Raw genomic sequence first — 72,089 nt, 5'->3', positions numbered from 1 at the left:
ATATTTCCATGTTTATACAGATCGCAGTGTAGATATTTCCATGGTTATACAGATAGTGGTGTAGATATTTCCATGTTTATACAGATAGTGGTGTAGATATTTCCGTGTTTATAGAGATAGCGGTGTAGGTATTTCCATGTTTATAGACATAGCGGTGTAGATATTTCCATGTTTATATAGATGGCTTGGTAGATATTTCCATGTATATATCGATAGCGTTGTTGGTATTTCCACATTTATACAGATAGCGATGTAGATGTTTCCATGTTTATACAGCTCGTGGTGCAGACATTTATATCTTTATACAGATGGCATTGTAGATATTTCCTTATTCACACTGATGGCGTTGTAGATATTTCCATGTTTATACAGATGGCGGAGTAGTTAGTTCCATGTTTATGGAGATGGCAGTGTAGATATTTTCATGTTTATAGAGATGGCGGTGTAGATATTTCCATGTTTATAGAGATAGCAGTGTAGATATTTACATGTTTATACAGATGGCGGTGTAGATATTTCCATGTGTATACAGATGGCATTGTAGGTATTTCCATGTTTATACAGATGACTGTATAGGTATTTCCATGATTTTACAGATGGCAGTGCAGATATTTCCATGTTTATAGAGATAGCGGTGTAGATAGTTCCATGTTTGTATAGATGGAGGTGTTGATATTTCCATCTATACACAGATGGCTGTGTAGATATTTCCATATTTATACAGAGAGCGGTGTAGATATTTCCATATTTTCACAGATGGTGGTGTAGATATTTCCGTGTTTATACACATGGCGGAGTAGATAATTCCATCTTTATGGAGATGGCAGTGTAGATATTTTCATGTTTATAGAGATGGCGGTGTAGATATTTCCATATTTATAGAGATAGCGGTGTAGATATTAACATCTTTCTGCAGATGGCAGTGTAGTTATTTCCATGTTTTTACAGATGGCGGTGTAGATATTTCCATATTTATACAGATGTCTGTGTAGATATTTCCATGTGTATACAGATGGTATTGTAGGTATTTCCATGTTTATACAGATCGTGGTGTAGATATTTCCATGTTTATTCCAATGACTGTGTAGATATTTCCATATTTTTACAGATGGCAGTGTAGATATTTCAATGTTTATAGAGATGGCGCTGTAGATATTTCCATGTTTATACAGATAACGGTGGAGATATCTCCATGTTTATACAGACAGCAGTGGAGATATTTCCATGTTTATACACACAGCGCTGTAGATATTTCCATGTTTATACAGACAGCGGTGTAGGTATTTCCATTTTTATACAGATAGCGGTGCACATATTTCCATGTTTATACAGATGCCTATGCAGATATCTCCATATTTATACAGAGGGCTGTGTAGATATTTCTATGTTTATACAGATGGCCGTGTAGATATTTCCATGTTCCTACACATGACTGTGTAGGTATTTCCATGTTTGTACAGTTGGCTTTGTAGATATTTCCATATCTATAGAGGTAGCAGTGCAGATATTTCCAAGTTTACTCAGATAGCGGTGAATATATTTCCATGTTTATACAGATCGTGGTGTAGATATTTCCATGTTTATACAGATACCGGTGTAGATATTTCCATGTTTATACAGACCGCAGTGTAGATATTTCCATGTTTATAGAGATAGCAGTGTAGATATTTCCAAGTTTGTACAGATGGCGGTGCTGATGTTTCCATCTATACACAGATTGCCGTGTTGGTATTTCCATGTGTATACAGATGGCATTGTAGATATTTCCATGTTTATACAGATGGTGGTGTAGATATTTCCATGTTTACACAGATGACTGTATAGGTATTTCCATGTTTATACAGATGGCGGTGTAGATATTTCCATGTTTATTGAGATATCGGTGTAGATATTTCCATATTTATACAGATAACGGTGTAGAAATTTCCATGTTTATACAGCTAGCGGTGTAAATATTTCCATGTTTATACAGATCACGGTGTAGATATTTCCTTGTTTATACAAATAGCGGTGTAGTTATTTCCATGTTTATACAGATAGCGGTGTAGATATTTTCATGTACATACAGATGGCTGTGTAGATACTTCCATGTTTATACAGATGGTTTTGTAGATATTTCCATGTTAATACAGATGAGTTTCTAGGTATTTCCATGTTTATACATATGGCGGTGTAGATATTTGCATATTGATAGAGATAACTGTGTAGATATTTCCATGTCTATACAGATAGCGGTGTAGATATTTCCATATTTATACAGACCGCGGTGTAGATATTTCCATGTTTATACAGATCGCGGTGTAGATATTTCCATGTTTATACAGATAGTGGTGTAGATATTTCCATGTTTTTACAGATATCGGTGTAGATATTTCCATGTTTACACAGATTGAGGTGTAGATATTTCCATCTTTCTACAGTTGGCATTGTAGATATTTCCATGTTTATACAGATGGCGGTTTAGATATTTCCATGTTTATATAGACGGTGGTGTAGATATTACCATGTTTATTCAGATAGCGGTGTAGATATTTCCATGTTGATACACATCGTGGTGAAGATATTTCCATGTTTATACTGATCGCGGTGTAGATATTTCCATGTTTATACAGATCGCGGTGTAGATATTTCCATGTTTATACAGATAGCGGTGTAGATATTTCCATGTTTATACAGATAGCGGTGTAGATATTTCCAAGTTTGTACAGATGGCGGTGTTGATATTTCCATCTATACAAAGATTGCCGTGTAGGTATTTCCATGTGTATACAGATGGCATTGTAGATATTTCCATGTTTATACAGATGGTGGTGTAGATATTTCCATGTTTACACAGATGACTGTATAGGTATTTCCATGTTTCTACAGATGGCGGTGCAGATATTTCCATGTTTATACAGATCGTGGTGTAGATATTTCCATGTTTATACAGATTGCCGTGTAGATATTTCCGTGTTTACAGATAGCGGTGTAGATATTTCCATGTTTACACAGATATCGGTGTAGATATTTCCATGTTTACACAGATTGCGGAGTAGATATTTCCATCTTTCTACAGATGGCATTGTAGATATTTCCATGTTTATACAGATGGCGGTGTAGATATTTCCATGTTTATATAGATGGTGGTGTAGATATTACCATGTTTATACAGATAGCGGTGTAGATATTTCCATGTTTATACAGATCGTGGTGAAGGTATTTCCATGTTTATACAGATCGCGGTGTAGGTATTTCCATGTTTATTCAGATAGCAGTGTAGATATTTCCACGTTTATACAGATGGCGGTGTAGATATTTCCACCTTTCTACAAATGGCAGTGTAGATATTTGCATGTTTATAGAGATGGCGCTGTAGATATTTCCATGTTTATATAGATGGCAGGGTAGATACTTTCTTGTTCATGTAGATGGCTTGTAGATAGCTCCATGTTTAAAGAGATGGCGGTGTGTATATTTCCATGTTGATGGAGATAGCGGTGTAGATATTTCCATGTTTATAGAGAGAGCGGTGTAGTTATTTCCATGTTTATAGAGATAGCGGTGTAGATATTTCCATGTTTCTACAGATGACGCTGTAGATATTTCCATGTTCCTACACATGACTGTGTTGGTATTTCCATGTTTATACAGATGGCTTTGTAAATATTTCCATGTTTATTGAGATAGCGGTGTAGATATTTCCATGTTTATACAGATACTGGTGTAGTTATTTCTATGTTTTTACAGATAGCGGTGTATATATTTCCATCTGTATTCAGAGAGTGCTGTACATAGTTCCATGTTTATACAGATCACTGTGTAGATATTTCCATGTTTATACAGATATCAGTGTAAATATTTCCATGTTTATACAGATAGCGGTGCAGTTATTTCCATGTTTATACAGATGGCGGTGTTGATATTTCCATCTATACACAGATGACCGTGTAGATATTTCCATGTTTTTACAGATGGCGGCGCAGATATTTCCATGGATACGTAGAAGGTTGTGTAGTTATTTCCATGTTTATACAGATAGCGGTGTAGTTATTTCCATGTTTATATAGATAGCGGTGTAGATATTTCAATGTATATACACATGGCTGTGTAGATATTTCCATGTTTATACCGATAACTTTGTAAGTAATTCCATGTTTATACAGATGGCGGTGTAGATATTTTGATGTTTATAGACATAGCAGTGGAGATATTTCCATGTTTATAGAGATAGCGGTGTAGATATTTCCACGTTTATACTGATCGCGGTGTAGATATTTCCATGTTTATAGAGATAGCGGTGTGGATATTTCCATGTTCATACAGATATGGTTGTAGATATTTCCATGTTTATAGAGATGGCGGTGTAGATATTTCCATGTTTATACAGATCACGCTGTAGATATTTCCTTCTTTATATAAATAGCGGTGTAGATATTTCCATGTTTATACAGATAGCGGTGTAGGTGTTTCCTTGTTTATACAAATAGCAGTGTAGATATTTCCATGTTTATACAGATCACGGTGTAGATATTTCCTTGTTTATACAAATAGCAGTGTACTTATTTCCATGTTTATACAGATAGCGGTGTAGACATTTCCATGTTTATACAGATAGGGGTATAGATATTTCCATGTTTATAGAGATGGTGCTGTAGATATTTCCATGTTTATACAGATCACGGTGTAGATATTTCCATGTTTATACAGATCGCGGTGTAGATATTTCCATGTTTATACAGATCATTGTGTAGATATTTCCATGTTTATACAGATCGCGGTACTGATATTACCATGTTTATAGGGATAGCGGTGCAAATATTTCCACATTTATACAGATAGCAGTGTAGTTATTAGCATGTTTATACAGATAGTGGTTTAGATATTTCCATGTATAAACAGATGTCTGTGTATATATTTCCATGTTTAAACAGATTGCGGTGTAGATATTTCCTTGTTTATACAAATAGCGGTGTTGTTATTTCCATGTTTATACAGATCACGGTGTAGATATTTCCTTGTTTATACACATAGCGGTGTAGTTATTTCAATGTTTATACAGATAGCGGTGTAGATATTTCCTTGTTTATACAAATAGCGGTGTTGATATTTCCATGTTTATACAGATCACGGTGTAGATATTTCCTTGTTTATACAAATAGCGGTGTAGTTATTTCCATGTTTATGCAGATATCGGTGTAGATATTTCCATGTATATACAGATGGCTGTGTAGATATTTCCTTGTTTATACAAATTGCGGTGTAGTTATTTCCATGTTTAAACAGATAGCGGTGTAGATATTTCCATGTATATACAGATAGCATTGTAGATATTTCCATGTTTATACAGATGGCTGTGTAGATATTTCCATGTTTATACAGATGACTTTGTAGTTATTTCCATGTTTATACAGATGGCGGTGTAGATATTTCCATGTTTATAGAGAGAGCTGTGTAGATATTTCCATGTTTATACAGATAGCAGTTTAGATATTTCCATGTTTATACAGATAGTGGTGTAGGTATTTCCATGTTTATACAGATCGTGGTGAAGATATTTCCATGTTTATACAGATCGCAGTGTAGATATTTCCATGTTTATACAGATAGCGGTGTAGATATTTCAATGTTTATACAGATAACGGTGTAGATATTTCCATGTTTATACAGATGGTGGTGTAGATATTTCCATGTTTATAGAGACGGCGGTTTAGATATTTCCATGTTCATAGATATAGCGGTGTAGATATATCCATGTTCATAGAGATAGCAGTGAGGATATTTCCTTGTTTATACAGATAGCAGTGTAGATATTTCCATTTTTATAGAAATAGCAGTTTTGGTATTACATATTTATACAGATAGCGGTGTGGATATTTCTGTGTTTATACAGATTGCGGTGTAGATATTTCCATGTTTATACAGATAGCGGTGTAGATATTTACACGTTTATACAGATGGCGGTGTAGATATTTCCATCTTTCTACAAATGGCAGTGTAGATATTTCCATGTTTATAGAGATGGCGGTGTACATATTTCCATGTTTATATAGATGGCAATGTAAACATTTTCTTGTTTATATAGATGGCGTTGTAGATATCTCCATGTTTAAAGAGATGGCGGTGTATATATTTCCATGTTGATGGAGATAGCGGTGTAGATATTTCCATATTTATAGAGATAGCGGTGTAGTTATTTCCATGTTTATAGAGATATCAGTGTAGATATTTCCATATTTCTACAGATGACTGTGTAGATATTTCCATGTTTGTACAGATGGCAGTGTAGATATTTCCATGTTTATAGAGATAGCAGTGTAGATATTTTCATATTTACACAGATTGCGGTGGAGATATGTCCATGTTTATACAGATAGTAATGGAGATATTTCCACGCTAATACACATAGCGGTGTAGATATTTCCATGTTTATACAGATAGCGGTGTAGATATTTCCATGTTTATACAGATGGCTGTCCCGATATTTCCATGTTTATACAGAGTTCTCTGTAGATATTTCCATGTTTATATAGATGAAAGTGTAGATATTTCCAGGTTTATACAGATGACTCTGTAGATATTTCCATGTTAATACAGATGGCAGTGTAGATATTTCCATGTTTATAGACATAGCGGTGTAGATATTTCCATGTTTATTGAGATAGCGGTGTAAATATTTCCATATATATACAGATAGTGGTGTAGATATTTCCATGTTTTTACAGATAGCGGTGTAGATATTTCCATCTTTATTCAGAGAGTGCTGTTCATATTTCCATGTTTATACAGATCACTGTGTAGATATTTCCATGTTTATACAGATAACGTTGTAGATATTTCCATGTTTATACAAACGGTGGTGTTGATATTTCCATGTTCCTACACATGACTGTGTAGTTATTTCCATGTTTATACAGATGGCGGTGTAGATATTTACATATTTATAGAGATAGCAGTGTAGGTATTTCCAGGTTTATACAGATAGCGGTGTAAATATTTCCATGTTTATACAGATCGTGGTGTAGATATTTCCACGTTTATACAGATACCGGTGTAGATATTTCCATGTTGATACAGACTGCAGTGTAGGTATTTCTATGTTTATACAGATAGCGGTGTAGATATTTCCATGTTTGTACAGATGGCGGTGTTGATATTTCCATCTGTACACAGATTGCCGTGTAGATATTTCCATCTTTATACAGATGGCGTTGTAGATATTTCCATGGATATGCAGATGGCGGTGTGGATATTTCCATGTTTATAGAGATAGCGGTGTAGGTATTTCCATGTTTGTAGACATAGCGGTGTAGATATTTCCATGTTTAAATAGATGGCGTTGTAGATATTTCCATGTTTATAACGATAGCGGTGTTGGTATTTCCACGTTTATACAGATAGCGATGTAGATATTTCCATGTTTATACAGCTCGCGGTGCAGATATTTATATCTTTATACAGATGGCATTGTAGATATTTCTTTATTCACACAGATGGCGGTGTAGTTGGTTCCATGTTTATACAGATGGCGGAGTAGTGAGTTCCATGTTTATGGAGATGGCAGTGTAGATATTTTCATGTTTATAGAGATGGCGGTGTAGATATTTCCATGTTTATAGACGTAGCAGTGTAGATATTTACATGTTTATTCAGATGGCTTTGTAGATATTTCCATGTGTATACAGATGGCATTGTAGATATTTCCATGTTTATACAGATGACTGTATAGGTATTTCCATGTTTTTACAGATGGCAGTGCAGATAATTCCATGTTTATAGAGATAGCGGTATAGATATTTCCACATTTGAACAGATGGCGGTGTTGATATTTCCATCTATACTCAGATGGCCGTGTAGATATTTCCATGTTTATACAGATGGCGGCGTAGATATTTCCATGGACATGCAGATGGCAGTGTTGTTATTTCCACGTTTATACAGATAGCTGTGTAGATATTTCCATGTTTACACTGATGGTGGTGTAGATATTTCCGTGTTTATACACATGATAGTGTAGATACTTCCATCTTTATGGAGATGGTAGTGTAGACATTTTCATGTTTATAGAGATGGCGGTGTAGATAGTTCCATATTTATAGAGATAGCGGTGTAGATATTTCCATCTTTCTACAGATGGCAGTGTAGATATTTCCATGTTTATACAGATGGCGGTGAAGATATTTCCATATTTATATAGATGTCTGTGTAGATATTTCCATGTGTATACAGATGGTATTGAAGCTATTTCCATGTTTATACAGATGGTGGTGTAGATATTTCCATGTTTATTCATATGACTGTGTAGATATTTCCATGTTTTTACAGATGGCAGTGTAGATATTTCAATGTTTATAGAGATGGCGCTGTAGACATTTCCATGTTTATACAGATAATGGTGGAGATATTTCCATGTTTATACAGACAGCATTGGAGGTATTTCCATGTTTATACACATTGCGGTGTACATATTTCCATGTTTATAGAGACAGCGGTGTAGGTATTTCCATATTTATACAGATAGCGGTGCTGATATATCCATGTTTATACTGATTCCTATGCAGATATTTCCATATTTATACAGAGGGCTGTGTAGATATTTCTATGTTTATTCAGATGGCTTTGTAGATATGTCCATGTTCCTACACATGACTGTGTAGGCATTTCCATGTTATACAGATGGCTTTGTAGATATTTCCATGTTTATAGAGATAGCGGTGCAGATATTTCCATCTTTATACAGATAGCGGTGTATATATTTCCATGTTTATACAGATTGTGGTGTAGATATTTCCATGTTTATAGAGATATCGGTGTAGATATTTCCATGTTTATACAGACCGCAGTGTAGATATTTCCATGTTTATTGAGATAGCAGTGTAGATATTTCCATATTTATACAGATAACTGTGTAGAAATTTCCATGTTTATTCAGATATCGGTGTAAATATTTCCATGTTTATACAGATGGCGGTGTAGATATTTCCATGTTTATACCGATACCTTTGCAAGTATTTCCACGTTTATACTGATCGCGGAGTAGATATTTCCATTTTTATAGAGATGGCGGTGTAGATATTTTCATGTTCATAGAGATATTGGTGTTGATTATTCCATGTTTATAGAGATAGCGTTGTGGATATTTCCATGTTTATACAGATAGGGATATAGATATTTCCATGTTTATAGAGATTGCGGTGTAGATATTTCCATGTTTATACAGATCACGATGTAGATATTTCCATGTTTATTGAGATCGCGGTGTAGATATTTACATGTTTATACAGATGGCTGTGTAGATATTTCCAAGTATACACAGATGGCTGTGTATATATTTCTATGATTAAATAGATGGTGGTGTAGATATTTCGTTGTTTATACAAATAGCGGTGTAGTTATTTCCATGTTTATACAGATCACGGTGTAGATATTTCCTTGTTTATACAAATAGCGGTGTAGTTATTTCCATGTTTATACAGATCACGGTGTAGATATTTCCTTGTTTATACAAACAGCGGTGTAGTTATTTCCATATTTATACAGATAGCGGTTTAGATATTTCCATCTATATACAGATGGCTGTGTAGATATTTCCTTGTTTATACAAATAGCGGTGTAGTTATTTCCATGTTTATACAGATAGCGGTGTAGATATTTCCATGTATATACAGATGGCTGTGTAGATATTTCCATGTTTATACAGATGGCTGTGTAGATATTTCCATGTTTATACAGATGACTTTGTAGGTATTTCCATGTTTATACAGATGGCGGTGTAGATATTTCCATGTTTATAGAGATAGCTGTGTAGATATTTCCATGTTTATACAGATAGCGGTGTAGGTATTTGCATGTTTATAGAGATCGCGGTGTAGATATTTCCATGTTTATGCAGATCGCGGTGTAGATATTTCCATGTTTATACAGATAGCGGTGTAGATATTTCCATGTTTTTACAGATATTGGTGTAGATATTTCCATGTTTACACAGATTGTGGTGTAGATATTTCCATTTTTCTACAGATGGCATTGTAGATATTTCCATGTTTATACAGATGGCGGTGTAGATATTTCCATGTTTATATAGATGGTGGTGTAGATATTACCATATTTATACAGATAGCGGTGTAGATATTTCCATGTTTATACAGATCGTGGTGAAGATATTTCCATGTTTATACAGATCGCGGTGTAGATATTTCCATGTTTATACAGATCGCAGTGTAGATAGTTCCATGTTTATACAGATGGCGGTGTAGATATTTCCATGTTTATAGAGATTGCGGTTTAGATATTTCCATGTTCATAGAGAGCGGTGTAGATATATCCATGTTCATAGAGATAGCAGTGAGGATATTTCCATGTTTGTAGAGATAGAAGTGTAGATATTTCCATGTTTTTACAGATGGCGGTGTTGATGTTTCCATCTATACACAGATTGCCGTGTAGGTATTTCCATGAGTATACAGATGGCATTGTAGATATTTCCATGTTTATACAGATGGTGGTGTAGATATTTCCATGTTTACACAGATGACTGTATAGGTATTTCCATGTTTATACAGATGGCGTTGTAGATATTTCCATGTTTATAGAGATAGCTGTGTAGGTATTTCCATATTTATACAGATAACGATGTAGAAATTTCCATGTTTATACAGATATCGTTGTAAATATTTCCATGTTTATACAGATCACGGTGTAGATATTTCCATGTTTATAGAGATAGCGGTGTAGATATTTCCATGTTTATACAGATAGCTTTGTAGATATTTCCATGTTTATACAGACCTCGGTGTAGATATTTCCATGTTTATACAGATAGTGGTGCAGATATTTCCATCTTTGTACAGATGGCGGTGTTGATATTTCCATCTATACACAGATGACCATGTAGATATTTCCATGTTTATACAGATGGCGGCGCAGATATTTCTTTGGATATGTAGATGGCTGTGTAGATATTTCCATGTATATAAAGATAGCGGTGTAGTTATTTTCATGTATATATAGAGAGCGGTATAGATATTTCCATGTATGTACACATGGCTGTGTAGATATTTCCATGTTTATACAGATGGCGGTGTAGATATTTCCATGTTTATATAGATGGCAATGTAGATATTTTCTTGTTTATGTAGATGGCGTTGTAGATATCTCCATGTTTAAAGAGATGGCGGTGTATATATTTCCGTGTTCATGGAGATAGCGGTGTAGATATTTCCATGTTTATAGAGATAGCGGTGTAGTTGTTTCCATGTTTAAAGAGATAGTGGTGTAGGTATTTCCATATTTCTACAGATGACTGTGTAGATATTTCCATGTTTGTACAGATGGCAGTGTAGATATTTCCATGTTTATAGAGATAGCGGTGTAGATATTTTAATGTTTATACAGATTGCGGTGGAGTTATGTCCATATTTATACAGATAGCAATGGAGATATTTCCACGTTAATACACATAGCGGTGTAGATATTTCCATGTTTATACAGATAGCGGTTTAGATATTTCCATGTTTATACAAACTGCAGTGTAGGTGTTTCTATGTTTATACAGATAGCGGTGTAGATATTTCCATGTTTGTACAGATGGCGGTGTTGATATTTCCATCTGTACACAGATTGCCGTGTAGATATTTCCCTCTTTATACAGATGGCTTTGTGGATATTTCCATGGATATGCAGATGGCGGTGTGGATATTTCCATGTTTATAGAGATAGCGGTGTAGGTATTTCCACGTTTATAGACATAGCGGTGTAGATATTTCCATGTTTATATAGATGGCATTGTAGATATTTCCATGTTTATACCGATAGCGGTGTTGGTATTTCCACGTTTATACAGATAGCAGTGTAGATATTTCCATGTTTATACAGCTCGCGGTGCAGATATTTATATCTTTATACAGATGGCATTGTAGATATTTCCTTATTCACACAGATGGCGGTGTAGATGTTTCCATGTTTACACAGATGGCGGAGTGGTTAGTTCCATGTTTATGGAGATGGCAGTGTAGATATTTTCATGTTTATAGAGATGGCGGTGTAGATATTTCCATGTTTATAGAGATAGCAGTGTAGGTATTTACATGTTTATACAGATGGCTGTGCAGATATTTCCATGTGTATACAGATGGCATTGAAGATATTTCCATGTTCATACAGATGACTTTATAGGTATTTCCATGTTTTTACAGATGGCAGTGCAGATATTTCCATGTTTATAGAGACAGCGGTGTAGATACTTCCATGTTTATACAGGTGGCGGCGTAGATATTTCCATGGACATGCAGATGGCGGTGTAGTTATTTCCATGTTTATACAGATAACGGTGTAGATATTTCCATGTTTACACAGATGGTGGTGTAGATATTTCCGTGTTTATACACATGGCGGAGTAGATACTTCCATCTTTAAGGAGATGGCAGTGTAGATATTTTCATGTTTATAGAGATGGCGGTGTAGATATTTACATATTTATAGAGATAGCGGTGTAGATATTTCCATCTTTCTACAGATGGCAGTGTAGATATTTTCATGTTTATACAGATGGCGGTGTAGATAATTCCATATTTATACAGATGTCTCTGTAGATATTTACATGTGTATACAGATGGTATTGTAGCTATTTCCATGTTTATACAGATGGTGGTGTAGATATTTCCATGTTTATTCAGATGACTGTGTAGATATTTCCATGTTTTTACGGATGGCAGTGTAGATATTTCCATGTTTATAGAGATGGCGCTGTAGATATTTCCATATTTATACAGATAACGGTGTAGAAATTTCCATGTTTATACAGATAGCGGTGTAAATATTTCCATGTTTATACAGATCACGGTGTAGATATTTCCATGTTTATAGAGATAGCGGTGTATATATTTCCATGTTTATACAGATAGCGGTGTAGATATTTCCATGTTTATACAGACCGCGGTGTAGATATTTCCATGTTTATACAGATAATTTTGTAAGTAATTCCATGTTTATACAGATGGCGGTGTAGATATTTCGATGTTTATAGAGATAGCAGTGAAGATATTTCCATGTTTCTACAAATAGCGGTGTAGTTATTTCCATGTTTATAGAGATAGCGGTGTAGATATTTCCATGTATATACACATGGCTGTGTAGATATTTCCACGTTTATACAGATGACGGTGTAGATATTTCCATGTTTATACAGATAACTTTGTAAGTATTTCCATGTTTATACAGATGGTGGTGTAGATATTTCGATGCTTATAGAGATAGCCGTGGAGATATTTCCATGTTTATACAGATAGCGGTGTAGATATTTCCATGTTTATACTGATCATGGTGTAGATATTTCCGTGTTTATAGAGATGGCGGTGTAGATATTTCCATGTTTATACAGATTGCGGTGGAAATATTTCCATGTTTATACAGATAGCAATGGAGATATTTCCACGTTAATACACATAGCGGTGTAGATATTTCCATATTTATAGAGATAGCAGTGTAGATATTTCCAGATTTATACAGATAGCGGTGTAAATATTTCCATGTTTATACAGATCGTGGTGTAGATATTTCCATGTTTATACGGATACCGGTGTAGATATTTCCATGTTTATACAGACTGCAGTGTAGTTATTTCTATGTTTATACAGATAGCGGTGTTGATATTTCCATGTTTGTACAGATGGCGGTTTTGATATTTCCATCTGTACACAGATTGCCGTGTAGATATTTCCATCTTTATACAGATGGCATTGTAGATATTTCCATGGATATGCAGATGGCGGTGTGGATATTTCCATGTTTATAGAGATAGCGGTGTAGGTATTTCCATGTTTATAGACATAGCGGTGTAGATATTTCCATGTTTATATAGATGGCGTTGTAGATATTTCCATGTTTATACCGATAGCGGTGTTGGTATTCCCACGTTTATTCAGATAGCGATGTAGATATTTCCATGTTTATACAGCTCGCGGTGCAGACATTTATATCTTTATACAGATGGCATTGTAGATATTTCCTTATTCACACAGATGGCGGTGTAGATGTTTCCATGTTTATACAGATGGCGGAGTAGTTAGTTCCATGTTTATGGAGATAGCAGTGTAGATATTTTCATGTTTATAGAGATGGCGGTGTAGATATTTCCATGTTTATAGAGAAAGCAGTGTAGATATTTACATGTTTATTCAGATGGCTGTGTAGATATTTCCATGTGTATACAGATGGCATTGTAGATATTTCCATGTTTATACAGATGACGGTATAGGTATTTCCATGTTTTTACAGATGGCAGTGCAGATATTTCCATGTTTATAGAGATAGCGGTGTAGATATTTCCATATTTGTACAGATGGCGGTGTTGATATTTCCATCTATACACAGATGGCCGTGTAGATATTTCCATGTTTATACAGATGGCGGTGTAGATATTTCCATGTTTACACAGATGGTGGTGTAGATATTTCCATGTTTACACAGATGGTGGTGTAGATATTTCCGTGTTTATACACATGGCGGAGTAGTTACTTCCATCTTTATGGAGATGGCAGTGTTGCTATTTTCATGTTTATAGAGATGGCGGTGTAGATATTTCCATATTTATAGAGATAGCGGTGTAGTTATTTCCATCTTTCTACAGATGGCAGTGTAGATATTTCCATGTTTATACAGATGGCGGTGTAGATATTTCCATATTTATACAGATGTCTGTGTAGATATTTCCATGTGTATACAGATGGTATTGTAGCTATTTCCATGTTTATACAGATGGTGGTGTAGATATTTCCATGTTTATTCAGATGACTGTGTAGATATTTCCATGATTTTACAGATGGCAGTGTATTTATTTGAATGTTTATAGAGATGGTGCTGTAGATATTTCCATGTTTATACAGATAACGGTGGAGATAATTCCATGTTTATACAGACAGCAGTGGAGATATTTCCATGTTTATACACATAGCGGTGTACATATTTCCATGTTCATAGAGACAGCGGTGTAGGTATTTCCATGTTTATACAGATAGCGGTGCAGATATTTCCATGTTTATACAGATTCCTATGCAGATATTTTCATATTTATAAAGAGGGCTGTGTAGATATTTTTATGTTTATACAGATTGCAGTGTAGATATTTCCATGTTCCTACACATGACTGTGTAGGCATTTCCATGTTTATACAGATGGCTTTGTAGATATTTCCATGTTTATAGACATAGCGGTGCAGATATTTCCACGTTTATACAGATAGCGGTGTATATATTTCCATGTTTATACTGATCGTGGTGTAGATATTTCCATGTTTATACAGATACCAGTGTAGATATTTCCATGTTTATACAGACCGCAGTGTAGATATTTCCATGTTTATAGAGATAGCAGTGTGGATATTTCCATGTTTGTACAGATGGCGGTGTTGATGTTTCCATCTATACACAGATTGCCGTATAGTTATTTCCATGTGTATACAGATGGCATTGTAGATATTTCCATGTTTACACAGATGACTGTATAGGTATTACCATGTTTATACCGATGGCAGTGTAGATATTTCCATGTTTATGGAGATAACGGTGTTGATAATTCCGTATTTATACAGATAACGGTGTAGAAATTTCCATGTTTATACAGATATCGGTGTAAATATTTCCATGTTTATACAGATCACGGCGTAGATATTTCCATGTTTATAGAGATAGCGGTGTATATATTTCCATGTTTATACAGAAAGCGGTGTAGATATTTCCATGTTTATACAGACTGCGGTGTAGATATTTCCATCTTTATACAGATAGCGGTGCAGATATTTCCATGTTTGTTCAGATGGCGGTGTTGACATTTCCATCTATACACAGACGACCGTGTAGATATTTCCGTGTTTACAGATGGCAGCGCAGATATTTCTATGGATATGTAGATGGCGGTGTAGATATTTCCATGTATATACAGATAGCGGTGTAGTTATTTCCATGTTTATATAGAGAGCGGAGTAGATATTTCCATGTATGTACACATGGCTGTGTAGGTATTTCCATGTTTATTCAGATGGCGGTGTAGATATTTGCATGTTTATACAGATAACTTTGTAAGTATTTCCATGTTTATACAGATGGCGGTGTAGATATTTCGATGTTTATAGAGATAGCAGTGGAGATATTTCCATGTTTATACAAATAGCGGTGTAGTTATTTCCATGTTTATATAGATAGCGGTGTAGATATTTCCATGTATATACACATGGCTGTGTAGATATTTCCATGTTTATACAGATGGCGGTGTAGATATTTCCTTGTTTATACATATAACTTTGTAAGTTTTTCCATGTTTATACAGATGGCGGTGTAGATATTTCGAGGTTTATAGAGATAGCAGTGGAAATATTTCCATGTTTATACAGATAGCGGTGTAGATATTTCCATGTTTATACTGATCGCGGTGTAGATATTTCCATGTTTATACAGATGGCGGTGAAGATATTTCCATGTTTCTACAGACTGCAGTGTAGGTATTTCTATGTTTATACAGATAGCGGTGTAGATATTTCCATGTTTGTACAGATGGGGTGTTGATATTTCCATGGATATGCAGATGGTGGTGTGGATATTTCCATCTTTATAGAGAGAGCGGTGTAGATATTTCCATGTTTATATAGATGGCGTTGTAGATATTTCCATGTTTATAAAGATGGCGGTGTAGATATATCCATGTTTATACAGATAACTTTGTAAGTATTTCCATGTTTATACAGATGGCGGTGTAGATTTTTCGATGTGTATAGAGATAGCAGTGGAGATATTTTCATGTTTATACAAATAGCGCTGTAGTTATTTCCATGTTTATAGAGACAGCGGTGTAGATATTTCCATGTATATACACATGGCTGTGTAGATATTTCCAGGTTTGTACAGATGGCGGTGTAGATATTTCCATGTTTATACACATAACTTTATAAGAATTTCCATGTTTATACAGATGGCGGTGTAGATATTTCCATGTTTATACTGATCACGGTGTGGATATTTCCATGTTTATAGAGATGGCAGTGTAGATATTTCCATGTTCATAGAGATAGCGGTGTTGATTTTTCCACGTTTATAGAGATAGCTGTGTGGATATTTCCATGTTTATACAGATATGTGTGTAGATATTTCCATGTTTATACAGATGGCGGTGTAGATATTTCCATGTTTATACAGATCACGGTGTTGATATTTCCATGTTTATACAGATCGCGGTGTAGATATTTCCATGTTTATACAGATCATGGTGTAGATATTTCCATGTTTATACAGAACACGGTGTTGATATTACCTTGTTTATAGGGATAGCGGTGCAAATATTTCCACATTTATACAGATAGCGGTGTAGTTATTAGCAAGTTTATACAGATAGCGGTGTAGATATTTCCATGTATAAACAGATGTCTGTGTATATATTTCCATGTTTAAACAGATGGCGGTGTAGATATTTCCTTGTTTATACAAATAGCGGTGTAGTTATTTCCATGTTTATACAGATAGCGGTGTAGATATTTCCATGTATATACAGATGGCTGTGTAGATATTTCCATGTTTATACAGATGGCTGTGTAGATATTTCCATGTTTATACAGATGACTTTGTAGGGATTTCCATGTTTATACAGATGGCGGTGTAGCTATTTCCATGTTTATAGAGATAGGTGTGTAGATATTTCCATGTTTATACAGATAGTGGTGTAGATATTTCCATGTTTATACAGATCGCCGTGTAGATATTTCCATGATTATACAGACAGCAGTGGAGATATTTCCATGTTTATACACATAGCGGTGTACATATTTCCATGTTTATACAGACAGCGGTGTAGCTATTTCCATGTTTATACAGATAGCGGTGCAGATATTTACATGTTTATACAAATGCCTATGCAGATATTTCCATATTTATACAGAGGGCTGTGTAGATATTTCCATGTTTATACAGATGGCAGTGTAGATATTTCCATGTTCCTACACATGACTGTGTAGGTATTTCCATGTTTATACAGATGGCTTTGTAGATATTTCCATGTTTATAGAGATAGCGGTGCAGATATTTACATGTTTATACAGATAGCGGTGTAAATATTTCCATGTTTATACAGATCGTGGTATAGATATTTCCATGTTTATACAGATACCGGTGTAGATATTTCCATGTTTATACAGACCGCAGTGTAGATATTTCCATGTTTTTAGAGATAGCGGTGTAGATATTTCCATGAATGTACAGATGGCGGTGTTGATGTTTCCATCTATACACAGATTGCCGTGTAGGTATTTCCATGTGTATACAGATGGCATTGTAGATATTTCCATGTTTATACAGATGGACGTGTAGATATTTCCTTGTTTATACAGATGACTGTATAGGTTTTTCCATGTTTTTACAGATGGCATTGTAGATATTTCCATGTTTATAGAGACAGCAGTGTAGATATTTCCATGTTTATAGAGATGGTGGTGTAGATATTTCCATGTTTACATAGATGACTGTATAGGTATTTCCATGTTTATACAGATGGCGGTATAGATATTTCCAAGTTTATAGAGATAGCGGTGTAGATATTTCCATATTTACACATATAACGGTGTAGAAGTTTCCATGTTTATACAGATAGCGGTGTATATATTTCCATGTTTATACAGATCACGGTGTAGATATTTCCATGTTTATAGAGATAGCGGTGTAGATATATCCATGTTTATAAAGATAGCAGTGCAGATATTTCCATGTTTATACAGACCACGGTGTAGGTATTTCCATGTTTATACAGATAGCGGTGCAGATATTTCCATGTTTGTACAGATGGCGGTGTTGTTATTTCCATCTATACACAGATGACCGTGTAGATATTTCCATGTTTATACAGATGGCGGCGCAGATATTTCCATGGATATGTAGATGGCGGTGTAGATATTTCCTTGTTTATACAGATAGTGGTGTAGTTATTTCCATGTTTATATAGAAAGCGGTGTATATATTTCCATGTATATACACATGGCTGTGTAGATATTTCCATGTTTATACAGATGGCGGTGTAGATATTTCCATGTTTATACAGATAACTTTGTAAGTATTTCCATGTTTTTACAGATGGCGGTGTAGGTATTTCGATGTTTATAGAGATAGCAGTGGAGATATTTCCATGTTTATACAGATAGCGGTGTAGATATTTCCATGATTGTACTGATCGTGGTGGAGATATTTCCATGTTATAGAGATGGCGGTGTAGATATTTCCATGTTCATAGAGATAGCGGTGTTGATTTTTCCATGTTTACAGAGATAGCGGAGTGGATATTTCCATGTTTATACAGAGAGGGGTTTAGATATTTCCAAGTTTATAGAGTCGGCGGTGTAGATATTTCCATGTTTATACAGATCACGATGTAGATATTTCCTTGTTTATACAAATAGCGGTGTAGTTATTTCCATGTTTATAGAGATAGTGGTGTATTTATTTCCATGTTCATAGAGATATTGGTGTAGATATTTCCATGTGTATACAGATGGCTGTGTAGATATTTCCATGTTTATACAGATGGCTGTGTAGATATTTCCATGATTATACAGATGACTTTGTAGGTATTTCCATGTTTATACAGAGGGCGGTGTAGATATTTCCATGTTTATAGAGATAGCTGTGTAGATAATTCCATGTTTATACAGATAGCGGTGTAGATATTTCCATGCTTATACAGTTCACGGTGTAGATATTTCCATGTTTACACAGATAGCGGTGTAGATATTTCCATGTTTACACAGATTGCGGTGTAGATATTTCCATTTTTCTGCAGATGGCATTGTAGATATTTCCATGCTTATACAGATGGTGGTGTAGATATTTACATGTTTATATAGATGGTGGTGTAGATATTACCATGTTTATACAGATAGCGGTGTAGATGTTTCCATATTTATACAGATCGTAGTGAAGATATTTCCATGTTTTTACAGATCGCGGTGTAGATATTTCCATCTTTCTATAGATGGCAGTGTAGATATTTCTGTGTTTATACAGATGGCGGTGAAGGTATTTCCATGTTTATACAGATGGCGGTGTAGTTATTTCCTTGTTTATGTAGATGGCGGTGTAGATATTTCCATGATTATACAGATAGCGGTGTAGATATTTTCCTGTTTATACAGATGGCGATGTAGATATTTCCGTATTCATACAGATTGCGGTGTGGCTATTTCCATGTTTATACAGATGGCGGTGTAGCTATCTCCATGTTTACAGAGATGGCTGTGTATATATTTCCATGTTTATACAGATGGCAGTGTAGATATTTCCATGGTTATACTGGTGGTGGGGTAGATATTTCCATGTTAATACAGATGACTGTGTACTTATTTCCATGTTTAAACAGATGGCATTGTAGATATTTCCATGTTTATAGAGATAGCCGTGTAGATATTTCCATATTTATAAAGATATTGCTGTAGACATTTCCATGTTTATACAGATTGCGGTGCAGATATTTCCATGTTCATACAGATAGTGGTGTAGATATTTCCATGTTTATACAGATAGCGGTGTAGATATTTCCATGTTTATTTAGCTCACGGAGTAGATATTTACATCTTTACACAGATGGCATTGTAGATATTTCCATGTTTATTCAGATGGCGCTCTAGATATTTCCATATTTATACAGATGGCGGTGTAGATATTTCCATGATTATGGAGATGGCAGTGTAGATATTTTCATTTTTACAGAGATGGCGGTGTAGATATTTACATGTTTATACAGAAAGCGGTGTAGATATTTCCATGTTTATAGAGATAGTGGTGTATTTATTTCCATGTTCATAGAGATATTGGTGTAGATATTTCCTTGTTTATACAGATGGCAATGTAGATATTTCCATGTTTATACAGATAGCAGTGTAGATAGTAGCCTGATTCTGGAGATGGCAGTTTAGATATTTTCATGATTATAGAGATGGCATTGTAGATATTTCCATGTTTATAGAGATAGCGGTGTAGGTATTTCCATGTTTACAGAGATAGCGGTATAGAAATTTCCATGATTATACAGATAGCGGTGTAGATATTTCCATGTTTACACAGATGTTGTTGTAGATATTTCCATGTTTACACAGATATTGTTGTAGATATTCCCATGTTTTTACAGATAGCGGTGTAGATATTTCCATGTTTATAAAGAAAGCGGTGTAGATTTTTCCATGTTTCTACAGATAGCGGTGTAGATATTTCCATGTTTACACAGATATTGTTGTAGCTATTTCCATGTTTATACAGATAGCATTGTAGGTATTTCAATATTTATAGAGATGGCAGTGTAGATATTTCCATGTTAATGCAGATAGTGGTGTAGATATTTCCATGTTTATACAGATAGCGGTGCAGACAATTCCATGTTTATACAGATCGTGGTGTAGATATTTCCATGTTTATACAGATAGCAGTGTAGGTATTTCCATGTTTATACAGATAATGGGGTAGATATTTCCATGTTTACAGAGAGAGCGCTGTAGATATTTTGATATTTGCAGAGATTGGGGTGTACATATTTTCATCTTTACACAGATAGCGTTGTACATATTTCCATGTCTACACAAATAGCTGTGTAGATATTTCCATGTTTACACAGATATTGTTGTAGATATTTCCACGTTTATACAGATAGCGGTGTAGATATTTCCACGTTTTACAGATAGCGGTGTAGATATTTACATGTTTATGCAGATAGCAGTGTAGATATTTCCATCTTTGCACAGATTGCGGTGTGGATATTTCCATCTTTACACAGATAGCTGTGTAGATATTTCCAAATTTACACAGATAGCTATGTAGGTTTTTCCATGTTTACACAGATAGCATTGTAGATATTTCCATGTTTATACAGATAGCGGTGTTGGTATTTCCATGTTTTTACAGAGAGCGGTGTAGATATTTCCAAGTTTATACAGCTGGCGGTGTAGGTATTTCCATCTTTATACAGATTGCGGTGTAGATATTTCCATCTTTATGCAGATAGTGGTGCAGATATTTCCATGTTTACAGAGATAGCGGTGTAGATATTTGCATCCTTCCACAGATTGTGGTATAGATATTTCCATCTTTACACAGATAGCTATGTAGATATTTCCAAGTTTACACAGATAGCTGTGTAGATATTTCCATGTTTACACAGATAGCGTTGTAGATATTTCCATGTTTATACAGATAGCGGTGTAGATATTTCCATGGTTATAGAGATGGCGGTGTAGATATTTCCATGTTTAAAGAGATTGCGGTGTAGATATTTCCATGTTTATAGGGATGGCAGTGTAGGTATTTCCATGTTTATAGAGATAGCGGTGTAGATACTTCCACGTTTCTACAGATTGCTTTGTAGTTATTTCCACGTGTACAGATGGCAATTTAGATATTTCCATGTTTACAGATATGGTGGTGTAGATATTTCCATGTTTATACAGATGACTGTGTAGATGTTTGTATGTTTATACAGATGGCGGTGTAGATATTTCCATGTTTATAGAAATAACAGTGTAGATATTTCCATGTTTATACAGATAGCGTTGTAGATATTTCCATGTTCATACAGATAGCAGTGTAGATATGTCCATGTTTATACAGATAGCGGTGGAGATATTTCCACGTTTATACCGATATCGATGTAGATATTTCCATGTTTATACAGATAGCATTGTAGATATTTCCACGTTTATACAGATAGCGGTGTAGATACTTTCACGTTTATACATATTGCGGTGTAGATATTTCCAAGTTTATACAGCTCGCGGTGTAGATATTTCCATCTTTAAACAGATAGCTATGTAGATATTTGCAAGTTAACACAGATAGCTGTGTAGATATTTCCATGTTTATACAGATAGCGTTGTAGATATTTCCATGTTTATACAGATAACGGTGTAGATACTTCCATGTTCATGCAGATGGCGGTGTAGATATTTCCATGTTTATGGAGATGGCCGTGTATATATTTCTATGTTTATAGAGATAGCGGTGTAGATATTTCCATGTTTATAGAGATGACGGTGTAGGTATTTCCATGTTTATAGAGATAGTGGTGAAGATATTTCCATATTTATACAGATGTCTGTGTAGATATTTCCATATGTATACAGATGGTGTTGTAGGTATTTCCATGTTTATACAGATGGTGGTGTAGATATTTCCATGTTTATGGAGATAGCTGTGTAGATATTTACATGTTTATACAGATCGGGTGTAGATATTTCCATGTTTATACAGATCGCGGAGTGGATATTTCCATGTTTATACAGATAGCGGTGTAGATATTTCCATGTTTTTACAGATAGCGGTGTAGATATTTCCATGTTTTTACAGATATCGGTGTAGATATTTCCATGTTTACACAGATTGCGGTGTAGATACTTCCATCTTTCTACAGATGGCTTTGTAGATATTTAAATGTTTATAGAGATGGCGGTGTAGATATTTCCATGTTTATATAGATGGTGTTGTAGATATTACCATGTTTATACAGATAGCGGTGTAGATATTTCCATGTTTATACATATCGTTTTGAAGTTATTTCAAAGTTTATACAGATCGCGGTGTAGATATTTCCATGTTTATACAGATAGCGGTGTAGATATTTCCATGTTTATACGGATAGTGTTGTAGATATTTCCATGTTTATAGAGATAGCGTTGTAGGTATTTCCATGGTCATAGACATAGCGGTGTAGATATTTCCATGTTTATATAGATGGCGTTGTAGATATTTCAATGATTATACCGATAGCGGTGTTGGTATTTCCATGTTTATACAGTTAGCGATGTAGATATTTCCATGTTTATACAGCTCGCCGTGCAGATAGTTATATCTTTATACAGATGGCATTGTAGATATTTCCTTATTCACACAGATGGCGGTGTAGATGTTACCATGTTTATACACATGGTGAAGTAGTTAGTTCCATGTTTGTGGAGATGGCAGTGTAGATATTTTCATGTTTATAGAGATGGCGGTGTATATATTTCCATGTTTATAGAGATAGCAGTGTAGATATTTACATGTTTATACAGATGGCTGTGTAGATATTTCCGTGTGTATACAGATGGCATTGTAGATATTTCCATGTTTATACCGATGACTGTATAGGTATTTCCATGTTTTTACAGATGGCAGTGCAGATATTTCCATGTTTATAGAGATAGCGATGTAGATATTTCCATGTTTGTACAGATGGCGGTGTTGATATTTCCATCTATACACAGATAGCCGTGTAGATATTTCCATGTTTATTCAGATGGCGGCATAGATATTTCCATGGACATGCAGATGGCGGTGTAGATATTTCCATGTTTATATAGATAGCGGTGTAGATATTTCCATGTTTACACAGATGGTGGTGTAGATATTTCCGTGTTTATACACATGGCGGAGTAGATACTTCCATCTTTATGGAGATGGCAGTGTAGATATTTTCATGTTTATAGAGATGGCGGTGTAGATATTTCCATATATATAGAGATAGCGGTGTACATATTTCCATCTTTCTACAGAAGGCAGTGCAGATATTTCCATGTGCATACAGATGGCCGTGTAGATATTTCCATATTTACACAGATGTCTGTATAGATATTTCCATGTGTATACAGATGGTATTGTAGGTATTTCCATGTTTATACAGATGGTGGTGTAGATATTTCCATTTTTATTCAGATGACTGTGTAGATATTTCCATGTTTTTACAGATGGCAGTGTAGATATTTCAATGTTTATAGAGATGGCGCTGTAGATATTTCCATGTTTTAACAGATAACGGGGGAGGTATTTCCATGTTTATACAGACAGCAGTGGAGATATTTCCATGTTTATACACACAGCGGTGTACATGTTTCCATGTTTATAGAGACAGCGGTGTAGGTATTTCCATGTTTATACAGATAGCGGTGCAGATATTTCCATGTTTACACAGATGCCTTTGCAGATATTTCCATATTTATATAGAGGGCTGTGTAGATATTTCTATGTTTATACAGATGGCAGTGTAGATATTTCCATGTTCCTACACATGACTGTGTAGATATTTCCATGTTTATACAGATGGCTTTGTAGTTATTTCCATGTTTATAGAAATAGCGGTGCAGATATTTCCATGTTTATACAGATAGCGCTGTATATATTTCCATGTTTATAGAGATCGTAGTGTAGATATTTCAATGTTTATACAGATACCGGTGTAGATATTTCCATGTTTATACGGACCGCAGTGTAGATAATTCCATGTTTATAGAGATAGCAGTATAGATATTTTCATGTTTGTACAGATGGCGGTGTTGATGTTTCCATCTATTCACAGATTGCCGTGTAGGTATTTCCTTGTGTATACAGATGGCATTGTAGATATTTACATGTTATACAGATGGTGGTGTAGATATTTCCATGTTTACACAGATGACTGTATAGGTATTTCAATGTTTATACAGATGGTGGTGTAGATATTTCCACATTTATAGAGATAGCAGTGTAGATATTTTCATGATTGTACAGATGGCGGTGTTGATGTTTCCATCTATACACATATTTCCGTGTAGGTATTTCCATCTGTATACAGATGGCATTGTAGATATTTCCATGTTTATACAGATGGTGGTGTGGATATTTCCATGTTTACACAGATGACTGTATAGGTATTTCCATGTTTATACAGATGGCGGTGTAGATATTTCCATGTTTATAAAGATAACTTTGTAAGTATTTCCATGTTTAGACAGATGGCGGTGTAGATATTTCGATGTTTATAGAGATAGCATTGGAGATATTTCATTTTTATACAGATAGCGGTGTAGATATTTCCATGTTTAAACTGATCGTGGTGTAGATATTTCCATGTTCATAGAGATTGCGGTGTAGATATTTCCATGTTCATAGAGATAGCGGTGTTGATTTTTCCATGTTTATAGAGATAGCGGTGTGGATATTTCCATGTTTATACAGATAGGGTTGTAGATATTTCCATGTTTATAGAGATGGCGGTGTAGATATTTCCATGTTTATACAGATCACGGTGTAGATATTTGCTTGTTTGTACAAATATCGGTGTAGTTATTTCCATGTTTATACAGATAGCGGTGTAGATATTTCCATGTATATACAGATGGCTGTGTAGATATTTCCATGTTTATACAGATGGCGGTGTAGATATTTCCATGTTTATATAGATGGTGGTGTAGATATTACCATGTTCATACAGATGTCGGTGTAGATATTTCCATGTATATACAGATCGTGGTGAAGATATTTCCATGTTTATACAGATCGCGGTGTAGATATTTCCATGTTTATACAGATGGCGGTGTAGATATTTCCATGTTTATACAGATAGCGGTGTAGATATTTCCATGTTTATACAGATAGCGGTGTAGATATTTCCACGTTTATAGAGATAGCGGTGTAGGTATTTCCATGTTTAGAGACATAGCGGTGTAGATATTTCCACGTTTATATAGATGGCGTTGTAGATATTTCCATGTTTATACCGATAGCGGTGTTGGTATTTCCACGTTTATACAGATCGCGATGCAGATATTTCCATGTTTATACAGCTCGCGGTGCAGATATTTATATCTTTATACAGATGGCATTGTAGATATTTCCTTGTTCACACACATGGCGGTGTAGATGTTTCCATGTTTATACAGATGTCGGAGTATTTAGTTCCATTTTTATGTAGATGGCAGTGTAGATATTTTCATGTTTATAGAGATGGCGGTGTAGATATTTCCATTTTTATAGAGATAGCAGTGTAGATATTTACATGTTTATACAGATGTCTGTGTAGATATTTCCATGTGTATACAGATGGCATTGTAGATATTTCCATGTTTATACAGATGACTGTATAGGTATTTCCATGTTTTTACAGATGGCAGTGCAGATATTTCCATGTTTATAGAGATAGCGGTGTAGATATTTCCATGTTTGTTCAGATGGCGTTGTTGATATTTCCATCTATACACAGATGGCCGTGTAGATATTTCCATGTTTATACAGACGGCGGCGTAGATATTTCCATGGACATGCAGATGGCGGTGTAGATATTTCCATGTTTATACAGATAGCGGTGTAGATATTTCCATGTTTACACAGACGTTGGTGTAGATATTTCCGTGTTTATACACATGGTGGAGTAGATACTTCCATCTTTATGGAGATGGCAGTGTAGATATTTTCATGTTTATAGAGATGGCGGTGTAGATATTTCCATATTTATAGAGATAGCGGTGTAGATATTCCCATCTTTCTACAGATGGCAGTGTAGATATTTCCATGTTTATACAGTTTGCGGTGTAGATATTTCCATGTTTTTACAGATGGCAGTGTAGATATTTCAATGTTTATAGAGATGGCGCTGTAGATATTTCCATGTTTATACAGATAACGGTGGAGATGTTTCCATGTTTATACAGAGAGCAGTGGAGTTATTTCCATGTTTATACACATAGCGGTGTACATATTTCCATGTTTATAGAGACAGCGGTGTAGGTATTTCCATGTTTATACAGATGGCGGTGTAGATATTTCCATGTTTATACAGATCACGGTGTACATATTTCCTTGTTTATACAAATAGCAGTGTAGTTATTTCCATGTTTATACACATAGCGGAGTAGATATTTCCATGTATATACAGATGGCTGTGTAGATATTTCCATGTTTATACAGATGGCTGTGTAGATATTTCCATGTTTATACAGATGACTTTGTAGGTATTTCCATGTTTCTACAGATGGCGGTGTAGATATTTCCATGTTCATAGAGATAGCTGTGTAGATATTTCCATGTTTATACAGATAGCGGTGTAGATATTTCCATGTTTATACAGATCACGGTGTAGATATTTCCATGTTTATACAGATAGCGGTGTAGATATTTCCATGTTTATACAGATAGCGGTGTAGATATTTCCATGTTTACGCCGATTGCGGTGTAGATATTTCCAACTTTCTACAGATGGCATTGTAGATATTTCCATGTTTATACAGATGTCGGTGTAGATATTTCCATGTTTATATAGATGGTGGTGTAGATATTACCATGCTTACAGATAGCGGTGTAGATATTTCCATGTTTATACAGATACCGGTGTAGATATTTCCATGTTTATACAGACCGCAGTGTAGATATTTCCATGCTTGTAGAGATAGCAGTGTAGATATTTCCATGTTTTTACAGATGGCGGTGTTGATGTTTCCATCTAAACACAGATTGCCATGTAGGTATTTCCATGTGTATACAGATGGCATTGAAGATATTTCCAGGTATTTCCATGTTTATACAGATGGCGGTGTAGATATTTCCATGTTTATAGAGATAGCGGTGTAGGTATTTCCATATTTATACAGATAACGGTGTAGAAATTTCCATGTTTATACAGAAAGCGGTGTAAATATTTCCATGTTTATACAGATCACGGTGTAGATATTTCCATGTTTATAGAGATAGTGGTGTAGATATTTCCATGTTTATACAGATAGCGGTGTAGATATTTCCATGTTTATACAGACAACGGTGCAGATATTTCCATGTTTATACAGATAGCGGTGCAGATATTTCCAAGTTTGCACAGATGGCGGTGTTGATATTTCCATCTATACACAGATGACCGTGTAGATATGTCCATGTTTATACAGATGGCGGCGCAGATTTTTCCATGGATATGTAGATGGCGGTGTAGATATTTCCATGTTTACCCAGATAGCGGTGTGGTTATTTCCATGTTTATATAGACAACGGTGTAGATATTTCCATGTATATACACATGGCTGTGTAGATATTTACATTTTTATACAGATCACGGTGTAGATATTTCCATGTTTATAGAGATAGCGGTGTAGATATTTCCATGTTTATACAGATAGTGGTGTAGATATTTCCATGTTTACACAGATTGCGGTGTAGATATTTCCATCTTTCTACAGATGGCATTGTAGATATTTCCATGTTTATACAGTTGGCGGTGTAGATATTTCCATGTTTATATAGATGGTGGTGTAGATATTACCATGCTTACAGATAGCGGTGTAGATATTTCCATGTTTATACAGATCGTGGTGTAGATATTTCCATGTTTATACAGATCACGGTGTAGATATTTCCATGTTTATACAGATCGCGGTGTAGATATTTCCATGTTTATAGAGATAGCAGTGTAGGTATTTCCATGTTTATACAGATAGCGGTGTAGATATTTCCATGTTTATAGAGATAGCAGTGTAGGTATTTCCATGTTCATAGACATAGCGGTGTAGATATTTCCATGTTTATATAGATGGCGTTGTAGATATTTCCATGTTTATACCGAAAGCGGTGTTGGTATTTCCACGTTTATACAGATATCGATGTAGATATTTCCATGTTTATACAGCTCACGGTGCAGATATTTATATCTTTATTCAGATGGCATTGCAGATATTTCCTTATTCACACAGATGGCGGTGTAGATGTTTCCATGTTTATACAGATGGCGGAGTAGTTAGTTCAATGTTTATGGAGATGGCAGTGTTGATATTTTCATGTTTATAGAGATGGAAGTGCTGATATTTCCATGTTTATAGAGATAGCAGGGTAGATATTTACATGTTTATACATATGGGTGTGTAGATATTTCCATGTGTATATAGATGGTATTGTAGATATTTCCACGTTTATACAGATGACTGTATAGGTATTTCCATGTTTTTACAGATGGCAGTGCAGATATTTCCATGTTTATAGAGATAGCGGTGTAGATATTTCCATATTTGTACAGATGGCGGTGTTGATATTTCCATCTATACACAGATGGCCGTGTAGATATTTCCGTGTTTATACAGATGGCAGTGTAGATATTTCCATGTTTCTACAGATGGCAGTGTAGATATTTCCATGTTTATACAGATAGAGGTGTAGATATTTCCATGTATATACCCATGGCTGTGTAGATATTTCCATGTTTATACAGATGGCGGTGTAGATATTTCCATGTTAATACAGATAACTTTGTAATTATTTCCATGCTTATACAGATGGCGGTGTAGATATTTCGATGTTTATAGAGATAGCAGTGTACATATTTCCATGTTTATACAGATAGCGATGTAGATATTTCCATGTTTATACTGATCGCGGTGTAGATATTTCCATGTTTATAGAGATGGCGGTGTAAATATTTCTATGTCCATAGAGATAGCGGGGTTTATTTTTCCATGTTAATAGAGATAGCTCTGTGGATATTTCCATGTTTATACAGATAGGGGTGTAGATATTTCCGTGTTTATAGAGATGGCGGTGTAGATATTTCCATGTTTATATAGATCACGGTGTAGATATTTCCATCTTTATACAGATCGCGGTGTAGATATTTCCATGTTTATACAGATCATGGTGTAGATATTTCCATGTTTATACAGATCGCGGTGTTGATATTACCATGTTTATAGGGATAGCCGTGGAAATATTTCCACATTTATACAGATAGCGGTGTAGTTATTAGCATGTTTATACAGATAGCGGTGTAGATATTTCCATGTTTAAACAGATGGCGGTGTAGATATTTCCTTGTTTATACAAATAGCCGTGTAGTTATTACCATGTTTATAGAGATACCGGTGTAGATATTTCCATGTATATACAGATGGCTTTGTAGATATTTCCATGTTTATACAGAAGGCTGCGTAGATATTTCCATGTTTACACAGATGACTTTGTAGGTATTTCCATGTTTATACAGATGGCGGTGTCGGTATTTCCATGTTCATAGAGATAGATGTGTAGATATTTCCACGTTTATACAGATAGCGGTGTAGATACTTCCATGTTTATACAGATCGCGGTGTAGATATTTCCATGTTTATACAGACAGCAGTGGAGATATTTCCATGTTTATACACAAAGCGGTGTACATATTTCCATGTTTATAGAGACAGCGGTGTAGGTATTTCCATGTTTATACAGATAGCGGTGCAGATATTTCCATGTTAATACAGATGCCTATGCAGATATTTCCATATTTATACAGAGGGCTGTGTAGATATTTCCATGTTTATACAGATGGCAGTGTAGATATTTCCATGTTCCTACACATGACTGTGTAGGTATTTCCATGTTTATACAGATGGCTTTGTAGGTATTTCCATGTTTATAGAGATAGCGGTGCAGATATTTCCATGTTCATACAGATAGCGGTGTAAATATTTCCATGTTTATACAGATCGTGGTGTGGATATTTCCATGTATATACAGATTCCGGTGTAGATATTTCCATGTTTACACAGACCGCAGTGTAGATATTTCCATGTTTATAGAGATAGCGGTGTAGATATTTCCATGTTTGTACAGATGGCGGTGTTGATGTTTCCATCTATACACAGATTGCCGAGTAGTTTTTCCATGTGTATACAGATGGCATTGCAGATATTTCCATTTTATACAGATAGTGGTGTAGATATTTCCATGTTTATACAGATGACTGTATAGGTATTTCCATGTTTTTACAGACGGCATTGTAGATATTTCCATGTTTATAGAGATAGCAATGTAGGTATTTCCATGTTTATACAGATGGCGGTGTAGATATTTCCATGTTTATAGAGATAGCGTTGTAGATATTTCCATATTTATACATATAACTGTGTAGAAATTTCCATGTTTATACAGATAGTGGTTTAAATATTTCCATGTTTATACAGATCATGGTGTAGATATTTCCATGTTTATAGAGATAGCGGTGTAGATATTTCCATGTTTATACAGATAGCGGTTCAGATATTTCCATGTTTACACAGACCGCGGTGTAGATATTTCCATGTTTATACAGAGAGCGGTGCAGATATTTCCATGTTTGTACAGATGGCGCTGTTGATATTTCCATTTTTACACAGATGACCGTGTAGATATTTCCATGTTTATACAGACGGCGGCACAGATATTTCTATGGATAAGTAGATGGCGGTGTAGATATTTCCATGTACATACACATGGCTGTGTAGATATTTCCATGTTTATACAGATGGCGGTGTAGATATTTCCATGTTTATACAGATAACTTTGTAAGTATTTCCATGTTTATACAGATGGCATTGTAGATATTTCGATGTTTATAGAGATAGCAGTGGAGATATTTCCATGTTTATACAGACAGCGGTGTAGATATTTTCATGTTTATAGAGATGGCGGTGTAGATATTTCCATGTTTATACAGATCACGGTGTAGATATTTCCATGTTTATAGAGATCGCGGTGTAGATATTTCCATGTTTATACAGATCATGGTTTAGATAATTCCATGTTTATACAGATCGCGATGTTGATATTATCATGTTTATAGGGATGTCGGTGCAAATATTTCCACATTTATACAGATAGCGGTGTAGTTATTAGCATGTTTATACAGATAGCGGTGTAGATATTTCCATGTATAAACAGATGTCTGTGTATATATTTCCGTGTTTAAACAGATGGCGGTGTAGATATTTCCTTGTTTATACAAATAGCGGTGTAGATATTTCCATGTTTATACAGATAGCGGTGTAGATATTTCCATGTATATACAGATGGTTGTGTAGATATTTCCATGTTTATACAGATGACTTTGTTGGTATTTCCATGTTTATACAGATGGCGGTGTAGATATTTGCATGTTTATAGAGATAGCTGTGTAGATATTTCCATGTTTATACAGATATCGATCTAGATATTTCCATGTTTATACAGATCGCGGTGTAGGTATTTCCATGTTTATACAGATCACGGTGTAGATATTTCCATGTTTATACAGATAGCGGTGCAGATATTTCCATGTTTATACAGATGGCGGGGTAGATATTTCCATGTTTATAGAGATCGCGGTGTAGATATTTCCATGTTTATAGAGATATCGCTGTAGATATATCCATGTTCATAGAGATAGCAGTGAGGATATTTCCATGTTTATACAGATAGCAGTGTAGATATTTCCACTTTTATAGAGATAGCAGTTTAGATATTTCATATTTATACAGATATCGGTGTAGATATTTCCATGTTTATACAGATTGCGGTGTAGATATTTCCATGTTTATACAGATAGCGGTGTAGATATTTCCACGTTTATACAGATGGCGGTGTAGATATTTCCATCTTTCTACAAATGGCATTGTAGATATTTCAATGTTTATAGAGATGGCTGTGTAGATATTTCCATCTTTATATAGATGGCAGTGTAGATATTTTCTTGTTTATGTAGATGGCGTTGTAGATACCTCCATGTTTAAAGAGATGGCGGTGTGTATATTTCCATGTTGATGGAGATAGCGGTGTAGATATTTCCATGTTTATAGAGATAGCGGTGTAGTTATTTCCATGTTTATAGAGATAGCGGTGTAGATATTTCCATGTTTCTACAGATGACTGTGTAGATATTTCCATGTTTGTACAGATGGCAGTGTAGATATTTCCATGTTTATGGTGATAGCCGTTTAGATATTTTCATGTTTATACAGATTGCGGTGGAGGTATATCCATGTTTATAGAGATAGAAATGGAGATAATTCCACGTTAATACACATAGCGGTGTAGATATTTCCATGTTAATACAGATAGCGGTGTAGATATTTCCATGTTTATACAGATGGCTGTGCCGATATTTCCAAGTTTATACAGAGTTCTCTCTAGACATTTCCATGTTTATATAGATGACTGTGTAGATATTTCCATGTTAATACTGATGGCGGTGTAGATATTTCCATGTTTATAGAGATAGCGGTGTAGATATTTCCATGTTTATAAAGATAGCGGTTTAAATATTTCCATGTTTATACAAATAGTGGTGTAGATATTTCCATGTTTATACAGATGGCGGTGTAGATACAGCCATGTTTCTGAAGATGGCAGTGTAGATATTTTCATGTTTACATAGATGGCGGTGTAGATATTTCCATGTTTACAGAGATTGCTGTGTAGATATTTCCATGTTTATAGTGCAAGTGGTGTATTTATTTCCATGTTTATAGAGATAGCGGTGTAGACATTTTCATATTTATACAGGTAGCGGTGTAAGTATTTCCATGTTTATACAGATGGCGGTGTAGATATTTCCATGTTTCTAAAGATGGCGGTGCAGATATTTCCTTGTTTATACAGATAGCGGTGTAGATATTTCCATGTATATACAGATAGCGGTGTAGATATTTCCATGTTTACACAGATAGCGGTGGAGATATTTCCCTGTTTATACAGATAGCGATGTAGATATTTCCATGTTTATAGAGATAGCGGTGTAGATATTTCCATGTTTATAGAGATAGCGGTGTAGATATTTCCATGTTTATACAGATGGCTGTGTAGATATTTCCATGTGTATACAGATGGCATTGTAGATATTTCCATGTTTATACATATAGCGGTGTAGATATTTCCATGTTTACAGATATAGCGGTAAAGATATTTCCATCTTTGCACAGATTGCGGAGTAGACATTGCAAACTTTACACAGATAGTGGTGTAGATATTTCCAAGTTTACTCAGATAACTGTGCTGATATTTCCATGTTTACAGAGATATCATTGTAGATATTTCCATGTTTATACAGATAGCGGTGTAGTTATTTACATGTTGATACAGATAGCGGTGTAGATGTTTTCAGGGTTATACAGATAGTGGTGTAGATATTTCCACGTTTTACAGATAGCTTTGTAGATATTTCCCTGTTTACACAGATAGCGTTGTAAATATTTCCATGTTTACACAGATAGCGTTGGAGATATTTCCATGCTTACACAGATTGCGGTGTAGATATTTCCAAGTTTACACAGATAGCTGTGTAGATATTTCCATGTTTACGCAGATAGCTTTGTAGATATTTCATTGTTTACAGAGATAGCGGTGTAGGTATTTCCATGTTTTTAAAGATACCGGTGTAGGTATTTCCGTGTTTATAAAGATAGCGGTGGAGATATTTCCATGTTTATACAGATAGCGGTGTAAAAATTTCCATGTTTATACAGATAGCGGTGTAGTTATTTTCATGTTTATACAGATAGCGGTGTAGATATTTCTGTGTTTATAGAGACTGCGGTGTAGATATTTCCATCTTTGCACAGATTGCTGTGTAGATATTTCGATGTTTATACACATTGCGGTATAGTTATTTCCATGTTGATACAGATAGCGGTGTAGATATTTCCATTTTTATACAGGTAGCGGTGTAGAAATTCCCATGTTTATACAGATCGCTTTGTAGATATTTCGATCTTTCTATACATGTCAGTGTAGATATTTCCAAGTTTATACAGATGTCTGTGTAGATATTTCCATGTTTATGCAGATGGCGGTGTAGATATTTCCATGTTTATAGAGATAACGGTGTAAATATTTCCATGTTTTTAGAGATGGTGGTGTGAGTATTTTCATGTTTATAGAGATAGCGGTGTAGATATTTCCATGTTTATACAGATGGCAGTGAAGATATTTCCATCTTTATACAGATGGGAGTGGAGATATTTCCGTGTTTATACAGATAGCGGTGTAGATATTTCCATGTCTATAGAGATTGCGGTGTATGTATTTCCATATTTATACAGATTGCGGTGTAGATATTTCCATCTTTATACAGATGGCGGTGTATATATTTCCATGTTTATACAGATAGAAGTGAAGATATTTCCATGTTTATACAGATAGTGGTGTAGATATTTCCAAGTTTATACAGATGGCGTTGTAGATACATCCATGTTTCTGAAGATGGCGGTGTAGATATTTTCATGTTTATAGAGATGTCAGTGTAGATATTTCCATGTATATATAGATGTTGCAGTGTAGATATTTCCATGTTTATAGAGAAAGCGGTGTAGATATTTCCATATTTACGCAGATAGCTGTGTACATATTTCCAAGTTTACACAGATAGCTGTGTAGGTATTTCCATGTATACACAGATAGCGCTGTAGATAATTCCATGTTTATACAGATAGCGGTGTAGATATTTCCATGTTTATACAGATAGCGGTGTAGATATTAACATGTTTATGCAGATAGCGGTGGAGTTATATCCCTGTTTATACAGATAGCGATGTAGATATTTCCATGTTTCTACAGATAGCTGTGTAGATATTTCCATGTTTATAGAGTTAGCAGTGTAGATATTTCCATGTTTATACAGATGGCTGTGTAGAGATTTCCATGTGTGTACAGATGGCACTGTAGATATTTCCGTGTTTATACAGATGGCAGTGTAGATATTTCCATGTTTATACAGATATCGGTGTAGATATTTCCATGTTTACAGAGATAGCGGTGTAGGAATTTCCATCTTTGCACAGATTGCGGTGTAGGTATTGCCAAATTTACACAGGTAGCGGTGTAGATATTTCCAACTTTTCACAGATAGCTGTGTAGATATTTCCATGTTTACAGAGATTGCATTGTAGTTATTTCCGTGTTTATACAGATTGTGGTGTAGTTATTTCCATGTTGATACAGATAACGGTGTAGATAATTCCATGTTTATACAGGTAGCGGTGTAGAAATTCCCATGTTTATACAGATCGCTTTGTAGACATTTCCATTATTCTACAGATGTCAGTGTAGATATTTCCAAGTTTATACAGATGGCCGTGTAGATATTTCCATGTTTATACAGATGTCTGTGTAGACATTTCCATGTTTATGCAGATGGCCTTGTAGATATTTCCATGTTTATACAGATGGCGGTGTAGTTATTTCTATGTTTATAGAGATAGCGTTGTAAATATCTCCATGTTTATAGAGATGGTGGTGTTAGTATTTTCATGTTTATAGAGATAGCGGTGTAGATATTTCCATGTTTATACAGATAACGGTGTTGTTGTTTCCATGTTTATACAGATGGCGGTGTAGACATTTCCATGTTTATACAGCTCGCGGTGTAGATATTTCCATTTTTATACAGATGGCAGTGTAGATATTTCCATGTTTATACAGATAGCTGTGTAGATATTTCCATGTCTATAGAGATAGCGGTGTAGGTATTTCCATATTTATACAGATTGCGGTGTAGATATTTCCATCTTTATACATATGGCGGTGTGGATATTTCCATGTTTATACCGATGGCAGTGAAGATATTTCCATGTTTATACAGATAGTGGTGTAGATATTTCCATGTTTATACAGACGGCAGTGCATATACATCCATGTTTCTGAAGATGGCGGTGTAGATATTTTCATTTTTATAGAGATGGCGGTGTAGATATTTCCATGTTTATACAGATGTCTGTGTAGATATTTCCATGTTTATGCAGATAGTGGTGTAGATATTTCCATGTTTATAGAGATGGCGTTCTATTTATTTCTAAGTTTATAGAGATAGCGGTGTAAATATTTCCATGTTTATAGAGATGGTGGTGTAAGTATTTTCATGTTTATAGAGAGAGCGGTGTAGATATTTCCATGCTTAAACAGAAAGCGGTGTTGGTATTTCCATGTTTATACAGATGGCGGTATAGATATTTCCATGTTTATACAGCTCACGGTGTAGATATTTCCATCTTTATACACATGGCAGTGTAGATATTTCCATATTTATATGGATAGCGGTGTAGATATTTCCTTGTCTATAGAGATAGCGGTGTAGATATTTCCATATTTATACAGATTGCGGTGTAGATATTTCCATCTTTATACAGATGGCGGTGTAGATATTTCCATGTTTATACAGATGGCAGTGAAGATATTTCCATGTATATACAGATAGTGGTGTAGATATTTCCATGTTTATACAGATGGCGGTGTAGGTACACCCATGTTTCTGAAGATGGCGGGGTAGATATTTTCATGTTTATAGAGATGGAGGTGTAGATATTTCCATGTATATATAGATAGCAGTGTAGATATTTTCATGTTTATAGAGAAAGCGGTGTAGGTATTTCCATGTTTATACAGATGGAAGTGTCGATATTTCCATGTTTATACAGATATCGGTGTAGATATTTCCATGTTTACATAGATAGCGGTGTAGGTATTTCCATCTTTGCACAGATTGCGGTGTAGGTATTGCCAAATTTACACAGATAGCGGTGTAGATATTTCCAAGTTTACACAGATAGCTGTATAGATATTTCCATGTTTACAGAGATAGCATTGTACATGTTTCCATGTTTATACAGATTGCGGTCTAGTTATTTCCATGTTGATACAGATAGCGGTGTAGATATTTCCATGTTTATACAGGTAGCGTTGTAGAAATTCCCATGTTGATACAGATCGCTTTGTAGACATTTCCATCTTTCTACAGATGTCAGTGTAGATATTTCCAAGTTTATACAGATGGCAGTGTAGATATTTCCATGTTTATACAAATGTCTGTGTAGATATTTCCATGTTTATGCAGATGGCGGTGTAGATATTTCCATGTTTATAGAGATGGCTGTGTAGTTATTTCTATGTTTATAGAGATAGCGGTGCAAATATCTCCATGTTTATAGAGATGGTGGTGTAAGTATTTTCATGTTTATAGAGATAGCGTTGTAGATATTTCCATGTTTATACAGATAACGGCGTTGGTATTTCCATGTTGGTACAGATAGCGGTGTAGATATTTCCATGTTTATACAGCTCACGGTGTAGATATTTCCAACTTTATACAGACGGCGGTATAGATATTTCCATATTTATACAGATGGCAGTGAAGATATTTCCATGTTTATACAGGTAGTGGTGTAGATATTTCCATGTTTATACAGATGGCGGTGTAGGTACATCCATGTTTCTGAAGATGGCGGTGTAGATATTTTCATGTTTATAGAGATGGCGGTGTAGATAATTCCATGTTTATACAGATGTCTGTGTAGATATTTCCATGTTTATGCAGATAGCGGTGTAGATATTTCAATGTTCATAGAGATGGCAGTATAGTTATTTCTAAGTTTATAGAGAGAGCAGTGTAAATATTTCCATGTTTATAGAGATGGTGGTGTAAGTATTTTCATGTTTATAGAGATAGCGGTGTAGATATTTCCAAGTTTATACAGATAGCGATGTTGGTATTTCCATGTTTATACAGATAGCGGTGGAGATATTTCCAAGTTTATAGAGACTGCAGTATAGATATTTCCATGTTTATAGAGATAGCATTGTAGATATTTCCATGTTTACAGATATAGCAGTTTAGATATTTCAATCTTTGCACAGATTGCTGTGTAGATATTTCCATTTTTACACAGATAGCTGTGTAGATATTTCCAAGTTTACACAGTTAGCTGTGTAGATATTTCCATGTTTACACAGATAGCGTTGTAGATATTTCCATGTTTATACAGATAGCGGTGTAGATATTTCCATGTTTATACAGATAGCGGTGTAGATATTTCCATGTTTATACAGATAGCGGTGGAGATATATCCCTGTTTATACGGATAGTGATGTAGATATTTCCATGTTTCTACAGATAGCGGTGTAGATATTTCCATGTTTATAGAGATAGCAGTGTAGATATTTCCATGTTTATAGAGAAATCGGTGTAGGTATTTCCATGTTTATACAGATGTCAGTGTAGATATTTCCATGTTTATACAGATATCGGTGTAGATATTTCCATGTTTACAGAGATAGCGGTGTAGGTATTTCCATCTTTGCACAGATTGCGCTGTAGTTATAGCCAAATTTACACAGATAGCTTTGTAGATATTTCAAAGTTTACAAAGATAGCTGTGTAGATATTTCCATGTTTACAGAGATAGCATTGTACATATTTCCATGTTTATACAGATTGCGGTGTAGGTATTTCCATGTTTATACAGATGGCGGTGTAGATATTTCCTTGTTTATACAGATAGCGGTGTAGATATTTCCACGTTTTACAGAGAGTGGTGTAGATATTTCCATCTTTATACAGATAGCGGTGCAGATATTTCCATGTTTACACAAATAGCCGTGTAGATATTTCTATGTTTACACAGATAGAGTTGCAGATATTTCCATGTTTATAAAGATAGCGTTGCAGATATTTCCATCTTTATACAGAGAGCGGTGTGGGTATATCCATGTTTATACAGATAGCGGTGTGGGTATTTCCATGTTTATACTGATAGCGGTATAGATATTTCCATGTTTATAGAGATGACTGTCTAGATATTTCCATGTTTATACAGCTTTCCTTGTAGATATTTCCATGTTTATACAGATAGCGGTGTAGATATTTCCATGTTTGTACAGATAGCTGTGTAGATATTTCCATGTGTATACAGACAGCAATGCAGATATTTCTATGTTTATAGAGATAGCGGTGTAGATATTTTCATGTTCATACAAACAACAGTGTAGATATTTTCATGTTTATGGAGATAGTGGTGTAGATATTTCTATTTTTATAGACATAGCGGTGTAAATATTTCCAAGTTTTTACAGATAGCGGTGTACATATTTCCATGATTATACAGATAGCGGTGTAAATATTTTCATGTATATAGACATAGTGGTGTAGATATTTCCATGTTTTTAGAGATAGCGGTGTAAATATTTCCATGTTTATACAGATAGCCGTGGAAATGTTTACACGTTTATAGGCATAGCGGTGTAGATATTCCCACGTTTATACAGATAGCGGTGTAGATATTTCCCCGTTTATAGAGATAGCGGTGTAGATATTTCCACGTTTATACAGATAGCGGTGAAAATGTTTCCACTTTTATACAGATTGCGGTGTAGAAATTTCCAAGTTTATACACATAGCAGTGCAGATATTTCCACGTTTATACACATACCGGTATAGATATTTCCATGTTTATACAGATAGCGGTGTAGATATTTCCATGTTTATACAGATAGCGGTGTAGGTATTTCCATGTTTATAGAGATAGCGGTGTAGATATTTCCATGTTTTTAGAGATAGCCGTGTAGATATTTCCATGTTTATAGAGACGGCGGTGTAAATAGTTCCATGTTTATACAGATAGCGTTGTAAATGTTTACACATTTACAGAGATAGCGGTGTAGATATTTCCACGTTTACAGAGATTTTATGAAAAGTTATTTTATGAAGACCAAACAAGTCATTGGGGTACCTACCTTATGTCATTTTTTACATTGAGAGTGTTAAAAATACCCCTCCCCTAACCAAAACCCTGACAAATAGAGCCAGGGAAGGCCATGCAATAAAGGATTCTTGGGCTTGTATGCCTGATAACAAAAACTTATCACAGAAGACTGCAAAAAACACAATCTTGCACAAAGCCCATTGCAACTTTGCACACAACAATGCTTTTGAAGGATATTTGCCCAACAACTGCCTGTCCAACCTGTGCCTGGCATCACCTTTGTTATTGATCTTTGTAGCCAAGGATAGTCATTTCCAAATGATCATATAATCTTCCTCATTTTTTCTTTTGTCTTCCTTTACCTCCGTGTATATGCATATAGTTTACTCTGGCTTGCCTGTTTCTATTGCAAGGCTCTGTTTCCAAACCAATATCTTTTTCTTGTGGAGAGCCTCTCTCTGTTTGTTATTTAGGTGGATAAGAGAAATGTGAACATTTGAGAACTCAGGTAAAAGGCCTTAGTCTACAGTGAAACTTTTTTGCACCCTTAGATGCTTACTTCCACTACAACTTGCAGGTGGGCCTTGAAAAGTTCTTGTAATAAGTTTGAGCTTTGGTCTTCTCCGATTCATTTAGCATAGATTCTCAAAATGTGGCCCCTGGACCCACAGCATCAGCATCACCTGGAGATTGTTAGAAATGCAAATCATCGGGCCTCATTCCAGACCCTCAGCTGGAAACTCTAGGGGCATGGCCAGACCCTCTGTAGCTGAACAAGCCATCCAGGTGGTTTTGATGCAGCTAAAGTTCTGGAACAACTAATGTAGCCCCATTTGGAAAACTTGCCTCTACAGGCCTCCCTAGCTGGTAAGCTGCTAGCATTTTTTGTTTGTTTGTTTCTTTGTTTTGATACAGGGTCTTGCTCTGTTGACCAGACCGTGACCTCCTGGGTTCAAGCGAGGACTCAGCCTCCTGAGTAGCCAGGACTACAGGTATGTGCCACCACCATGCCCAACTACTTTTTGTATTTTTTTTTTTTGTAGGGATGGGGTTTTAGCCCAGGCTAATCTCAAACTCCTGGACTCAAGCAATCTGCCCACTTTGGCCTCACGAACTGCTGGGATTATAGGCATGGGCCACCACTCCTGGCCCAAAGTTCATATTTTAACTACTAACCTAAATTATTTTAAAAACAAAATTCTCCTTGGACTCAAACCAGGTCAGAGTGACATGATCATGTGCCTGTTTTGTGCAGAGTGAAGTGAGATTATTATCTAGGAAATAGCTGAAATGTCCTGAGGGTGACAAAGAGGAGCTGTGTTTTCAGCCAAATATCAGAACCAGGGCCACTGCCTGCCGCTGAACCCCAGCGGGGACCCCTACTTTGTGTTTATCTGTGGTGGCTACGCTTGCCCACCTGGGTGGGAACCCCGAGAATGACTCCAGACTTTTCCAGGGACTGCATGCCAGGGTATTTTTACAATTTATGTGTAGACTTTGTTCGGGTGGAAAAGTTATTTTATGAAGACGAAACAAGCAATTGGGGTACCTACCTTATGGCATTTTTTTACATTGAGAGTGTTAAAAATACCCCTCCCCTAACCAAAACCCTGACAAATAGAGCCAGGGAAGGCCATACAATAAAGGATTCTTGGGCTTGTATGCCTGATAACAAAAACTTATCACAGAAGACTGCAAAAAACACAATCTTGCACAAAGCCCATTGCAACGTTGCACACAACAATGCTTCTGAAGGATATTTGCCCAACAACTGCCTGTCCAACCTGGGCCTGGCATCACCTTTGTTATTGATCTTTGTAGCCAAGGATAATCATTTCCAAATGATCATATAATCTTCCTCATTTTTTCTTTTGTCTTCCTTTACCTCCGTGAATATGCATATAGTTTACTCTGGCTTGCCTGTTTCTATTGCAAGGCTCTGTTTCCAAACCAATATCTTTTTCTTGTGGAGAGCCTCTCTCTGTTTGTTATTTAGGTGGATAAGAGAAATGTGAACATTTGAGAGCTCAGGTAAAAGGCCTTAGTCTACAGTGAAACTTTTTTGCACCCTTAGATGCTTACTTCCACTACAACTTGCAGGTGGGCCTTGAAAAGTTCTTGTAATAAGTTTGAGCTTTGGTCTTCTCCGATTCATTTAGCATAGATTCTCAAAATGTGGTCCCTGGACCCACAGCATCAGCATCACCTGGAGATTGTTAGAAATGCAAATCATCGGGCCTCATTCCAGACCCTCAGCTGGAAACTCTAGGGGCATGGCCAGACCCTCTGTAGCTGAACAAGCCATCCAGGTGGTTTTGATGCAGCTAAAGTTCTGGAACAACTAATGTAGCCCCATTTGGAAAACTTGCCTCTACAGGCCTCCCTAGCTGGTAAGCTGCTAGCATTTTTTGTTTGCTTGTTTGTTTGTTTTGATACAGGGTCTTGCTCTGTTGACCAGACCGTGACCTCCTGGGTTGAAGTGAGGACTCAGCCTCCTGAGTAGCCGGGACTACAGGTATGTGCCACCACCATGCCCAACTACTTTTTGTATTTTTTTTTTTTGTAGGGATGGGGTTTTAGCCCAGGCTAATCTCAAACTCCTGGACTCAAGCAATCTGCCCACTTTGGCCTCACGAACTGCTGGGATTATAGGCATGAGCCACTGTGCCCGGCCCTGCCAGGTTTGTATAAGCTGAGTAGTTTTTAAAAATACCTAGACTCAGGGCAAACCCCAGACACTTAAGTCAGATTCTCTGGGAGGTGAAGCCCAGGCACTGGTATTTTTAAAGTCTCTACAGATGGTTCTAATGTGCTGCTAAGTTAGAGAACCGCTGATCTATACCAGGCCTTTTCAAACTTAATGTGCACGTGTATTACCTGGACCTTGTTAAAATGCAGATTCAGTCTGCATAGGCCTGGGGTGGAGCCTGAGCTTCTGCATTTTTAACAAGTCTCTAGAGGATGCTGCTGCATCTGGGCTGCTAACTACACTTGGAGATAGGAGGTTCTGGAGAGCAGAGGAAAGAGCATGAACCATAACCTAGCGGCTGGTAGTCCTGACTTCCGAGCCAAGGTTTGCCTTTATGTGGCTGGCAGCTTGCTTGGACTCCTACCTCAATTCTTTGGGCCCAAGGTTTGTCCTGCCTCAGAAGGATGTCAAGAAAATTGAGTGAGTAATGCAGAATTGTTTCTTAAAGTGTGTGCAGATGCTCCATGAATTTAGAGAGTATGTGGATGCACATTAGTAAATTTTAATAGTTGTGACCATCTTGTTATGAGTACTTAGAACAAGTAATAATGGCTTTTGATGTATAGTAGTAAGAAAGCTTCCTTTTAAAAGGTGTGTATTTAAGTTTCAAAAGTGGGTCTATTTAAAAATATATGAAATAAATAATAGTAGAGGTAATTGACAGATCAAAATTAGGAAGGCAGGATGAGAATGACTCAAGTTTGGGAAATGCTGAGAAAGCAGATGCCCAAGGTCTATGAAAACTTAAAAAAATAGGTAGCACTTGATTTTGATTGGCTGAATGAGATGATGTGTTTGATTATTTATGGGGTTGGCATTTGGCAACATGCACTGGGTGGCTGGGATCACTGTTTATTAAAAAATATTTGAGTCTCCACTTTGCACTAGATACTCTTTTAGTCTCTTGGAAAAGGGATTGGGGGGCAGGCAGGATAAAAACAAATCATTTATGCCCACAAGAAAATTGCAGGAAGATAAAAGTCATGAAATAAACTCTATGCTTCTAATTTAATATTTTTTATAGATTATGAGAAAAAAGTTTTGCTCACTATCAGCTAAGAAAGCTGTCTTAGCACAACCATTCATTCTTGCACAAATCAAAATCAAGACGAGCCAGATTTAATTTAATATTTTTTCACAGATTATGAGAAAAAAGTTCTAATTTAATTTTTTTATAGATTATGAGAAAAAAGTTTCGCTCTCTATCAGCTAGGAAAGCTGTCTTAGCACAACCATTCATTCTTGCACAAATCAAAATCAAGATGAGCCAGAAGGCTCCATTCTTACAGCTTCTAATGGAGAAGCTACATTTACTGGACATGGGGAAAGTTGCTGGGCTCGAAGGACTGTGCATTTCTTGAACTAGATAAATGGTCTTGGTGTAGCATAATACCAAAACTTCTTGTCGCAGCCTGTAAGGACAGAACTCAATCAGCCTGAAAACGAAGTCAGTGACTCCGACTCAACACAGGAATGTTCTGTGATTCCTAAAGAAGGATGTAGGAGTGTGGCACAATTCAACCACAGTCTGTGGCCCTGTGCCTCTGCCTTGACATGAGTGGGATTTCCCAGCTGGTCATTTTCTTCTTATCTAAGACATTGGGAACAAATTACTTGACCTCCTCTGGGCTTCAGTACTCCCACTCATCAAATTAGAGGACTGGGCAGTCGCTAGGCTCTCTTTAGGCATCATATTTTAGTTTCTGTGATTTTAAATTTGAGAAGGGGTGTCTAAGGGAGAATACATAGGGGAGGGGGAAAGGCTTATTAAAAGTGTAGTTAGACACTGAATGTTTAAGAATTGCATTTTGTAATAATACCTTTACCTAATCAGGACTGACAATCTTACCTGATGACAGCACATGGAGGAATGGCTGCATTCAAAAATAAAAATGAAATAAAACAAGACCTTATTTGAACTTAGCAATAATGCTGATTCCTCTTTTTGATTTGAGGAGGTTATAGCTGTTGTAAATGCTTGAATTGGGTCTGCCCAGGCAAAACGGAGTCAAGAGTCCATGTCGGATGAATTTTAACAATGTAGACAATAGAAAGGGTTGCTTAAACTGCCCCTCTTTTACCAAAACACATTTACAAATGAAAGAACAACACTTCCATTTTTTAAAAACATTTTTTGAGATGAAGTCTTCCTTTGTCACCCAGAGTGGAGTGCAGTGGTGCGATCTTGGCTCACTGCAAACTTTGCCTCCCGGGTTCAAGTGATTCTCCTGCCTCATCCTCCCGAGTAGCTGGGACTACAGGTGCCCACCACCATTCCTAGCTAATTTTTGTATTTTTAGTAGAGACAGGGTTTCACCATGTTGGCCAGGCTGGTCTCGAACTCCTGACCCCAAGTGATCCGCCGACCTCGGCCTCTGAAAGTGCTGGGATTACAGGCGTGAGCCAACAGGCGTGGCCAAAAAATTTCCATTTTTAATTGCAGGGTCTGGGGAATTAAATTGCATCCGTAATTTCTTGCATCTCTCCGCTTGGGCTTGCATGAATGCAGAGGGATGGGGAGGACTTCTTGAGGCAAGCATCCCCCTCTTGTCGCCTGCCATCTAGAGAGAGAGGGCTGTGATTTATCTCACTTTAATCACGAAGGACCCGATGTGTGGATGGAGAGGTCTGACGGCTTTGTTGCTCCATGTGGGAAAGAAACGGACAGAGTGAATTTGTGTATGATCCCTAAGGAGAAAGCGTCTTTGTGCTCTATTTCTTTTTGACCTGGAGCCCCTGAAAGCAAGCTAGTTACAAGTTGAAATAGGCCGTTTCTAAAGTGTGATTTTGTTTGTGTATGAGCCTTGATTACAAAGGGGAAAAAAACCCGCTTAATTTACATACACCACATGTAGTGCAGGATCCCCTGGGCTGTCTTTTCAGGTATCAGGGAACTTTGATGAAAGTCGCTTGTCTCATCTAGGAGTCATTTCATATTGTTTAGCAGAGCCTGGTATTAACATTTCCTTCCAACTGTTTACTGGAATCTGTGTGTTCCCTTCAAGTGATGCATACTAGGTGCACAGGCTTCCTGCCACTGTCATCCTAATCTTTCCGTGCAGACAGGAGCAGAGGGGAGAGCGCTGAGCCAGGCCCCAGCTTGCTTTTCTTTCCTGACACAGCCCGGCTCCACTGCACTTCTCAGCTCTTGCTCTAGGTGATGCTGTTTGACCATTTTCTTCATGTGACCCTCCACTCGGTAATATAAATTCATTCGGAGGATGACCTGATATCAAAAAAAATTCCTTTTGATTAGTAGAATCAACTTGTTTCTTCACACGATACTCTTCCCACTGAGACACATGGAGACAATTCTGACTCCAGGTTTGCAACCTTGAGATTTCTCTCAGATGCAATAAAAAAAAACAAAAAAGCATTTTGAGTGGCACAGTGATGCCTAGTGCATGATCATGTTTGTCTGCTCAAACATTAAAGGGAAACTTGTGGGTTTGAGGATGCCCAGCAGCACGACAGCTGCCAATGTAAATGAGCCGTATAGAGAGAGAGGGGGCGGGAGGGGACTACAAACTTCAGAATATGAGCTGATCGTTTATAAGTTAAAAAAAAAAAAAAAAAACAAGTCAAAAGGGAGCCCAGGATGGTGCAAGAAAGAGGAGAAAGGAAGATTTTCCTTGCAGCTAATCAGGAGAGTTCATAAGGGCTGATTACATGAGTGGAAGCCTTAAGTTCTTTTTTTAAAAAAATGTGAAAATTTGCATGTATGTATGTATGTATGTATGTATGTATGTATGTATAGCTTCGTGTATTACCATTATTATTGCAATCAGCAAATGGATTTACTTCCTTTATCTCATGGGCTCCTTCCCACTCACTTCTGGCAGCACATTTTCCTTTCTCCTTCATCCCAGAACACCAAAGAACAGATGCGCTTCCTAACCCTGGCTCCAGGGGACTTTATACAATGTAAACAGTGCACCTCTAACATGGTTCACTGCTTAGAGAACGTGTGTCCCATTTTAAAACTGTGACTCCTTTATATTTTGCAGTGCTTATTTTAATAAGAGACATTGGACTTGTGACTTATTTTTCATGGAGGAGTGAGCTTAATGGTTGAAAGTAATCGATAAACTTGTTTTTCCTCTGATGCCATCAGCCAAGATCCTATGGCAATAGTAAGAGGATGACACTGGGGTGGCACCCCCTCCATAACATATTTGGACCATGTTTTCCCCCCAGAATGCACATGCAATAGCTTTGGTTTGGTAAGAGAGAGATGGTGTACTTGGTTTCCTTCTGTCACACTTTTGGTGAAATGAATTAGACTTTTAAATCAGGAAATTCAGCGAGATGAGTTAGATTTTTACACAAGAGCAGTGGAGGACTTCCAGCTGGTTGGGGGAATGATACGGAAATATCTTGCTAAATCAGGGTCTGGTGGAATGCTGCTCCCCTGGCAGGCTCCTCTTCACAGGGAGCAATCTGTGGGTTGCTTATAGAACAGAGCGAGCAAGAGGCATAGCATGGTCTTGCTCAGGGGAAGACCTGGTGTTCAGATGTTTGTCATTAGGAACTGGGTGTGGGCTTTTTCAAGTTAAACTGAAGCAGCAGTTCTATTAGGAAGAGCCTCCCAGATCAGCATCTTCTGTTTCTGGATACTCTCCCTTTGAAAAGCCAGATTTCAGCAAAAAGCTTTGCTAATGGTGAAATTGCACAACTGAAACCCTATGGGAGCAATGGGAAAGATGGAGAAAGAGGTGGTTATATCATGTACTTCAACAGTTTATTTAGAGGCTGTTGACGTTAGAATAACAAGCCAAGACAAACAAAAATACTCATTTTGCATGAAAATATTGTCTTTTCATGTTATTATAGATAGCTGAGTCCTAAGACTTCTACAGAAACACATTTTCCTAATGAGTGGCTGATTTTTCTGGTTGTGCAAGTAATATCCAAATTATTGTACAAATTTTTGGCTCAGGAGCAAACATTGTATTGTATATTGAGCTAATCACTTGCCCTTTCTAAGGAAAGCCCTTACCTCTGCTTTCCCTTCATCTTGTCATTTCTGTTTGTTGGGTACAGGTTTCCTGTTGGTTCTTTCTGTTGGCTCTGATGTAACATGAATGAAGTTCTTAACATCCTTTCAGACATAAACACAACTTAGCTCATTGTTTCTGAGTTCATATAGAGGTTTTATTGCCCCTGAGACTTTCGTGTCAGACAGCTGGATGTTGCTGTGTTCAAGGCTCTATATGTTGATTTTGTATCCTACAACTTTACTGATATCACCTATCAGTTCAGTTCTAACAGTTTTCAAATTTTATGTATTTGTTTTTGTTTTTTAAATATTGCATGTTTCATTTTAGAGTCAGGAGCGTAGATGTACAGGTTTCTTAAACAGGTATATTGCATGGTGCTGAGGTTTGGGCTTCTAATGATCCCACCACCCAAGCAGTGAGCATAGTAATCGATAGGTAGTTTTTCAACCCTTGCTCCCACCATCCTTCCCTCCCACCTTTGGAGTCCCCCAGTGTCTATTGTTCCCTTCTTTGTGTTGAGTTCTAACCTTTTTTTAGTGAAGTTTGTAGGGTTTTCTATATATAACAAGATCATGCCGTCAGTAGAGACAGTTTCACTTCTTCCTTTCCTATTAAGATGCCTTTTATTTCTTTCTTTTGCCTAATTACCCTGAGAAGTGGTGTCTGTGGGCATCCTTGTCTTGTTCCTGATGGTAGAGGAAAAGTTTCAACTTTTCACCATTGTTCATGGTGTTAGCTATGGGTTTGTCATATATGGCCTTTATTTTGTTGGGATACAGTCCCTCAATACGTGATCTGTTGGGTGTTTTTTTTTTTTCACCATGAAAGGGTTTCGAATTTTGTCAAAAGCTTTTTCTATATCTATTGTGATGGCCATATAGTTTCTATCCTTTATTTTTCTAATATGGTATATTATATGTATTGATTTGCTTATGTTGAACCATGACATGATCATGGTGAATGATTCTTTCAATGTGCTATTGAATTTGGTTTGCTAGGATTTTGTTGAGGATTTTTGCATCTATGTAGATCAAGGATATTGGCCTGTCATTTTCCTTTCTTGTAGTGTTCTTGTCTGGCTTTGGAATCAGGGTAATGCTGACCCTGTAAGATGAGTTTGGAAGTATTCCCTCCACTTCAGCTTTTTGGAAGAGTTTGAGAAGGACTGGTATTAGTTCTTAAAATATTTGGTAGAATTAATCTGGGAAGCCATCTGGTTTTGGGTTTTTCATTGATAGGAGACATTTTCTTACTGATTCAACCTCCTTGCTTGCTATTAGTCTGTTCAGATTTTTAAATTTCTTCATGAGTCAATCTTGGTAGGTTTTATGTGTCTGGGAATTTATCCATTTCTTCTAGATGATCCAATTAGTTAGTGTGTAATTATACCTAGCAGTTTCTTAGGATCCTTTGTATTTCTGTGATATTGGCTATGATGTTTCATCTTTCATTTCTGATTTTATGCTCTATTGAAAACATGAGGCATAGCAGGTAGGGGGCACTGGTCAGGACTTGGGGTATAAACTGGCAGATGTTAAGGTGGGTGATTCTGGTTAACTCAGAAACTCCGAAGTCCCGTGTGGAAGAATTAACTGCCTGTACTCACCTAGTAATGTATATCCTTGGTCAAAAAAGATCCAGCTGAGAATTTTGGATGAAGGGACCAAATCAATATTCATCATTATATTGAAAACAAGTCAGATTGGCTGTGGTCTTTTGACAGCAGGTCAGTGGCTAAATCTATTTGAACAAAGTTAGGGCAGGTTCAAGGGAGAATCCTGAGATCGGTATTCTTTGTTCCATACAAACTTGCCTTTCAGTTTCTTCTCCCCTTGCCTCCAGGATGTCCCTGCACGGCCCGTAGGGCCCCCTCCTTCAGTACCTTGCCTTACGAAGGGGAGAAAATGAGTTTTCCAATGTTAGCATATATTTAGCCTTCCAAAATTTTCTATTTCTATTTTAGGGGAGCTCTAGGAAAACAGCAGATTACTCTAAATCCCCAGGTAAACATCTGAAATGGTGGAATTTCATATGACCAGGAGACATATTTTGGGGCAAGTGGGCTTTTCACAATCACTTGGACATGAAGGCATCTGCTTCTTCTATGCCTAAAATAGTCCTTCAACTTAGTAGTTTAATTCCTCTTCCACTTTTTCAAATTTCAAGACAATACATGTAGTGACTGAACAATTTGGATCCAAGTTTCACTATTTATCTGCCAGTGTGACCTTGGGCGAGTCACTTAATCTTTTCAAGGCTCAATTTCATCATGTAAAGTAGAAGTACAAACAATCCCTGACTTAGAATATTTTGACTTACGATTTTTCAACTTTAAGATAGTTTGAAAGCAATACACATTCAGCAGAAGCTGTACTTTGAGTACTCATACAACCATTCTGTTTTCCACTTTCAGTACAGTATTCATTATATTACATGAGATATTCAAAGCCCACTTTATTATAAAATGGGCTTTCTGTTAGATGATTTTGCCTAACTGTAGGTTAATGTGAGTGTTTAAGGTAGGCCGAGCTAAGCTATGATGTTTAGTAGGTTAAGTGTATTAAATGCATTTTCAGCTTACAATATTTTCATAAGTTTATTGGAATATAACCCTATTGTAAATTGAGGGGTATTTGTAATAATGATATCTCTTCAAGGAGACTTTGTGAGCCTCTCATAGGAAAATGCATACACAGATGCATATAAATATATAATCTTTCTTTTCCATACATATGATATTCTTTAAGGATATTCAAAAATCTGGAAACAGTTGCCTCCAGGGAGATAAATGGTAGTGGGTTGGGAAACTTTTAACTGTATACGCTTTTGTACCTTTTGCATTTTGAATCAGATGAATGTATAATCTACATAAAATATTAAGATTAAAACATCACCGAATAACTTATCAGGAGTTTGGTGAACATAAGGGAAGGCCACCTATGGTGGCTGTATTTTATTCAGTGTTGGTCACTGTTGGGCACTTCATAGAGCTTATTTCATTTCATCCTCACAAGCGCCGTAGGAGGAAGGGGCCCCAGAGGGATTCATGGTTAGAATAGCAGAGTAGGAGCATTTGGCAGCTATATTCTGTGTAGGTGATAACTTTAAAGATATTTTTGTTATAAAATGTTTCAAACATACAAAAAATATAGAGAAGCAGTTTTCTATAGTTATTAAATATTGTTAATGGGTAGTCACAGAAATTATCATCCAAAGTGGGATATTCTTGAGAGAAAAAGGAGGTTCTATTTATAATTATGGTGGGATAACAAACTTAAGATGAACAGCTCTGGACAAACTGGGTTGTATGGTCCCTGGAAAACAAGGATTACTGTAAATGTGAGTCCCGCCTTGTGCTTCTCTCTGTCCCACCAAGAAAATATGATCTTGATACAGATGTTCATTGTGTCAAGGCAACCATGGCAACCATGATCTAGATACACTGTTCAAGTTTTATGCTGATCCTACCTAGGTATGTCTCAGGAACTTTCCAGAGTTTCCTTTGAGTGCTTCTAAATTTTGCATAAATGGTATGTTGTCCCTTGTCTCTTTTTAAAACCAATAAGCCATTTTCCCTTCTTTTCCTGGAAAATTAAAGGAACAAAGACCAGGAAATAACAACGTATTAGCTAAGGTTCTGTTGATTGAAAGCAACAGAACCTAATTCTGGCTAGCTTAAACCATGCTAGGATTTAATGAAGAATACTGCAGAATCTTAGATATCTTATGACTGGGAAAGAGGAGGTTCAGGCAGTTCCTGGGATGTCAGCAACAGGTAGCTGTCAATTAACTGCCCCCACACCACCCACTGCTGCCGTCATCAATATAGCACACCACGATGGCTCCCAGCCTCTGTACGTCTGGGTTCCAGTGTTCAAATTCTAGAGACAGCAAGAGAAATCCCATTGAGTCAGGGATCCTTCCCTGGGTCACACTCCCTGCATATGGTCAGAAATGCAGGATTATGTACTAAAGACACAGCTAAAGAGGACCCACTTCACTGTTTTGGGACCATTTGCAGGGGAGGCAAAATTATGAGCTACTCACTTAAAGAGGTGATAACCATAAGTTTGCAGGAAAAAAAAAATTGGAGAAGAGAAGGATAACACTATCCTACGGTTTCTTCTGAAAATGGACTAAGGGAACAGCATTTCCATTTGGAAATTCTCTCCTGGCATTTCAATATTTATGGATTCTGAATTCTGAGAAAAATCAGTTGAGAAATTAGGAAAATGGGAAGGAACATTCTAATTTTCCTGTGAAAATTACAGCTTAATAGTCAGTATAGAGAACTTACTGGCTTGAAGAAATGCACTGACTTCAAGTCAAGCAAGATGAGGAAGCACTGACATGTGGAGATGAAAGTTAAGGTGAACAGGACAGGAGCAGTAAAGGAGCCTCAGTCAGACTTTCTTGTATCTGTTGCTGTGTTACAAGTGTGTGTTCATGGCCTTGTCCACTGCTAACAGTGAACCATTTCTGCAAATAAATATTAACGTGTTCCTAGGCATAGTATATGTTTTACAAATCCTATGAGAGGTTTTCTAAGAAATGCCAAGTTTTAGAAACAAAATATGCCCTTAAATCGGCAATTTTGACAGTTGCTTCTTTCTAGTGCTATTCATCTTGCCAGGAGATCAGAATGTTATGTTATTTAAATGGTATTGGAGGGGATGATTGATGCCTTGTTTAACAATGTCATGGAAACAACGATTAAAGCATTAAGTATTTGTGGTGTTACCTTTCAATCTTTAAAGGACTTTTCTTTAGCATTTATTTTGTGATAATATTCATTTCTTTTTAATGTTTTCTCTATTAATGCTATTGGATTTTATAATCTTGTTACAATATGTTGGCTCCTAATAATAAGAAATCATCATTTGTTATCATATCTTTTAAAAACAGAAGACTACTAAAACTTTTCATATAATCCTGTTACAGAAAAAAACGACTATTTGCTTGTTATTATAGTCACTTATTATTTTTCAAAAACTTGTAAGTGAAGTGTTATGAAAATCATATGAATTTGGGAATTCCCAAGCATTCTCAGAAATTCTATTTCCTTGTTCCCAAATCCCAATGATTAATATCTGCCAGGAGTCGGAAAACAGTGAAAGGAAGTAACATCCTATGTTGGATACCTGGTAGGGTTAGTGAAGAAACGTTATTGCTGAGCTCTGTGTTACGCTCACGAATGATGCCATTGAGGAAGTCACGCTTGTTGAAAGGAACGCAGATACACAAAGAGTTTTGCTGCTGTCTGTTGGATAAGAACCCCCTGGTCGATTTCAGCTCCTACTGCAAGTTACAAAAATCAATCCAATGATAAATGAAAAGTGCCCAGTGTGCTGGGAAATAACTTATTTTTTGGCTTCAGAGGAAATTTTAGAAACAGTGCCAAGTGAAACGTAAAAACAAACTACGAAGACGTTCATGAATTTCCCTCTGAAGCTGACAGCCGTATTTTAGCAGATGGAACTCCTACTATTAGCCCAACTCTTGGGTTGAAACAGTGTGTCCAGGAAACCCTATGTTAAAATGCGATGTGTTGGGGATATTGTTCCTCTATTTGCTTGAGTTAATTTTCAAATTAGTGTACTCTTGCTTAGCTGTGCTCTGAGGGAATGAACAAAAGATTGGTAAACTCTGATGGAGAACACTGGTCAGGCAGGGCACATAGAATCCCTGGGGATGGTGGTTCCTGGCAAATGGGGGAGGAGGCCCTGAGCCAGGCTTGGGCTGCGCTGGAGGAACATGAAGATGGGATCTACTCACAACCCCCAAAACTGAGGGGTCCTGGTAACACATTATTTCACCCTCAGCCATGCAAATTTATTATTTTTATGGATAAAATAGCTTTAAAAAACTAATTTACATTGAAATGTTAAAATATTTATATAGAGATTAGAAATATTTATATAGAGATTATTGGGAATCCCCTCCTAAAGCCCAAACATAAAAACTACCAAAAAAAGAAATTCCGTGTAGGCTAAGATTGCAAATGACTGATGGAATGTAATTTAAATTAAACATGGAAAATATATTTCCTCTTTAATAAAGATCTAAATTCTATTCTTTTTAGGAGCCTTCAGAAATGAAATTCAACTATTAAGAAAAGTATAGAGAAGCCTTTAGAAAAGAAACTTTTCTTTTGCTGTATTATATATTAAAGAACTTTGATGAGAATAGTTCTAAAGTGTTTAATACTCGATTCCACTGATGTTTCTAGGTATTGTGGGGAACACCTAGAAATTAAATCTTCATCTTTGGCAGATCAGAGGCCTATTATTTTTAGGTAAAACAATTAAAATCTGCTTTTAATAAATCACAAATTTTGCAAGTTAGCCATTAATAGTAAGTGCTTTTCAAAGTTTGGCCCAATACATGAAAAAGCCAGAAAAACATACCTGCATTAGTTTTGCCCATCACCTTCTTATGCTGGCCTCAGGAGATTTATTAACAGCATTCAATATTTTAGGTAGGCTGGATGTGGTGGCTCATGCATGTAATCCCAGCACTTTGGGAGGCTGAGGTGGGAGGATGGCTTGAGACCAGGAGTTCAAGACCAGCCTGGTCAACCTAGTGAGCCCCTCGGTCTCTCTGAAAAGAAAAAAAATTTAGGTATCCTGTGGCTACCTCCAAAAACAAACTCCAGAGGAACTGAATTTTTTTTTTTTTTTATTTCATGTGTTGGGATAATGGCTTCTTTTGCAGTTACTTACGAAGAATTTAAGGGTCAGTAAAAACATTTTTTCATCCTTAATAACATGAATTCTCTAATTTGTGTGTGATATAATGCTAGATATTGTGCCAAAAGTGTTACATAGACATAATCCATGCCCATTTTCAAAGATAATACTAATATAGAGAATAAGAATCATTATTATTGTAGTAATTATTATTTTAGTAATAGTAGTAATAATCAAAACAATTACATCAAACACTTATTAAACCCTTATTATGTGATAGGTACTGTGTAAGCAATTTCCACATATTAGCTCCTTAAATGTGATCACTAACCCCATGAGGTAGGTAGCATTATGTCCATTTTATAGATGCAGAAACTGAGCTTTGAAGAGGGAAAGCAACTTGCCCAAGGCCATGCAGGCAGTCATTGATAAGGGTGGGGAGCGAGAAGTTGAAGTCTGAGATGTAAGTTCACAGACACGAGTACACAAACACGTACAAGATACTCGTATGACATGTGGGGTTGCTTGAAATATGTAATTGACTTTCCCCAGCACAAGAAAGTGTTTGGACAGATTTCAAAGGGATCTAACACTTCCTCAGAGGACTGCCCTCACGACATTTTTCCGTGTGCTTTTCTGCCTCTTGTCCTATACTTTTGGCATTTCTTCTGCTCTTAGAGGCAATGAGTCAACAGCATATTTTTAGCACCTCCTGTGTGCATAGAAGTGGCCCCTGACTCAATGGGAGTGTATAACTACCATGGGCCAAATCAGTGTGCTTTCCTGTTAGCCAGGGGATTATAGAAGAACACGCTCCCCTGATTCCAACAGAACTTGCTGCCACTCTGATGTCTTCATTGTAAGGCCTCTAAATGAATGTTCAAGAAATTCATGTTAAAGGCACGTGTCATATGTGTAACTTGTAAACATTTGTGTACTTGTCTCTGTGTCCTTACACCTCAGGCTTCAACTCTTGTTTTTACCTTTATCAATGACTACCTGTGTGCTGTGTGGCTTTGGACCAATTGCTCACCCCCTCTAAAGCTCAGTTTCTGCATCTGTAAAATGGATATAATGCCATATATACATAGATATAGATATACATACACCAATATATATACACACATATATATGTGTGTATACATATATATACACACATATATATGTGTGTATATACATACATATATATGTGTGTATATACATATATATATAATATACAAACTGAAATATATAGTTATATAAATATTTCAGTTTAAGTTTCAAAAATAACTGGAGGGTATTTTTATAATACCCTTCAGCAGTTTTACCTGCTGCCTTTGCACATTCTGGTGAATTTCTAAATGGAAGTCTGATAGAGATTAATCTTTTAATGCATCATAAATAAAAAAGAAAATCACAGAATGATGTAGCTGGAGAGGACCCTGGGGATCTAGTGTTTCATGAAAGAATAATGTCCTTGATCTGTTTGTAAGTGTTTTGGAAAAATCTTCCATGGGCAAATAAAACTTGGCAATGTTGGATTAAAGCTAAATAGGTTTTTTTTTCCTGCAGAACTTCATAGTCTTTAATATGCTAATATGTTTTGTGAATCTACAAGGAATGAAGTGTTTCAATGCTTATTTTACCCAGATTCTCATTTTGGGACAGGCTGGTCAAGCTGAGTCAGATAGTATATTCTCTAGATGGAGATGATGGCTGATTCCTTTTTGAGAGCAAGAGAGTCCCCAGGGGAAGCAAGGGTATATCAGTTGCTCCATTTCATGCCAAGGATCCTCAGTCTTTAGAGGCTCAGAGAAGGCTGAAAGGCTACTCTAGGCTATCAGGGCTATCATTCATTGTGACCCATGCTACAGAGAAGCTTTGAGCTCAGTGCAAAGGAGTGACCAGCCCTTGAGAATCAGGAAAATTTATTTATTCCTGACCTAGTCCACTGAGGACATACAAGGAATGGGGCAGGGGAGTGTCACCAGCTATGGTTACAAGCTAGTCTGATTCTCTTTCATTAAGAAAACTGGTCCCTGTGAGTTTAGATTGGGAAGCACCAGGTTAAAAAAATTTTAGGCCAGGAGTGGTGGCCACTGTACTCCAGCCTGGGTGACAGAGTGAGAATCTGTCTTAAAAAAAAAAAAAAGTTAAGTGATGTCTTCTGTTGAGGACCTCTCAGAACTTTTAATATGAAAGTGTGCATTGTGAAGAATGGGAGTAGAGTGTACAGGAGTTTTAAAAGTTACTTGGTCATGAAACTCTTGCTTTGTGCAGGATTCGAGGGGCACTAACATTCTGAGGAAAATATTTTGGGAAACATTGATCTAATCCAAACTTCTCATTTTACCAGCAAACAACTGTGGGGCCCTCTAAGTTTCCTTTCTCCATCATTGTGACAAATTCATTGGAATTAATTCAATCAAACCTGGGGTCAGCTTTGAAGAGATTTATTTAGCAGGTAAATCTGTTTTGTACATTTTGAGGGAGTTCTGAGTTTCCATAGTCAAAAACCACAGATCAATTTAACCAACCTTTATGGAATATCACCTATGGCCCAAAGACCCTTTAGCTACAGTGATGGTCTACAAAAATATAAACTGTAATTCTTGCAATACAGGAGATTAGTAATAATGGTAAATATAATGATGATGACACCATGAATAGCTAACATTTATTGAATGCCTTTCTATTAGTCAGGCACTTTACTAAGTATTTTAATCCTCCCAACAATTTATGAGGTAGGGATTATAATAATTCCCATCTTATAGTGAGGACACTGAGGTTAGGAAATTATCCTAGCCTAAATGTTAAGTATAAGCATGAATAGAAAGGTGTTATCAGCCTATAAGACATTCCTTTATGAGTGATACAAAGTCCTATGTAAATTCAGAGAAAAGAAAAGTGGTTTTAGAAATCCTTGATCAGTGAGTGTGAAGCATGTGGTGGCCCGGTTACTGTTTGGTTGCCCATCTGTCCTCCCTCTGGGGATCAGCACCCCCTTACTTTGGAAGAATTGTTTTCCTTTTCACTGTAAGGTTCTTTCTGGCTATGCGATGGGGCACATTGCCTCAAACTAGCCCTGTTCCAGTCTTTGAGAACCTTGAAATTGGAACCAAGGGAAGAGGATTGCCTCTTGAATGGTAATTCTCTAAAATCTAGTCTGAGGTGCTGGTGCCTAATCCCTGGGTCTGTGGAAGGAGCTGGGCTGTGAGAGGGGAGAATGATGTTGATGTCAAGAGAGAGGCAGGTGCTAGGAGCAGAGAAATGGAGGCCTGGAGGGTTTCTGGGCTTCTCTGAGGCTTAGGGTTTGGATCATTGTCTTCGTTACTGGAACAAAGGATTTACCATACCTGCTCTTCTGGGAATGAAACTGTCCTGCTTTGCAAAATAAAGTGTCATTAGAAAGAGATCTTAAAAACCCCACACCATAGACAGGTGCACAGATCCGTAGAAGTGTTAAAGTTCTGTCTGTTGGATGCTAAGCCAAGACTCTTAAGTATGTTCTAAAGAGAAACTGGTGTGTGTAGGCTGTGCACTCCCAGGGAGATAAAAAGTTAGGAACTTTATGGGTTGGGCTTGGTGGCTCCCACCTGTAATCCCAGCACTGTGGGAGGCTAAAGTGGGCAGATTGATTGAGCTGAGGAGTTCGAGACCAGCCTAGGCAACATGGTGAAACCCCATGTCTACAAAAACTACAAAAATTAGCTGGGCGTGGTGGCATGTACCTGTAGGCGGGAGGATCGCTTGAGCCCAAGAGGGAGAGGGTGCAGTGAGCCATGATTGTGCCACTGCACTCCACCTGGGTGACAGGAACTTTATGGGGAATGGGATCTTGGAGACTGAGTAGAGACTAGAGGAAAAAAAAAAAAAAAACTACCTCCCCAACTGGCCACACTATTCTTTTAAAAAATGTTAATTGACAAATTAAAATTGTATGTATTTACGGAGGTATAATGTGATGTTATGATATATGTATACATTGTGGAATAATTAAATCCAGAGAATTAATAGATTCATCACCTCAAAACCTATCTTTTTTGTGGTGAGAACATTTGAAATTTATTGTCTTAGCAATTTTGAAATACACAATACTTCATTGTTAACTACAGTCACCATGCTGTGCTGTAGATCTCAACAAAATGTATGCTTCCTGTCTCAACTAAAACATTGTACTCTTTGACAACATTTCCCCATTCCTCTCACCCCCTCCAAAAACACCCATTCTTTATGTTGAAGAGAATGGCTAAAAAGTCCCAGCAGGTTTCAACTGACGGCTTCAGTGGTTGTCCCATCACACTTCAATGTTATTAATAGAAAGGGGAGGGGCAATACATAATTTGGACAGGCGGAAAGTAGCACTGTAACCACTTTCCTGACTTCACAGAAAAAGTCCTCTTGTTTTCATCTGTAAAATGGGAACTGCGTGAATACCATTCTTCTTTTCTTCAGCCTCCAAAGAAAAAACAGATGCAAAGCCTTTTATCAATTGCAAAACAGTATACAATGTGTGTTATTACTCACAGTTGTCTTACTGTGACCAAACACTTTATAAGCCTGTGGCAAGTCAGCCTTACTCTCAGGAAGTGGACAATATTTGGGGAAGGAGAAGCAGCAGGATCTTTCAGGACAGTAGCCTTGGTGGGTCCAAAAATTCCTTGAGCGAAATGGGAGACAAAACTTTCTTCCTGCTTTGGGGTTTATCCCAAAAAGAGAGTCTTTTCTCTCTTCACTCCTATTTTCTATGGAGAATTTCCTGGTTTTGGAGTTTGGGTGCGTTTTATGGAGAGGAGGCAGAACATCTTTAGCTCCAGCAGAATGAAAGGATACATGCAAAGGAACCTAGCACAGTATGTGGTACCCAGTTCCCCTTTAACTTGGCTTTATTCATTCACTCCTGGTAGGGCATTAATAAGGGATTTAGCCCCCTCCTATTGAAAACGATTAATTCAGGGAAGAGTTCAGGCAGTGTGGACAGATACAGTGTAGGCCAAGCCTGTTTCTAAGGCAGGAGCTGGGTAGGGAGGGTGAGAAGGGCGAGAAGAATAGGGAAATATGTGTCGTCTGTGTTGCTGCTGTTGCAACCACCAAAACAAACAAACAAGTGAAAAAAAAAAAAAAAATTGTCCATACCGGAAAGTGTGCTGTTTTGGAGGAGGCTGGGGAAAGTGTGGATGGCTCGAGTGGGTCCTGTTGGATTGAAGTCTGACAGTGGTGATTCCCTTCAACAAATGGTCGGGGTGGGAGGGTACACACACACATACACACACACACACACCCCACATGCAGCACCAAGCCTCCGATTTCAGCGCTGGCAGGAGATAACCATTCTTAGCTCGCCTTTCCAGGGTTATTTTTGGCTGAGGCTGTTCGCTGATGGCAAAAGGTTTCAGCCCCCTCCCAAATCCCTCCCCATGCTTGTTCTAAAGAGAAACTGGTGCGTGTAGGCTGCGCACTCCCAGGGAGACAGGGAGACGGGCCTGGCGCCGGAGAGGAACCCGGACTCTGCCCAAAGTCTCGCCGCCCGCCGGCTGTTTTCTGGCGGAGGGTGTGCCCCGGAGGGCGGCGATCGCGCGTGAAGGCTGGGGCCAGGCGCGGGTGCAGGCGTCACCGGGGTCGGGCTAGCAGGCCCTGGAATCAGGCTTTTGGGACACCCCGAAAGTGAGTCCAACTTGGGGAGAAACTGAGGACACCTCGGGTGGTCTGGCAGCGGAGAAGGTGGGCGGGAGAAAACTTTACAGGAAGGCAGAAGCAATCTCCGCCGAGGGAGTCAGCGAGCGGCCGCGTGGAGAGGAGGGGCGGGCGGTCCCCAGGCGGGCGGGCGCAGGGCGCAGGGTGCCGACCTGCTGGAGAGGGGGCCCGGGCGCGAGGCTGAGTCCTGGCACGTGGCCAGGCTGGTGGAGGAACCTGGCAGGCTGCAGATTCCCTCCGGCCCCGGGAGCCACAGCAGGACCGGCCAGGAGGCACCACGGAGGGGAGCCCCATCCCGGTGCTGACAGTGCCCACCGTGCCCTACGAGGACTCGCGGCGGGCCGGCGGCGGGGTTCTGCGGCGACCTACCGGCCTCTTCGAGGGCCAGCGCAACTACCTGCCCAAATTCATCCAGAGCGTGCTATCGTCCATTGACCTGCGCGACCGTCGGGGCTGCACCACGGTGGTGGGCAGCGACGGCAGGTACTTTAGCAGGACGGCCATCGAGATCGTGGGGCAGATGGCCGCGGCCAACGGGGTGAGTGTCCAGATGCCCCTCGCTTCCCGCCGTGCTGCCGCCATGCCCTCTCCTAGCCCTTGTCCCCCTGCTGCCTCCAGGCCCAGCTGGGAGGCCCCTGCCCGGCCCAGGCTTTGCTTCCTCACTCCCGCGTCCTCACCCTCCAGCGCCCCACTCCCACCGTGCTTGCAGCCTCCCCGGCGCACCCCGGACACTGGGTTCTATTAGTACCCACCGCCCCCAAAAGCCTTGAGGGGTGTCCGTCGTTCCTGGAGCCACTCCGGGTGCCCTGGACTCTTCTCCGACTCTGCACACATCCCGCACCTGCTCATTTTTCTTTCGGACATTCTCTTACCCGGCCCTGTAGATTCCAAGGCAGCTCCCAGTTTTCCATATTGTTCCCAATGCGTTCACTGCCCACATTCCCCACACAAACTTCTTTCCCAGGCTCACAACATAGTCCCTCTGCCCCGTGCCCTTTTTGCAATAATCTGCCAGTCCCCTAAGTCTTAGCTCTGCCTATTTAACAGTAGTGGTGTCTCAGAACACACACACACACACACACACACACACACACACACACACACACACGATCCCTGACATATTTGGCAAGAGTAGGCCCTGAAGGTTTTTAATATTTTGTTTCTTTAACCCAGTGGAATTACTGAATGATTTATTTAATTAGGGTAGGGATGGAGTGAATCCATTTGTTTGATGCTAAACAGCCTGAGCTCGCAGTTCCCAGGGGGCATATCTCTAAATGGTCTGAAACGAGATTTGCAGTGGTTTTCTTAATGCAATTCCCAACTTCTCTCCAAATGCCTTTTGACATTTGACAACATTTCATGCCTCTTCCCCTTTCGCTTTTCATCCTTGTTTTCTCTCCCTTCTCCCACGACCTCGGTAGTCTTCTGCAATCCAGATTCTCAGACTTCGGGTTTTTCTCCCTCTGCCCCTTTCCTCTCTGTCCTATAACTAGAAGCACCTTTTGGCATAGACCCGTATCCCAGTTTCCTCTTTCCCAGGTCCAGCAGCATCTCAAGGACATCTACAAGAGGGATACCTAACTTCAGGGGTCTCTGAATGATATGTGGGAAACATCGTCTAAAAAAGTAATTTTATCCTTATTCATGCAACCAGACCCACACTCATAGAACTTTTCTTTAAGGGGAGTGTCTTGCAGATGTATAAATGAGTGTTAACATCTTTAAAAGCGAAACTGCACAATTCCCTGGCATTTGAATTCCCTCCTTCCTTCCCAACCCTCTCCTTTTCATTTTCTCATTTATTATTAAAAACATTTTTAAAGGATCTCCATGCTTCATATTTATCTACTATAATTCCTCCTTCTCGGTGTTGCAGGGATGGGGAAAGAGGATTTTTTAAAAAACACAATAAAAAGCAATTGGGAGAAACAGGGCCAATGGTGTTGGGGTGGGTAGTGGAATTGTGATTTTTGACTCCAGTAGACAATGATGCTGGATATATGGGGTTTGATTTCTCTCTGGCTCCTCACTTGAGATTGATGAAGTTTGGCTAGAATCAGGGAGTTGAAGAGAGGTTGACAAATGGTCTTTCACTCTTCTCTGACAGGCTGTTCCTGTGGAGTGATGGAGAATAATGAGCCTTGGGAGAGCTATGGGAGCTCTCATACTCCTTCCCGAGCCAATTTTTTAGGGAGTGAGAGAAACATGGCCTGTCCAATACTTGTTGTGGGTCAAGATATTTTTGAAGCTACGGTTGTTGATTTGCATGGGAAAATTATTATGTCTTATTATTTCTTGTCCCACTTTACCATAAGGGCTCCTCAGCTTCTTACTTCAATGGGTCTTCCATGACAAACACACTTTATTAACTCTAAGAGTGGGATTTATTTTAACAGATAATTAGCATAGGTCAATATATGCTTAAAATAGAGTCAAATTAAACCTACTAGCTGTTATAAAGGACAGATGACAAAATCCACATAGAAGCATCGACTCTTAAATAATCTGAAAGTACTACTTCTAAGAGGGGCGGGCATGGGTGAAGGGAATGGTGGACATGTTTCAGAATTTCAAATGCCAACTTTAACCAATCGTTTCCTCATTTTGTTCACCTTCTTGGGGGCTTATGCTAAAGTGAAGTGAATAGCCATAAGGCTGGCTTCAGGAGAAAGGTGGTCTAAAAGAACTGGATAATTATAAGCAAAATTGGTCTCAAATGATTGAAAATTGATGAGAATGTGCTTGTCTCCTGATTTAGCATCCTGAGTTAGACTCAGGAATACTGAACATGGATCCCAAAGGCTTTGGTCTTTTTTGATATCCTATTGGATAATCATAAGCAGGCTAGAAAAATAGGAAACTAGAATTTTTTCTCTTTGAACTGACAAATCTGACCAGTGGGCTGCATTCTCTATATCTGAAAAATCTTGGTTTTGATTGAAAAATTAATTTTACAAAGCAATTTTCTTTTTTCAATTAAATTTCATTTTTTTTGACACAGGGTCTCACTTTGTTGCCCAGGCTGGAGTGCAATGGTACAGTCTTGGCTCACTGTAGCCTTGACTTCCCCAGATTCAGGTGATCTTCCCACCTCAGCCTCCTGAGTAGCTGGGGCTATAGGTGCATGCCACTATGCAGAGCTGATTTTTGTGTTTTTACTACTCATAGGGTTTCTCTGTTGCCCAGTCTAGTCTCAAACTCCTGATCTCAAGAGATCTGCCTGCCTTGGCCTCCTAAAGTGTCATGAACCACCATGCCCAGCCTACAAAGCAATGTTCTAGGAAAAACTACAGTTACTCTTTGATTATGTAATTGCTGGAGAAGAAAAGCATGGCATTTCTAAAATGATGAACTATATTACTTATATTTTAATATCTCATAAAGTTTGAAATAGACATTTCAAACATAAACATGTATAAAAATTTTTATAAATTATAAAATCAAAAACATTTTACAACTATTTTATTATAAAATTATTATAGAATCAAAAACATTATAAATTTAAACAACTTTTTAAAAAATTTATTTTGGGATTTCCCATGGAGTGATGGAGAATAATGAGCCTTGGGAGAGCTATGGCAGCTCTCATACTCCTTCCTGGGCCAACTTTTTTAGGAAATGGGAGAAATATACCCTGTTCAATGTTTATTGTGGGTCAGGATATTTTTGAAGCTATAGTTGTTGATTTGCTTCAAACTTTAAAAAAATTATTATAAAATTATGGGATGTAAAAAAATTTATTATAAAACTTTGAAATTTTCAAACTTTCAGAAAAGCAGAGAGATGAGATTAATGGCACTCACAGGCAAGCATAGAACATAGATTGTAAACATTTTGCTATATTTGTGTCATGACTATTTTTTGCTTGTGTTTGAAAGTATATTAAAGAAAATGATATTTTACCCCTAAATTCTTTAGTACAGATTTCTAAAAAAATAAGAACATTTTCCTGTATAGTTACAAAATCATCTTTTCAAACAAAATAAAAAATGGCTTTTTTATATCATTTATTACCCAGTCCACATTCAGATTTCCTCAATTATTATGAAATGTCCTTTTATTTTTTGAGACAAAGTCTTGCTATTTCACACAGCCTGAAGTGCAGTGAAACAATCATAGCTCATTGCAGCCTCAAACTCCTGGGCTCAAGTGATCTTCCTGCCTCAGCTTCCTGAGTAGCTAGGACTAGAGGTGCACACCACCATGCCCAGCTAATTTATTGTTTTTGTAGAGATGGAGGTCTTACTACGTTGCCCAGGCTGGTCTCAAACTCCTGGCCTCAAGTGATCCTTCCAGCTTGGTCTCCCTGAAATATCTTTTGTGGCTGGTTTGTTCAAATTAGTTTCTTCTAATCAAGGGATACACATTGCATTTGATTATTTAGCTCAAGACTTTTTTAACCTGGAAAATACCCATACTCTTTGTTTATGTATTTATTTAGTGAAATTGACTTGTTGAAAAACTAGTCAGTTGTCCTGTAGAATATTTCCCCTTCTGGAATTTTCTGGTTGCTTTTTATGGTGTCATTTAACTTTTCACTCTGTTTTTTCCTGGTTAACTGGAAGTTAGTTCTAAAGGCTTTTAGGCCTGCTATAACAAAATACCAAAAACTGGATGACTTATAAAGAACAGAAATTTATTTCTCACAGTCCTAGAGGCTAGCAAGTTTAAAATCAAGGAGCATGTGGTTTTGATATCTGGTTAGGACCAACTTTCTGGTTCATAGATTGGCCTTCTTGCTGGGCCCTCACATAGTGGGAGAGACTAGCTAGCTCTCTGGGGCCTCTTTTATAAGGGCACTAATTCCAATCATGAAGCCTCTGTCCTTATGATCTAATGACCCCCTAAAGGCCCCACCTTTTAATACCAGCACCTTTGGGGTTAGGATGTCAACATATTAATTTGGGGAAGACATACACGTTCAGCCCATTGCAAGGTTTAGTTAGATTCAGGTTCAACTTCTTTTTTTAAAGACTATTTCATAGGCAATAATGTGTATTCACATCCCATCATTAGTGATGGTGAGATGATCGCAAGGTTAGGGTGATCACTGCCTATCTCCTCTGCTATATTCCCCCTTGGGTCAAGCCAGTAGTCTGTGACGTGAACTTTGTACCATGTGTATATTCAGTTATATTCTGTATCAATAGTTACTTGATTGTTTTAGCATTTATTAATGATCCTTGTTTGAGTTGATTATTTCATTAGGGGTTTCAAAATGGTGAATTTCTAATTCTCTAATTCTATCTACATGTTTTAGCTGGCATTTTTCTATAAGCAGACCATTTTCTTCACAACTGGGTTATTTGGCTACCCTGAAACATAGTTCCTTCCGGGAAGGCAGCACATATGTTTATTTCTGTCTTTTAAAAATTACTGGTGTTTGGAGTGAAGATTAGGTGAGCTAACTACCTCCACAGGTGACAAATGAATTTTGTTTTGTCTCACTTTTGCTTTTTTGAATATCACTTTGGCTGCTTGGATTTTTATATTTAATTTGAATGGATTAGGGAATAAATGAGAAGATAGGTTTTATCTGTTTCTGTAGTTTTTATGTGGCTGTGTGAACTTACTTTTAAAAATTCCCAGAAATATTTTAATTCCCCTTTAAAGATATAAACTATGTCATACTATAAAGCAAAAGAAAAACCAATCATGTGAAGAGTAAATAGTATCGTTTAAACGAATTGTGGTTAAGCTTAGTTTGTAACTAATTAGTTTTTTATTTTCTTTCTACTTTTATCTGCTTCAGAGCCTCTTCAGTGGTTTAGATCTTCTATGTGTCAAATTATTCTAATCTCTTAAAAAGTTTAAGAGCTAAAATACAACACAATGACTACAGGAATGCCCTTGTCCTTTTCTGGGTAGGTACACCTAAGGCAACTTCTTTTTCTCTTCTTTGTTCTCTTCTTCTTTCTTATTCTTAAATCATCTTCAATATTGGACAGATGACAGCACTATGCCTGCCTCAAGATGTTTCTGACTTTTTCTTTTTCTTTTTCTTTTTTTTTTTTTTTGAGATGGAGTCTTGCTCTGTCACCCAGGCTAGAGTGCAGTGGCACAATCTTGACTCACTACAACTTCTGTCTCCTGGGTTCCAGTGATTCTCCCAACTCAGCCTCCTGAGTAGCTGTGGTTACAGGCATGCACCACCACGCCTAGCTAATTTTTTGTATTTTTACTAGAGACGGGGTTTCACCATGTTGGCCAGGCTGGTCTTGAACTCCTGACCTCAAGGGATCTGCCTGCCTTGGCCTCCCAAAGTGCTGGGATTACACGTGTGAGCCACTGCACCCGGCCGTTTCTGACTTTTTCTAAAGTCTTCTTTCTCTGGAGATGACATTATATAATAGCACTGTTCAATAGAAGTTTCTTTGATGATGGAACTGTTCTATAATCTGCATTGTCCCAGCCACTAGCCATATGTGACTACTGTAACACTTGAAATGTGGCTAGAGCAACTGAAGAACTGAATTTTGCATTTTACTGAATTTTAATTAATTAAAATAGAAATGCAAATAACCATAAGTGGTTAGTAGCTACCATACTGGACAGCAAAGATCTACAATTCAGCATTTAAAATCGATTTTGTTTTGTTTTCAAAAATGGAGTCAGACTGTTACAACCCAAAAGAACTGTAGGTTAAATTAAGGTAAATCCCCAAATACTACATACACATTTGGGAAATCCAAACCAGATTTTTTCATGTGATAACCACACCCTCTTTTGACTTTAGCCTTGGAGGTAATGGAGTATGGCAGAAAAAACCCTGTATCAGCAGCTGGAAGACTCACCTTCTTTTCCTAGCTCTGCCATATATTGACCAAAAGAGTCAAAGTCCATTCAGATGGTTGAAGGGCCTTGGAATTTTGTTTTTGGTTTTCACATACAGGTTGGAGGGCAGATGCGTTAGCCTCTTGAAATACCCAGAAACCACTTGTTTCCTCATCTAAAAATCAGGTATGACAGGATCATTTAATTATCCTGGAAATCAGATGAAGCACTGCATATGAAAGCACTTTGTAACATCGATAGCACTGGGAAATGTAAAGACCTTTTACTGAAATATAAAGGTGTATGGTCAACTGAATATATCTCGGATAGTTAGGATTTGACTGTATATATTGAATATAACCTGTAGTGGGCCCCTTGGTAAACAGCTTACAGTTTTGTTGCAAGTTTTAGCCAAGAGAAAATTTATTTGTTGACTAGTCATGCCCTTTATTGGCCACATGATGAGCAGCCAAGATATTAACACACAGTGCACCTTGCAGAATTCAAGAATGTCTCAGTGTCTTGTGAACTAGGAAGCTGAAATGCAGTGGTATGCAGAAGGCTGGCTCAGTAGGAGCCTTGGGAGTGTCCTCCAGATAGATGTTTGTGCAGGTTGTGTTTGATTCCAGTTGGCCATGAAAAGCTGGTTGCTCTAAAGAATGAGAGTATACTTGGTTTTGCATTTACTAGAACTATCTGGGGAACAAATCTTGGGGTGGAAGAAAGAAGGGAGGGAGGGAAAGCTGTGCTTCAATACCTAGGGCTTCTTTCTGGAATGGATCTGAGAATCTGGGATTGGGTGGCTAATATCTCATCTCTAGAAGGGAGAAAGAACTGGGTGGTGATGGCTTTGTATTTTCTATTGGAGTTCACTAGAGAATAGGTGAATGGAATGGGCTGCTATGATCCAGACATTAGGGAGGACAGGTTTGTGATACATTAGAAAACTTGAATGAGCCCTTCTATGATTCTCTCTTCCCTCTTTCTGCTTCCCGTTCTTAATCACCATCCGCAGGTTGTGGAATTAGCAAATCTATTATGTGAGCAATAGCAAACTTACAGGAGCCCTTGGCTCCATCTATCTCCCTGTTTGTGTCAGTTCCTTCTGGATGCTTTTAGTCTGTGGTCTTCATTCACTCTTTTTATGGGGAAGTAAAAGGAGTGGGACAGATTATGAGAACAGCTGGGTCCTCCCAGTTGCTGGGGTGGTTATTTTAAGCTTTGTTTAATGTGTCCAGAGACCCAGATGGCATTTTTAACTAAGCTGCTTTATTAAATCTTGTGATAAAGCATAGTGATGTTTATTGAAAAGGCAGACACACATCAGCAACATTATGCGTGAAACTTGCTCTAAGAATTTTCCATAAAACATCTGTTCTCTTTGAGCCTTTTGTGAACTCTGGAAGTTTGCTAGTTTCTATACAGACTTGAGGACAAGAAGTTGGAACCCACTTTTGGAGATGTCCAAGCATAGGTATTGGAATCATTAATCCTAACCCTCTCAGTTTTAAGGCCCCGGATACCCTTCTGTTAGACAACAGTAACATGAGCAAGCACTGTAATAACCTTTCAACAAGATTATTTGGAAATAATGGACAAGAAAAATTAGTATAAATTGTTTGGGGATTTTAAAATTAAAGATAAAAAGCTAGGGCTTCAATGACCTGTGCCAGCCTATAGCCTTAAGAGTCAATTTGCAAACACTCAAGATTTGGCCAATATGCCTCTACTACTTCTACTTAACACAGTCAAAGGGAAATTTTTAGATTCTTTCATCTGATTTGACTCTCTTAGTTACGAATAAGAGGATATCTAGAATATATATGTGACTTGTTAAAATGAAAATCCACCTTCTCTGAGTCTTCAAATATCTTTCATATCTTACATTTTTTAGTCACATCAACTTTTGAAGTCATGTCCGTAGTTGTATGAAAAGAAAAATTTCAGGAACATTCATCCTCAAAAGTTCTTTTTCTTAGTCTGAAGTCGTAGAAGCATTTGACTTTTACTTTCTCTTTTTAAGTTTGTACTAGTAGGTATTTTGTATAAATATAATATTTAATTATTGCCTTTGTATTCTTTTTCTCTAGTAAACATCCTGGTTTTTAGCTATCAATATGTAGTTTTACATTTAGGGATTTCTAATGGAAAGAGAAAGGAATCTGAAATCAGAGGACGAGAGTTTATTCTACTTGACCAAACACATACACAATACTGGAAGGAGAGTTTTACAACAAATATTTAATATCTATGACATGTAAAACGTTTTTTGAAATCAAGAAAATTCAAACAATTCAATACAAATATCATCAATAATAAGACATGAACAGGTGGCCAACCTTATTAATAACCAGAGAAATATAAATTAAAACAATCCATCAACTTGTAAAAAAGATGAAATTACCCAGAGTTGGTGTAGGTGATGGAAAATTGTCATGTTTGTATACTGTTCATAGAAGTTAAATTGACATAACTTTTTGGTCAGGCAATTTGGAAGTATCTATCTAAATTAATAGAGTAGTTTTCTAATAACCTGGGAATCTCTTAATCTAAGAATCTTTACTGTAGATTTTTCTAGAACAAACGTACAAACATCTGTGTACAAGGGTACTCACTGCAGCATTTTGCTAAGGAAAAACTCAGAAAAAATCTATATGTTCAACAGAGAACAGGTACATAATTTATGACACAACTGCACAATATACACCACTAAAATAAAGGATATAAATTTATATGTAGTATGAAAAAGATGTGAATGATAGCTTGTTGGTGAAAAACAGCAATGACTGGAATATTGTGTGTAACGTAATCCTGCTTTTCTGTATATAATGTAGGCATAGAAAATAGGATTGAAAGGACATACTCTAGTCAACAGTGTATATAGCTTGGGTGGAGGGGGTGTATAATGGGGAAGGAGAGTCCCTTTTCCTATCTATTCCATATACATCTCTGGATTTAAAAGATCATACATGCATATGCATTACCTTCAAAATTAAAATGATAAAGACAAAAGGAGAAGCTTTGGATTTGAATCATGATACTACTGTTTGCAACTTCTATGACTGTGGGGAAGTCGCCTAGCCTCCTGGGGTTTATTTCCTCATTTATAAAAATAGGGAAAGTAATAATACTTGTCTACATATCTTCTAGGGTTGTTGGGAGGATTGAATGTGATAATGGGTTACAGCATTATGAATTATTTATTCATAGAACACAATTATTATAAAAAGATTTTGCTCTGATTAAAATAAAAGAAGGACGAGATCGTGTGTGTTTTTCAGTCCCAGTAGCTTTACTAACCAGAAAGCGCCTGCTGATGTGGTGATCACAGTTGCTTTGGTGCAGCTTCCTGTTGACTTTTGGCAATTCTCCACGCTGCTAGCTAAGGCTGAGGTGGCGACTGTGGAAGGTGTGATCTCCTCCCCCTCCCAGCACACATTTGTGTGCATACTCACACTCATGCACACACAAACACACACATGCACACTCTATCACAGTACATGAGGTGGCAGCAGCTGCTGCGGCATAGACTTTCACACAACATAAAGGGCTTTTTTGGTGTGGTCTGTGCATTATTTCCTGTTAAGCATGAGCTGAGTCAGTGCCATGCTTTTCCATCTGAAACCTTTCTGAGGCTCAGGCTGTGTTAAGAGCAAACCCTCTCCCCTCCATGCCCACCCCATGGCCCTCTACTGAAGCCAGATCATAATCTGCTCATTTCATGAGGATTTTCAAACCGAATGGACTGGGCCATGTGAGAGATCACTGAAAGGAACAGACCAAGCAGAGGCTAAGAGACTCCACGCTAATCTGCTGAGTCATCTGAAAATGCACAGCTGTGGCAGCTCACGGTGCTTTAAAGTACTTTGGCAGGATGTTTGTTCAGGGGGCCTGTTCCTGCAGCCCTGCTGAATGTTTGGTTAGGAGGCATAATCATTTTTTGGACAGGATCTCCCAAATGTAAGGTGATAGATGCTAATGTGGAATATAATACAGAAGATCCAGCTTGGATGTCATAAATAACAATAAATTGTTTAATCTTGCTGAGTTGTAAATATATGATTGCCAGAGGTCTTTAGTTCACTGGAACATAGTATGGGGGCAGGGGCACTTAGCAAATAGGCAGTTATTATTTTCCAACCAGACAGAAACTGGTCTGATGAAATTTATCTAAAAAGGCATACACATGTATTTTAATTAATTGTGACAATTAC

This window comes from Pan troglodytes, chromosome 9 (genome assembly GCF_028858775.2).
Source record: "Pan troglodytes isolate AG18354 chromosome 9, NHGRI_mPanTro3-v2.0_pri, whole genome shotgun sequence".
NCBI classification, from domain to species: Eukaryota; Metazoa; Chordata; class Mammalia; order Primates; family Hominidae; genus Pan; species Pan troglodytes.
Note: the sequence above shows the minus strand (reverse complement) of the source record.